Here is a 72089-nt window from a genome sequence, read left to right on the forward strand (position 1 = left end):
CAGAATAGTGGTGTGGCGATAGCCTGGTATCAGGTATAACAGGACAGCTGTTCATTGCAGTTTCATTTGGCACGAGGGTGGTAAGAAGTGAATGATAGGCCAGAACAAGCGTGTAGAAAGAAACAAGTTAGTTAATAAAAAGACAGGGAGAAATCCATGCACGTTCAGTTACATAGCAAGCTGAAAAAACAATTGAGATGCGAACTAGGGAAGGCACAGAAGCAATTTGTTGAATCATACAAAGAAAGCAAGGAACTGTAAGAGCAGGAAACGAGGTAAAACCTCAAGAGGGGCCGTCCCCACTGTAATTTCGAAGTCTTTGCTGCCACCACCTGGCGTAAGCGGTCATGGAATTTATGATACCGAAATAGTTGATGGCCATTAATTTCTACACCAAGAAGAAATACAGATGATAAACGGGACCGGCCGAGGTGGCCGAGCGGATCTAGGCGCTACAGTCTGGAACCCCGCGACCGCTACGGTCGCAGGTTCAAATCCTGCATCGGGCATGGAAGTGTGTGATGTCCTTAGGTTAGTTAGGTTTAAGTAGTTCTAAGTTCTAGGGGACTGATTACGTTTTCAAGCAATTTGGGTGCATACATCCTGAGAAATGAGTACCCAGAACAATCACCTCTGGCCGTAATAACGGCCTTGATACGCCTGGGCATTGAGTCAAACAGAGCTTGGATGGCGTGTACAGGTACAGCTGCCCATGCAGCTTCAACACGATACCACAGTTCATCAAGAGTAGTGACTAGCGTAATGTGACGAGCCACCATAGGCCAGACGTTTTCAATTGGTGAGAGATCTGGAGAATGTGCTGGCCAGGGCAGCAATTGAACATGTTCTGTATCCACAAAGGCCCGTACGGGACCTGCAACATGCGGTCGTGCATTATCCTGCTAAAATGTAGGGTAAGCAGGAATCGAATGAAGGGTAGAGCCACGGGTCGTAACACATCTGAAATGTAACGTCCACTGTTCAAAGTGTCGTCACTGCGAACAAGAGGTGACCGAAAGGTGTAACCAATGGCACCCCATAGCATCACGTCAGGTGATACGTCAGTATGGCGATGACGAATACATGCTTCCAACGTGCGTTCACCACGATTTCGCCAAACACGGATGCGACCATCATGATACTGTAAATAGAACCTCGATTCCTCCGAAAGAATGACGTTTTGCCATTCGTGCACCCAGGTTCGTCGTTCAGTACACTATCGCAGGCGCCCCTGTCTGTGATGCAGCGTCAAGGGTAACCGCAGCCATGGTCTCCGAGCTGATAGTCCATGCTGCTGCAAATGTCGTCGAACTGTTGGTACAGATGGTTGTTGTCTTGCAAACGTCCCCATCTGTTGACTCAGGGATCGAGACGTGGCTGCACGATCCGTTACAGCCATGCGGATAAAATGCCTGTCATCTCGACTGCTAGTGATACAAGGCTGTTGGGATCCAGCACGGCGTTCCGTATTACCCTCCTGAACCCACCGATTCCATATTCTGCTAACAGTCATTGGATCTCGACCAACGCGAGCAGCAATGTCGCGATACGATAAACCGCAATCGCGATAGGCTACAATCCGACCTTTATCAAAGTCGGAAACGTGATGGTACGCATTTCTCCTCCTTACATGAGGCATCACAACAACGTTCCACCAGGCAACGCCGGTCAACTGCTGTTTGTGTATGAGAAATCGGTTGGAAACTTTCCTCATGTCAGCACGTCGTAGGTGTTGCCACCGGCGCCAACCTTGTGTGAATGCTCTGAAAAGCCAATCATTTGCATATCACAGCGTCTTCTTCCTGTTGGTTAAATTTCGCGCCTGTAGCACGTCATCTTCGTGGTGTAGCAGTTTTAATGGCCAGTAGGGTAGTATCCCTCAATCGGCGGCCTCCACCTTCGCACACAGATTTGTTGTCCAGTTATGTTCTTGTAGGATGTAAAAGTCTACAGCGTACCAAACTGCAGGGGATGTCGAGCCGAACAATACCTGTGGTCTATCAAATTTGGAAACAACATCAAATTCACATAGAAAAGCAACCTAAACTACAGCGAATGCAAGTTGTGTCAGACTCATGGTATCCTCTCGACCTCTTACACTGCCGGGTTAGGCGTACAGTTACTATGTTGTGAGTGTTAACTGTGTAAAACTGAAAATTAAATCGCCTTGTTGCTCTGACCTTCTTACCAGTAAGGGTTAAGTTTAGAGCGTATCAGAGAATTATTTAGTTCTTGTACAACGTGTTCAAAAGAACTCTACTTTCATTACACCTACAGTCAAGGTTGACGGAAGTCGGTGGCATAGAGAGCTAGAGGACATCAAAAATCTAGAGCGGCAAGCATGTACTGTAGCTCAGGTGACTTCCGTAGACCAATTTGAGGCTGTTTCCCGACTTGATAGATAAAACGTGTTCTATTTCAACTATTAGTCCTCTCGACTTCCCCTGCACCACTGAGGTCCGTTGTTGACAGCTATTGCTCACACACTAATCATCAGTAACGATCGTTGCGGATTGACAGGCGTTTGTAGAGTTTAGTCGAAAACACAACCACTGTGGACTGTCGAAAACTGTTGAAGAGAAGGAAACCAAAATGGTTAATGAGACGGAGAACACATTAATAAGCACATATTCGTGACGTTCTAGCAAAAGAGACTAAAAGGTGTTCCACTGTGTGTAAATGTCAGTACTTATCCAATTAATTTCTAATCCGAATGATATTTTGAAAACTTTCCCTTGTCTTTCACAGCAAGACTGCTGAAACATCATGTGGCAATGATACAAAGAGCTATTTCAGAAAATTCTGAAACTGACATAAAACAAATGAAAAAATGTGCTTTGAATGAAGATACGAGGCGTGTTTTTTAAGTAAGTACCGTTTTGAAATTAAAAAAAGACGTGCTAAGATATCTCAATAATTTTATTTTTACATGAAGGCCTGTACCTTAATCTACTTTTCTACATAATTTCCGTCAATATTGAGGCACTTTTCATAGCGTTGTACCAGTTTTTGAATACCCTCCCCATAGAAGTCTGCCGCCTGACTTGTTAACCACTGCATCACCACTGTTTTGACTTCGTCATCGTCTTGAAGACGCTGACCACCCAGGTGTTTGTTTCTTCAAGTGCAGGAACAGCTGGTAGTCACTGGGCGCAAGATCAGGGCTGTACGGAGGATGATCTAGAGTTTCCCGTCGAAAAGATGGAATGGGATCTTTGGTCTGATTCGCCACATGCGGACGGGCATTGTCTTACAGCAAAACAATGCCCTTGCTCAACTTCCACGGACTGTTGCTTTGATTCTGGTGTGACGTAGGTCACCCACGTTTCATCGCCCGTAGCAATTTGGCGTAATAAATCAGCACCGTCGTTGTGGTACCGCTCAAGGAAAGTTAATGCACTGTCTAAACGTTTGGTTTTGTGCACATCCGTTAACGTTTTCGGTACCCAACGTGTGCACAATTTTCGGTAATTCAAATGCTCGGTCACAATGCCACACAAAACACGTTAGGAAACTCATCCCGCAAGGAGGAAATCGTAAAGCGTCTGTTTTCTCTCGCCTTATTGTCCACTTCCTGCACCAAACTTTAATTAACGACCGAAGGACGCCCACTCCATTGTTCGTCATGCACATTTGTGCGGCCATCTTTAAATGCTCTCACCCACTTTCTTACAATTCCTTCACGCATAATGTTTTCTCCGTACACTGCACAGATCTCACGAAGAATATCGATCGCTTTTAGGCCTTTAGCACTAAGAAATCTTATAACAGCTCGTACTTCACAGTCGGCGGGATTCACGATTATAGGAGGCATCTCAAACACTCATTACACAGCGTAAACAAGGAAGAATCAGACTGCAATGGCGTCAGTGCGTAGATTCAGGTACAGGCTTTCATGTAAAATAGAATTATTGAGATATCTTAGCACGTCTTTTTTTAATTTCAAAACGGTACTTACTTAAAAGAACGCCTCATATTAAAAATAACGTAACTGGTAGTGGTAAGAAACTAGGGATGTCTACAGGTCAAGAATTAAATGACAATCTAGTTTGGTCAACGACAGTGTTTATCTCATGGTAATACATACATCTAAATTTTATCCTCACTGAATAATTACATGTTATCAGATTTTATTTCATCTTAATTAATTCTATCCAGTTTATAAGAAATTTATGAACATAATATTTTCAAACTACGTATAAATTTGATACAAATATCGTTTCTTTTTTGAAGTTCCAATAAAAATCGGGGTATAACATAACACTAGAGCTGCATCCTGTCACTGTTGTGATTTTATTGAAATAACATGTGCTGCCGTGGCTACGTCTAGTGGAACTTTTCTGACATTACTAAGTGATAAAATGTTACAAAATTGTTTTTAGTATCTCAACAATAATTTGGCAGTCGGATTTTCTTACGATATGGCGCCAAGTGCAATTATGTAGCACGCTCAATCTTGTAGATAAAACGTTATCACGAGGTGGACGTACGCAGTCTCACGTAACGTCCATATGCAGTTAAATTTCTTCAGGCTTCTGTCGCTAGCATACGCTGTTCAGTGCTGTTTCTATGTTTTCAGCTGAATGGGTAGGGTCTACAAGGGCAGCCACTCAAATGCCTCTCACAGTTAAGTGTAATATTTTTAATACTTACCCCGCCGCTCCAGATCAACATTAGAACTATGTACAACCCACTAGACAACATATCTCAAAGATAATACTCTGCTTCTCAGAAGAAGTTAATCCCAATTAATTTCAGAACAAGAGGCACTATATATTCAGTAAAATGATTGAACGTCTCCTGTTATCAAGATTGAAAGTTAGATTACAAGAGTTATTTAGTCAGAAAATGCAGTTAAAAATGGGGCAGAGTTCAGTTTTCACACACTTCTCTCGTCACAGTTTTGTGATTGTGTGAAATATCACTTACTTTGCGGTGTCTTCTCAGTGCTGTGTTCGGCGAGTCGACTTCTGCAGATAACCTACCTGCTCATTGTTTGCCGTCAGCTATTTCGGAAATAAGTGGAACCAATGCATTCAACATCTCAATTGCGTTACAAAAAGACAAAAAATTAGTTGGAGTCTTACTTACATAGTAGGAAGACAGTATTAATCAACCTGATTTTCGCGTAATACAGTGGAACTATGAACCATGACGACTCAGATGTGAGTAGTTAAAAGACCCTCCCATCATCAAGATAGGGGGTAATGTCCTTTCTCTATGCTGCTGTGGAAACGGCAGCCACCACTATCCACGACAATAACATATGTCTGATCATCGTTACCCTAGATGATACATGTCTTAAATGATCGCATTTTGTCCTGCTGCCTCGTGCTTGTTCCACTCTCACAGGCACTTTTTGCCGTTTGACACAGACGGCTTCTTCATCACTAGTTCCACCAATTTCCCCCACTGGGAAGCATCCAGACAGGTTGCCATTCCTAACACAAATTAATCATTTGTATGGGTCATATTCTTGCTAAAAACTAGTATTTTTATTTCTTTATCTAATTTCATGATAGTCTTAACTGTCGTTGTTCAAAAATAGTTAAAATGTTTAATATTAATACTAAAGTATGTAATACTAACTCTGCCTCCTAATGGCTTCGAGTACATCACTCTCTCTGTCTGTTAAATTATAAAAAAAGTGATGAAAAAATTAATATTCCATCATAGCAGAACTCTTACAATGTTTTCACTGCTATTTTCAATACCTTAAATGAGTTTCAAACAGTAACAGCGTTCTTAATATACTAACGGCAAAAAATCGAAGCACCAAGGAGTTGTATGACGGAAAGAAAAGTTGATAGGCGTGTTACTACAACTGAAAGATGATGTCTACTCACATTTCATGCACGTCGCCCCCTATGAGGATGCAAATCAGATTTGCTTTAAATACACGCTGTAACGGTCGTGAGAATTAGTTATCTTTGAGATAACGTGAATTTTCATTACTCTATGTTAATTATTTATTTGTGATCCGATTTTTTCCGTCAGTATTAGTTGCAGGAAATTTCCCATAGCATTTATGGTATCTGTCACATGATACAAATCACAGTATTATTTTTATGTTTGAGCTTCTCAACTGTTTCACTGTCTCACAAATATGCTTTGCGTCTACTCTGACGTAATAAAATAGATCTCGAAATTATCTTCCATACTCGCTTGCAGGAATGTATTGTCATATTTTTACATCAAAGATAATTTCAGATACAAACTCTGATGCAATGCCACAGTTATAGTTCTTCAGTGACTCTACAGCTGAATAATTACTCAGTTTTTACCCTCACTTTAAATCCTGAGAGAAACTGGACAAGTCTGCGAACAGATATGCACAAAAGATAGATTGCAATGGCGGCAACCAGAAATAGGAAGGCGACGACATCGAGTAGTAGCAGCTGCCACCAGTGCAGGTCGAGGGCAGCACTGCGCAAGTGCGGGGCCCCCTTGTGACGTATCACGTACTCCACCCACCGCACGGCGCGCTCCAAAGAGTCCACCTGGTGCTCACGGAATATCGACGACAAAGTTCTCATGCTCTCCCTGTACCTGAAAAAAAAAGATACAGATCAGAAAATGGCACTTCAGAATAAAGTGTATGAGTATATTCGTCTCCTTCTGCAAATCTTCCATATTGTTAAAATTCTACATGGATTTAGAAATTATATTCAGCCTCAGAATAATTAACCGAAAGTTCCACGAAACAGAAATAAATGGCGTTGTGACTGGCATTGCTTCAGTGATATATTGAATACCAATCATTGCGTTTGTTCCCCTTTTACGATTGTACACTACTGGCCATTAAAATTGCTACACCACGAAGATCACGTGCTACTTACGCAAAATTTAACCGACAGGAAGAACATGCTGTGATATGAAAATGATTAGCTTCTCAGAGGATTCATACAAGATTGGCGCCGGTGGCGACACCTACAACGCGCTGACATGAGGAAAGTTTCCAACCGATTTGTCATACACAAACAGTAGTTGACCGGCGTTGCCTGGTGAAACGTTGTTGTGATGCCTCGTGTAAGGAGGAGAAATGCGTACCATCAAGTTTCCGACTTTCATAAATGTCGGATTGTAGCCTATCGCGATTGCGGTTTATCGTATCGCGACATTGCTGCTCGAGTCGGTCGACATTCAATGACTGTTAGCAGAATATGGAATCGGTGGGTTCAGGAGGGTAATACGGAACGCCGTGCTGGATCCCAACGGCCTCGTATCACTAGCAGTCGAGATGACAGGCATCTTACCCGCATGGCTGTAACGGATCGTGCAGCCACGTCTCGATCCCTGAGTCAACAGATGGGGACGTTTGCAAGACAACAACCATCTGCACGAACAGTTCGACGACGTTTGCAGCAGCGTGGACTATCAGCTCGGAGACTATGGCTGCGGTTACCCTTGACGCTGCATAACAGACAGGAGCGCCTGCGATGGCGTACTCAACGAAGAACTTGGGCCCACTAATGGCAAAACGTCATTTTTCGGATGAATCCAGTTTCTGTTTACAGCATCATGATGGTCGCATCCGTGTTTGGCGACATCGCGGGTAACGCACATTGGAAGCGTGTATTCGTCATCGCCATACTGGCGTGTCGCCCGGTGTGATGGTATGGGGTGCCATTGGTTACACGTCTCGGTCACCTCTTGTTCGCATTGACGGCACTTTGAACAGTGGACGCTATATTTCAGATGTATTACGACCCGTGGCTCTACCCTTCATTCGATCCCTGCGAAACCCAACATTTCAGCAGGATAATACACGACTGCATGTTGCAGGTTTTGTACGGGCCTTTCTGGATACAGAAAATGTTCGACTGTTGTCCTGGACAGCACATTCTCCAGATCTCTCACCAATTGAAAACTTTTGGTCGATGGTGGCCGAGCAACTGGCTCTTCACAATACGCCGGTCACTACTCTTGATGAACTGCATGAGCATCTGTACCTATACACGTCATCCAAGCTCTGTTTGACTCAATGCCCAGGCGTATCAAGGCCGCTATTACGGCCAGAGGTGGTTGTTCTGGGTACTGATTTCTCAGGATATATGCACCCAAATTGCGTGAAAATGTAATCACATGTCAGTTCTAGTATAATATATCTGTCCAATGAATACCCGTTTATCATATGCATTTTTTCTTGGTGTAGCAATTTTAATGGCCAGTAGTGTATTTTTTTTTTTTACTGAACTTAGTATGACTTCATTTCTGGCCATGTTCTCCTTAGGAGAAAAATTTAAAGTTACGCAGGATATACTGACTTAGTACAGAAGGATAGTTGTAAGTGGTCATATGCTTATCAAATATAACTGACCATAACTTCTTGTCACATCTATCTTTTTCCCAAATGTATAAGGCTGCAACTCACGTTGATTGTGAGCTACTTTTGGTCTCCTTCATCACTTGACAGAAGTAGTGACTGATGGAAGCACTGGACCAACTTTTCTGTAGTGTCTCCGTCAAAATTATTGTTAGTTCTTGTCCAGAAACTTAATCAGGTTTCACAGGAGAGTGCATTGACATAGACAACTCAACTTTTGCTGTAACAATGGGGTTCAGTGCACGTGTTATAGCGTGAAGACGACATAGCTAAATGGCTATGTATGCACCCAAACAATGCAAATTTCTCTTTATTTCTAGAGTCTAACGGCCATGGATAGTGTGCAATTTACTGCTGTACTGAATGCATGTGATTAACAAGAAATTGCCAACATTTATGCCTGTATCTACCAAGAAACTCATATTAAGGCTCGAAATTGTGTTCCATTCAGTGGAATAGTTATATCAACCACAGAATATTGGTTAAAACTCTCAGAAAATAAGGTTGAAATACCAGCTTTTGAAGCAGCGAGAGGAGTCTAGAAGAAATTTTATGACAGAGAGAGTAAAAAGGACATATGTGTAAAACGTAATGTACTGTGTGTCTATGAATCCATACGTCATGATTATGCTGTTTGGAACACATAGTAATACAGAATAACATAGAATGCCACATGCAGATTCTTCCGACTACATGGGCCCTCGCGAACTGGCAATGCCAGTTACTGTTGCTTCCTATAACCGGAAACAACGTGTAGTTCGTGTACGTAGCTATCTTAACTGGCCATGACTGGCAAACGAATCTGCTCTTTCGCCACATTTCACTTTAAGACCCTCTGGTTACAATTGCAATACATTAACTTTTACTGTGTCTTAGCTGCAAAAGAATCAGTAAAACCTGAGGTACATATTTGTGAATGTTCAGCCTTTTCATCAAGCGGAGTTGCTGCCAACCGCTGGGCATCACTATGAAAAATCAGCAAGTCAATACGTGGTGCGCAGCAGCTCGTGGCCACCAGAATACACGAATGTAGTTGGTTCGTTATATTACACTGTATAATTCAATATTGTTATTTTGCATGTTAAGTATTGAGTGATAATTTCACTATTTCTTACAATAGAGAATATTTCGTAATTATTTATTTTAGTCCATGAGCGAACGCAGTATGTTTTGAAAATGCGTCCATATTTTTGTACAAATTTAGCATCTAAAATCATTAAAAAATCTTCTAGCAGTGCTACATAAGGAAAAATTTGCAAGTCTGAAAGGCATAAGGAGACGCTGCTGCCTACTCTGTCTACTGCCATGTCATCTGAAGTCGCTATCTTCATGACCCGATATTGGTTGTTGATAACGTAGATGATATCCGACAGTTCATCAGTGTGGTAGCAGATTACAACCGTGATCTAGATCTGAATATTAAAATAAATAAGATGCAGTTTATTATTGTCAAATGACAGCCCAACTCTTTTACAAATACAGATATAAAGTTTAGTAGCTTCTTAATACAGAGAACGGACAAGTTTAAGCACCTTGCTGCTACGTAAAGACTAGAGATCAGATATGGAGATAAAATTTCGCTTAGAGATCTCCAGCAATGCTTTCATAAAATTTAAGAAAATTCTCACAAAGTACAGACCAGGACCTTCACGTCAGAGTAAACAGTTTTGAAGGTTGTACACTGAATATAATGTCAGCAAGGGAGATCGAGGTCTTTGAAATGCGGATTTACGGCAGAATGATAAAAATACCGTGGGCAGCAAGAGTAATTGACACAGATGTATTACTACACAAACAGCATGAAGTGTTAAAAGTACAGATAACAAGAATAATTGAATTCCTGGGATATATCTCACAGAAGACCAAATTCAGTCATGTGCAAATCTTAAGGTCGAAAGTAATGTTCCACATATGCCACTGCAAAATAACATAGATGAAGCTTTAACCTGTTACAGTATTGAACTGCTACAACATTTTCCATAACGTAAATGAAAGAAATACGCAGTGAGTGTAAAATAAATGACACTTTTATTCAAAGACAATAATTACACGGAAGTGGCCACGATTTATGATGATCCCCTTGTTGTTGTTGTGGTCTTCAGTCCTGAGACTGGTTTGATGCAGCTCTCCATGCTACTCTATCCTGTGGAAGCTTCTTCATCTCCCACTACCTGCTGCAACCTACATCCTTCTGAATCTGCTTGGTGTATTCATCTCTTGGTTTCCCTCTACGATTTTTACCCTCCACGCTGCCCTCTAATACTAAATTGGTGATCCCTTGATGCCTCAGAACATGTTCATCTTATATCCTCCATTCAAGACACTGTCCGTTCCGTTCAGCTGCTCCTCCAGGTCCTTTGCTGTCTCTGACTGAATTAGAATGTCGTCGGCGAAACTCAAAGTTTTCATTTCTTCTCCATAGATTTTTCCGTTTAATGCCCTCGACTCTTATAACTGCCATCTGTTTTCTATACAAATTGTAAATAGCCTTTAGCTCGCTGTATTTTACCCCTGCCACCTTCAGAATTTGAAAGAGAGTAATCCAGTCAACATTGTGAAAAGCTTTCTCTAAATCTATAAATGCAAAGATGGTTCAAATGGCTCTGAGCACTATGGGACTTAACTTCTGAGGGCATTAGTCCCATAGAACTTAGAACTACTTAAACTTAACTAATCTATGGACATCACATACATCCATGCCCGAGGCAGGATTCGAGCCTGCGACCGTAGCGGTCGCGCGGTTCCAGACTGTAGCTCCTAGAACCGCTTGGTCACTCCGGCCTGCTTCTACGATACATCGTAGGGTCAGTATTGCCTCACCTGTTCCTACATTTCTACGGAATCCAAACTGATATTCCCCGAGGTCGGCTTCTACCAGTTTTTCCATTCGTCTGTAAAGAATTCGTGTTAGGTTGCAGCCGTGGTTTATTAAACTGATAGTTCGGTAATTTTCACGTCTGTCAACACCTGCTTTCTTTGGGATTGGAATTATTATATTCTTCTTGAAGTCTGAGGGTATTTCGCCATTTTGCTCACCAGATGGTGGAGTTTTGTTACGCCTGGCTCACCCAAGGCTGTCAGTAGTTCTAATGGCATATTGTCTATTCCCTGGGCCTTGGTTCGAGTTAGATCTTTCAATGCTCTGTTAAACTCTTCACGCAGTGTCATACTCCTATTTCATCTTCATCTACATTCTCTTCCATTTCTATAATATTGTCCTCAAGAACATTGCCCTTGTATAGACCCTCTGTACACTCCTTCGACCTTTCTGTTTTCCCTTCTTTACTTAGAACTTAACTTTGCCAAATACAGAACATTGTTTTTAACAGGGCGTGCAATCATTACGGGCAGCAGTGCATGCATTGCAGCGTGCTCTCATGCTTGTCACAAGGTTGGAAAGTAGCTCTACCAGCATAGTTGACAACTGCTGGATGGTCGTTGGTGCCTGTAGACCTGCTGATATATGTCTCCCTACCGTATCCCACATGTGCGTGATGTGATTTAAGTCAGGGGAACCTGCAACTCATGCGCCGAGTATCCTCTCACTCCAAGAGGTCCACCACTTGTGCTCTTCGAAGTTATCGCGCCTTTTCATCCATAAAAATGAAGTCAGGGTCGAATGCTCCCCTGAAAAGACGGACATGTGGAAGGAGCACAGTGTCACGATAACGCTGATCAGTGAGTGTATCGTGTTCAAAGATTTGGAGATCGGTACGCCCGTGCAAGATTTTGCCTACCACCGCCATAACACCTGGACTACTAAATCTATCATGTTAGACAATGTTCCTGTGTGCATCACCTCTCACCATAAGAGGATACAACCACAATCACAAGTCAGACTGAATGTGCTCTTGTCTGAGGAGATAAAGTGACACCACTCTTCGTTGGTCCAGTCCTTGACCAGTGAGTGTACCGTGCTCAAAGGTTTGGAGGTCGGTACGCCCATGCAGGGATTTGCTTCCCACAGCCATAACCCCTGGACTACCAAATCTATCATGTTAGACAATGTTCCTGTGTGCATCACCTCTCACCGTAAGAGGATACAACCACAATCACAAGTCAGACTGAATGTGTTCTTGTCTGAGGAGATAAAGTGACCCCATTCTTCTTTGGTCCAGTCCCTATGCTCTTGGCACTATCGCAAACGGTTCCTTTAATATGCGGGTATTAACGGAATGACAAGTGCTGGTCAGCGAGCAAAGGGATCACCCCCATCCAGCCACTATTTGACGTTTGTCTCTTCTTGCCTTCAGGACAATGTAGCCGTCAACTGCTGCTACACCTCACCGTGGTCAGTCACCTCCCTCCCTCGCCCAGCAGTACCAATGGTTTGTAATGCTCCCCATGCACGTGAAATAATGCTATGAGCAGTACCAAATTCATGGGCTGAACTCATTACACTTTATGTTTCAGGGTTCCCGAAGATTGTTCACCTTGTGTAATCAACCAAATTTTGTTACCCATTCATGTCGACAGAGCACCCTAATTGCTAGCTGATAGACACACACTGTCATTCCCAGTTCCCTCCGTTGCGTGTTGGGTGGCTGGCCCTACCTGAAGTTATAGTCAGGCCGGCTTCACACCATGTGGCGTTGAACTTTCCGTGCACGACTAGGAGACCACTGGAAACACACTGCCAAAGTTTCATTCACTCCCGATGAGCTATTATTAGGTATTAGTAAGTTATGTTACTTTATCTATCATGTCATTAAGTTTTTCCTAGCACTGTATATACCTTTACTGTTGATAACCGAGGGGGAGATTGAGGGTGAAAGTGAAAAGCGTGAAGAAGAACATCTTCGTTCAATATAAAGCAGTGGACAAGAACACCAAGGGCAGGTCACCTACTATATAGTGCAGCTCATAGAAAAAATATAAAGATGCATCGTGTGATCGCAAACATCCATTGACGGATAGACAGAAGAATATACATATATACAGTGTTGCCTACTTACACGTTTCAACGCAAGTATCTCTGGAACGATATAGAGTGAAAAACGAGTTTCACGATGAATGTCAGGCAGAGCTCATGAAAGTAAACACTGTGAGACGTTCTAAAATGTAACCAAATATTATTTTCAACACAAACTTAGGTTTTTTTAATGAACTATTTATCACGCAAACAGCAGCAGCGTAGTCTGCATCGCAGTACATTAGCTACTCCCCCTCCTGCCAAGAAATTGCAAAGCGAAATTGAACCTTCAATGAACGACACGCGCCGCTATTGTAAATCCAAAAATGCAAGTGTGAACTCCACGTAGCTCGCAATCGCGATGTGATTGACGTACTACGATGTGACAAACATTGTATTTATTGTTGTTTACACTGTAATTGAGTGGACTGCAAACAATACAGACGTCCAGTCACACACAATGAAAATCAAGGAAAGGAGTTACTCGGTCGTGCTTTATTGATCTTTACTACAGTACTGGAATAGACGTTGCAGTAAATAAATTCCGAATGTCACCGGCCAGGCTTAACATAGTTAATGGGTAACCAAGGATCTAACAGAGGAGTAAAGGCTAGTTGTACGTAGTTGTACATCAATCAGATAAAGGTACTTGACACAAACAGAAATGTCAATGATTACGTTAAAACTGAAATTTTGCACATACTGAAAAGGTTACATAAACTTTCACTAGTACCTACAAATCGAACATACGTCTTCTCAGAAACACACGAAATGTAAGACGATTTGCAGTTACATTGCTCAAAGCAGGAACGCTACAGCCTATTTTAGAAGAGATCACCATTTACATGACTACACCTCTATGCACGCTCCAACACTGATCGGCTCACTGCTGTCAATGTTCCTGGTGTTATTGCAGGACATGCAGCGGAAATACAGGCTTTAATTTTGTCCACTGTTGCTGACACCTGCTGATACACCACATTTTTTCACACGTCCCCAAACGAACAAAAATCCATGTGGTAACGTCGTCGAACGCGCTGGAAATCTCTGAACAGGACTGCCCCATCCTATCCATCGGTTTGGGGACTGTTGGTTTAGTGCATTTCTTTCCGCCATGGCACCATGCGTAAGGCATCCATCATGCTGACGCAAGTGAAGTAGATCTTCCATCAGTCCAGGTAAGCTGCATCTCGAGAATTACCCGTACAGTCAACCGTTAAGAATACCATCAGTCAAATATGAGACAACGATGAGTTGTCCTACAATACCACACTGTGCAGTGACATTCCAGTGACGTTAATGTTCTACCTGACGAAGTCAGTGTGGGTTTTCTGGTGACTAGTTGTGCATAATGTGTAAGTTGACGTTCCAATGGTTTGTAAACATGGCGTCATAGGTAAAAAGTGTCCTACGCATAAAGTTCCAGCTTCGACGCAGAACTCACCTCACTAACAGTATTCCAGGCGAATTTGGAATTCTTTGCTGTGAAGCCCTTGATGTAGTGATATGCGGATTGGCGGTCTTTATGCCTACGAAGAATGTGCAGGACTCTTGTTCGGCCGGCCGCTGTGGCCGAGCGGTTCTAGGCGCTTCAGTCCGGAACCGCGCTGCTGCTACGGTTGCGGGTTCGAATCCTGCCTCGGGTATAGATGTGTGTGATGTCCTTAGGTTAGTTAGTCTAAGTAGTTCTAAGTCTAGGGGACTGATGACCTCAGATGTTAAGTCCCATAGTGCTCAGAACCAACCATTTAAAAGAAATTTACGCTGATCTGCCAGAAAATCATGACCACCGACCCACTATCGATATAAAGCCATCTACGCCACAGCAGAGTCAACTGGCGAGGAGTGACTGCTAGTCAGAGGCACGAAAAGTGCGTGTAGTATCAGCCAGCGCACTGTCCTTGTGTACACACATCCGGAACCTGTACATAAAATTAGAATAGATAACAACATAAACACCAAATTTCCGCCCTTTTCACGGCTCGTGAAAACCACACATTGCCTGTTGTACCACCATACAGCGAGACCCTGAGAGGCGGTGGTCCAGACTGCTGTCCACACCGGTACCTCTGATACCCAGTAGCACGACCTCTTGCATTGATGCATGCCTATATTCGTCTTGGCACACCATCCACAATGCACCGTTAATCCAGATTGTCCCACTCCTCAACGGCGATGCGGCATAGATCCCTCGGAGTGGTTGGTGGATCACGTCGTCCATAATCAACCCTTTTCAGTCTATCCCTGGCATGTTCGACAGGGCTCATGTCTGGAAAACATGATGGCCACTCTAGTCGAGCGATGTCGTTATCCTGAAGGAAGTCATTCACAAGATGTGCACGATGGGGGCGCGAACTGTCGTCCATGAAGAGGAATGCCTCGCCAATATACTGCAGATATGGTTGCACTATCGGTCGGAGGAAGGCATTCACGTATTGTACAGCCGTTACGGCGCCTTCCATGACTACCAGCGGCGTACGTCGGCCCCACAAAATGCCACCCCAAAACAGCAGGGAACCTCCACCTTGCTACATTCGCTGGACAGTGTGTCTAAGGCGTTCAGCCTGGCCGGGTTGCCTTGAAACATATCTCCGACGTTTGTCTGGCTGAAGGCAATATCTGTGTTTCATGGTCAATGTGAAGGTCCAAGGGAAACAGAAAAACTGCAGTGGTGCACCGGAATCTAATACTGGTCTCCCAGGAGAAGCTCAAAGCACAGACTATTAGAAGAGTCACTCCTCTTGTACTTAAGTGGGCATTGTGCTTTTCGTATTCGAACCCGATGCAATATCTGTGTTTCATGGTCCATGTGAAGGTCCAAGGGATACAGTAAACCTGCAGTGGTGCATCGGAATCCAATACTGGTCTCCCAGGAGAAGCTCAAAGCACAGACTATTAGAAGAGTCACTTCTTTTGTACTTAAGTGGACATTGCGCCTTTCGTATTCAATCCCGATGCAATATCTCATCGGTGAAGAGAACGTGAAGCCAATCCTGAGCAGTCCATTCGGTATGTCGTTAAGCCCATTGTGTCGTGATTGCACTCGCCATGGACGTCGGGAGTGAAGTTGAGTATCATGCAGCCTGTAGCGCACAATTTGAGTAGTAACACGACGTCCTTTGGCTGCACGGAAAGCATTATTCAACATGGTGGCGTTGCTGTCCGGGTTCCTCCGAGCCATAATCCGTAGGTAGCGGTCATCCACTGCAGTAGTAGCCCTCGGGCTGCCTGAGCGAGGCTTGTCATCGACAGTTCCTGTCTCCCTATAGCTGCTCCATGTCCGAACGACATGGCTTCGGTTCACTCCGAGACGCCAGGACACTTCCCTTGTTGCGAGCCCATCCTGGCACAACGTAACAATGCGTACGCAATCGAACCGCAGTATTGACCGTCTAGGCATCGTTGAATAAAAACAGGAGCCGTGCACCTCCTTCCTGGTGGAATGACTGGAACTGATCAGCAGTCGGACCTGCTACGTCTAATAGGCGCTGCTCATCCACGGTTGTTTACATTTTTGGGTGGGCTTAGAGACATATCTGAACAGTTAAAGGGACTGTGTCTGTGATACAATATCCACAGTTAATGTCTATCTTCAGAGGTTCTGGAAACCGAGGTGATGCAAAACTTTTTTGGTGGGTCTAGAATGAGGAAGGTACACAGTCTATCTAAGTTTGAGAGAGGATTGATTGTGGAGGGCTGGAGACATTTAGAAAACTCAACAACTTCGGTGTACGAGGAGTTCTATGGTGGGTGTCTTCTACACGTGGTGAAACCAAGGTTAAATCTCTTTCAGATGTCGTGGGGTCGGGTGGCCAACACTAATTACAGATGTCAGATGTCGTAGGGTGGGCAGACTGGTAAAACAGGACAGGCGCCGAACTGTGGCGAAACTAACATCTGACTTTAATGCTTGGCACATTACAAGTGTGTCTGAATACACAGCGCACTCAGCGCTCCTAACGACTGGCCTCCTTTTCTAACGGCCCATGCACGTGGGATTGTTAATACCACAGCATCGACAATTACAACTGAAATGAGCAAGTGGCCATAGGCACAGGACCTTGGCGCAATGCGTTGCATGGTCTGATGAATCCGGACACCTTCTTCACCATCGCGACGGGAGGGCGCGATTCCATCGTCTTCCAGTGTAACAGTCCTTGGCACGTGTAATGCGGGACGGAGACAAGATCGTGGGACTCCATTATGCTCTGGGGAACATTTACGTTGGCATACATGGGTCGAGTCGAGCTCTCGCAAGGCACCGTGACGGTTAAAGGGTATCGTACACTAGTTGCAAATCACATACACTTCTTCGTGACGATCATATTTTCCTGCGGAACTAGCACTTTTCAGAAAGGTAATTGGCCATATCACAAGGCCAGGACTGTGATGGGGTGGTTTGAGGAACAAAGTGACGAGTTCCAACTGATGTGTTGGCCTCCCAATTCGGCAGCGCTGAACCCGATCGAACACATTTGGAATGAGACTGAGCACGCTGTAATTTCCTGGGAAAATCCCGTCGGAAGAATTCAGAACTGGGCTCTGCGAGTACTGTCCAACTTCCTACTGACCTTTTTTTTTTCATCAATCTTTGATACAGCCCGCCACGTATTCCTCCATCGTGCCAGACTCTTCACCTCAGAGTAGCTCTTGTAACCTACGTCCTCAGTTATTTGCTGCATGTATTCTTTGTCTTCCTCTACTGCTTTCTCTAGTACCATGGAAGTTACTCGCAGATGTCTTAAAGACATCGTATCACATTGTCCTTTCTTCGTTTCAGTGTTTTCAATATGTTCCATTCCTCGCTGATTCTGAGGAGAGGGCTCCTCATTTCCCACCTTCTCAGTCAATCAAATTCTGAACATTCTTCTTTAGTATAACATCGCAAATTCTTCGATTCTCCCCTTTACCGGTTTTTCCAGAGTCTGTGTGCTCCAAACGTACATTCCCTAAAGTTCTTCCTCGAGTTAGGAGCTATGTTTCGTATTAGTAGACTTCTCTTGGCCAGGAACGTCCTTTTTGCCACTGCGTCTGTTTTTGATGTCCTTACTCCGTCTGCATCGGTTACTTTGATGCACAGGGAGCATAATTCCTTAACTTCGTCTATTCCTTGATCCCCAACTCTGATAAGTTTTTCTTTGGTCTCAGTTCTGATACTTCTCATTACTTTCGTCTTTCTTCGATTTACTTTCAATTCATATTCTGTACTCATTATGCTGTTAATTCTGTTTAAAACGTTCTGTAATTTTTCTTCACTTTCACTGAGGATATCACTGTCCTCAGCGAATCTTATCATTGACAGTCTTTCACCTTGTATTTTAATCCCACTCTTTCAATTATTTTTTATTTCCGTCGTTGCTTCTTTCTTGTATAGAGTGAAGAGTAGGAGCGAAGGATACATCCCCGTCTTACACCCTTTTTAATTCGGCTACTTCGTTAGTCGTATAGAAGTCTTCCTTCTTGGTTCTCAAATATGCTGTATACCACCCGTCTTTCGCAGTAGTTAACACTTATTTTACTCAGAATTTCGAACATCTTACATCATTTTATACTGCCGAACGCACTCTCTAGGTCGACAGTCCTATGAGCGTATCTCAATTTTTCTTCAGTCTAGCTTCCATTATCAACTGCAACTTCAGAATTGCCTCTGGTGTATTTATCTTTCCTAAAGCCATACTGATCGCCATCTATCAGATCCTCAGTTTTCTTTTCCCTTCTTCCATATGTTATTTGTGTTAGCAATTTGAATTCTTGAGCTGTTAAGCTGATCATGCCTTAATTCTCGCACTTGTCGGATATTGCTGTCTTCGAAATTGTGTGGGCGATATGTTTCCGAAAGTCTGATGATATATCGCTAGTATCTTACGTTGTACACACCACCGTGTATAGACGTTTTGTTGCCACTCCTCCTAGTAGTTTTAGAAATTGTGATGCGATGTTATCTATCCCGCCTAATCTGACCTTCAGTCGTTCAAAGCTCTTTTAAAGTCTGACTCTAATACTATCCCTTACTTGTCGACTCCTGTTTCTTCTTCTATCACATTTTGAGACATTTCATCCCGTCATGGAGGTCTGCAACATACTCTTTCCTCCTATTTGCTCTCTCCTTCACATTTATTAATGGAATTTCCATTCCACTCTTAATGTTTCTACTCTTGCTTCTGATTTCAGCGAAGACTGTTTTGACCTTTCTGTATGCTGACTCAGTTCTTCCGACAATCATATCTTTTTCGATGTCTTTTCATTTCTTACGTAGCCATTTCGCTTTAGGTTTCCTGTTCTTCCTATTAATTTAAGTTGTAAGTGAGTTGTATTTCTGTATTCCTGTGTTTTCCTGAAGGCTTTTCTACTTCATTCCTCAGTCAGCTGAAGCATTTCTACTTTTACGCATTGTTTCTTCGCAATTATCTTCCTTGTGCCTGTGGTTTTCTTTATCTTCACCGACTGACCTTTTCACAGATGTACATTCCTCTTCAAAGAAATTCCTATTGAGAAATTCATTATCGTAGTATCTATAGCCTCAAAGAACTTCAATCGTATCTCATCACTCCTTATTATTTCCGTATCCTACTTTTTTGCGCGTTTATTCTTCCTGAGTAGTCTGTTAAACTTCAGCCTCCTCTTCGTCATTACTAAATTGTGATCTCATTTTATAACTCCTCACGGGTACAACGTACAATTAATTATCTAATTTCGGAATCTTTGCCTGTCCATGACGCAATCTAACTAGAATTTTCCTGTATCTTTCGGCCCTTTCTTGTGATTCTTGAACACAGTATTCGCTATTACTAGACGAAATTTACTGCAGAACTTGACGCCCTTCCCCTCACTCATTTCTAATAACAAGCCCATATTCTCCCGTAACCCCTTCTCCTAGTCCTTCGCCCACAACCTCATTCCAGTCCACCATGAGTATTACATTTTTATCTCTCTGTACGTAATGAATTAACCTTTCAATGTCCTCACATATTTTCTCTCTGCACGTTCTGCTTGCAACATTAATGTGTATATCAGAGCTATTGCTGTCGGCGTAGGTTTGGTGTCGATTCTGATGAGAACAATCCTATTTCATTCCTACTACCAAGCCCGTATTCTCCCGTAACCCATTCTCCTAGTCCTTCTCGTACAACCTAATTCTATTCCTCTAAAACTATTACATTTTAATCGCCGACCGGAGTGGCCGAGCGGTTCTAGGCGCTTCAAGTTCAAATCCTGCCGCGGGCATGGATGTGTGTAATGTCCTTAGGTTGGTTAGGTTTAAGTAGTTCTAAGTTTTAGGAGACTGATGACTTCTGAAGTTAAGTCCCATAGTGCTCAGAGCCATTTGAATTTGAACATTTTAATCTTTCTGTACGTACTGAATTACCCTTTCAATATCTTCATAATTTCCTCCCTCTCTCTCTCTCTCCACGTTCTGCTTGCGACGTTGGCATATATACCAGAGCTACTGCTGTCGGTTTGGTTTGGTGCCGATTCCGATGAAAACAATCCTGTCAATGAATTATTCACGGTAACTCACTCTCTGCCCTACGCTCCTATTCATAAAGAATCCTATTCCCCTTACATCATTTTCTGCTGCTGTTAATATTACCGTGTTCTTGTCTGACCAAAAATTCTTTCCTTCCTTCCATTTTACTTCACCGACCTCCCGTATACCTGGTCTGAGCCTTAGCGTTTCCCATATTAGATTTTCTAACTCCACGTTCAAAATTCTAACGTTCCACGCCCCGACTCGTAGAACGTCACCCTTTAATTGGTTATTCAATCTTTTTCCAATGGTCACCTCCCCCATTGAAAGTTCCTTCCAGGAGATCAGAAAGGGGGACTAAGTCCGAAATCTTTTGCCAATGGAGTGATCATCATGACACTTTTTCATTTACAACACACATGTCCTATGGATGCACGTTACGTGTCTTTAACGCAGTGGTTTCCAATGCCTCCTGCACCCTCATGCCGTTGATCATTGCTGATTCTTCCATCTTCTGGGGCAGCTTCCATACGTCCCATACGACTTCTCCTGGAATCTGCAGCAGTTGCCTGGGGCAACGCTGCCGACACCCGCATCGAACATATGCACCGAATTCAGAATAGGGCTCTGGTACTGTCTCTCCACCTTCCTAGGCATTGTCTACCTTGAGAACTGCATCTACTGGCTGATGTATCACGTCCGGAAAGCGATATCGAGAATTTGCAAGGATGCTCTACCAACATGCAGCTAGCTCTGCAAATAAAAATGTCAAAAACCTAGGTAGCAAACGCGCAAACTGGCTCACTCGACAACTGCTAAGCAATTTTCTGGACTGACATGGTGCGATATTTAAAAAAAAAGTCGGTATAAAAGAAAAGTAATAAACCTTCTGGAACGTATTGAGTACGCACTGCATATTTAATATGCAGTAAAAAACAAAAACGTAATATATGTTATTTGGATCATTAGTTCCGTTTTAATCACTTCCTTTGTTTCAAAATAAAGGATATGATGGCGAATCTCTATTACTATATGTTCCACAGACTTTTGATACTTGCCTGTAGCTCAAAGAAATTCTTTTATTAGATACAACACATGCTGAGTGGAACAATTACTTATATCTGATCGCATGCGCGTCGTCTAATTCAAATATGAACTAGTATCGAGAGGTTTTATAAACATTCGTATCGACTGCTCCTGCAAAGAAAATTTATCTATCCCTGCCCACACACAGTTCAACTTGACGAGTTTAAAATTACATCTGAGTGTGTTTCTGCTTGTATTCCGCATAAGCAAGTCATCTTGGTACCCATCAAGGGTCAAACAACTAAACTAGTATACAGGGTGTTACAAAAAGGTACGGCCAAACTTTCAGGAAACATTCCTCACGCACAAAGAAAAAAATATGTTATGTGGACATGTGTCCGGAAACGCTTACTTTCCATTTTGGAGCTCATTTTATTACTTCTCTTCAAATCACATTAATCATGGAATGGAAACACATAGCAACAGAACGTACCAGCGTGACTTCAAACACTTTGTTATAGGAAATGTTCAAAATGTCCTCCGTTAGCGATGATACATGCATCCACCCTCCGTCGCATGGAATCCCTGATGCGCTGATGCAGCCCTGGAGAATGGCGTATTGTATCACAGCCGTCCACAATATGAGCACGAAGAGTCTCTACATTTGGTACCGGGGTTGCGTAGACAAGAGCTTTCAAATGCCCTCATAAATGAAAGTCAAGAGGGTTGAGGTCAGGAGAGCGTGGAGGCCATGGAATTGGTCCGCCTCTACCAATCCAGCGGTCACCGAATCTGTTGTTGAGAAGCGTAAGAACACTTCGACTGAAATGTGCAGGAGCTCCATCGTGCATGAACCACATGTTGTGTCGTACTTGTAAAGGCACATGTTCTAGCAGCACAGGTAGAGTATCCCGTATGAAATCATGATAACGTCCTCCATTGAGCGTAGGTGGAAGAACATGGGGCCCAATCAAGACATCACCAACAATGCCTGCCCAAACGTTCACAGTAAATCTGTGTTGATGACGTGATTGCACAATTGCGTGCGGATTCTCGTCAGCCCACAAATGTTGATTGTGAAAATTTACAATTTGATCACGTTGGAATGAAGCCTCATCCGTAAAGAGAACATTTGCACTGAATGAGGATTGACACATTGTGAAGTGTACCCGTGGAGTCCAATCAGCTGCTGATAGTGGCTGCACACGCTGTACATGGTACGGAAACAACTGGTTCTCCCGTAGCACTCTCCATACAGTAACGTGGTTAACGTTACCTTGTACAGCAACAACTTCTCTGACGCTGACATTAGGGTTATCGTCAACTGCACGAAGAATTGCCTCGTCCATTGCAGGTGTCGTCGTAGTTCTAGGTCTTCCCCAGTCGCGAGGCATAGGCTGGAACTACTCTCTAAGACGCCGATCAATTGCTTCGAACGTCTTCCTGTCGGGACACCTTCGTTCTGGAAATCTGTCTCGATACAAACGTACCGCGCCACGGCTATTGTCCCGCGCTAATCCATACATCAAATGGGCATCTGCCAACTCCGCATTTGTAAACATTGCACTGACTGCAAAACCACGTTTGTGATGAACACTAACCTGTTGATGCTACGTACTGATGTGCTTGATGCTAGTACTGTAGAACAATGAGTCGCATGTCAACACAACCACCGAAGTCAACATTACCTTCCTTCAATTGGGCCGACTGACGGTGAATCGAGGAAGTACAGTACATACTCAAGAAACTAAAATGAGCTCTAACATGGAAATTAAGCGTTTCCGGACACATGTCCACATAACATCTTTTCTTTATTTGTTTGTGACGAATGTTTCCTGAAAGTTTGGCCGTACCTTTTTGTAACACCTTGTACGTAGTCGTCGGAGGTATTGAACAAATTTAAGTCTTGATGACACCTTTCTCAGCTAAGATGTCGGTTAAAATGATATGGTCGTAACTTACGAAAAAAAGCGTAAATTAGCTTACTTGGAGTCGTGAAGGACGGTCCGTATGTTCCTCAGCAAGGCGTCCTTGGTGATGTCACTGTACTCTAGCCGGACGCCAGCCCCAGTCTGTTGTATCTTAGCGGCGTTGTGCGCCTGGTCGCAGAAGAACGGGATGACGAGCAGCGGCACGGCGTGGTACGTGGCTTCATTGAGACTCTGCAGGCCACCTTGCGTGATGAAGAGTCGCACGTTTGGATGAGCTGTAACACACACAAACAAGTAAAATGTTACAAAAGTCTTCAAAACAGTTATATTGACGTTTCTTTGTCGGATAACGTGATTTCCACCCTCTTAGGATGACTTGTTAAGTCCACGTAAGCTCGCTGTAAAAATATTAGTCCCCCGCTTAATAGAGCCGAATTTCGTGATGATCACAATCAAGTTCTGATGACATAAGTCGTAGCAGTGAAGCGATATGCACATGCATGCTTCAGTTGGTTGTATGTAATGAGCGTAATAAGATGTATCGGCGTGGAAATTTGAGACAATGGCAGAAGGAAGCTGTCGTGTTTTGACGTGTCCATTACCACACCGTGACTGATGTTGTCCAGTACTCCCATCTTCATCAGATCACAGACATCAGAAGAATTTAAAACTGAGGGCGAGTCTATAAGTACAGCAATAAAAAAAGATAAGTCTGGGAGAGCTGGACCCCTGGATGAGACGGACCAGTGGTGTGTTTCCCAAATGCGCCGCTGGAGGGCAGCTGCCGCTACTTGTAAGGAAGCTCTTTCGTCAAGAAACGTAGTGTAGAAGTGCTGCTGTCATTTTCGTGTTAGTTATGCAGAAAAATCAGATTCTCTGTTGTGATAAACCGAAAAGTTTTATCGTGCAGTTACATAAGTGCAATATTAAGGCTTAGTTTGTATAATATTGATGCAGTTTTTTTACTGTGAAGCTGACAAATGTGTGGGTATGAAACAAATATAAAATGACCACAGAGTTGGCTGCCTACAGACAAAAGTCGTGGTGGTTCTTCTTTCCCAGACCGTTGGGAGCGATGGACCAATGTTATTTGGGAGATATGGACCACTTGTTTTCATGCGAGAGAAGTTGTACACAATTAAATTTAGCTCAAGGTATGCACAGTATACCCACTGAAAATAGCCGCAGTCCCAGACTATTATTATTTGTCGGAAGATATGTCTGTGGTAACAAATGCAAGACAGAATGTTGTACACAGGTCAGCCAACTACTTCAAAACTCGTCAAAAGAGCTACTGATCCCAAACACATCGCCGGCCGGAGTGGCCGTGCGGTTCTAGGCGCTACAGTCTGGAACCGAGCGACCGCTCCGGTCGCAGGTTCGAATCCTGCCTCGGGCATGGGTGTGTGTGATGTCCTTAGGTTAGTTAGGTTTAATTAGTTCTAAGTTCTAGGCGACTGATGACCTCAGAAGTTAAGTGGCATAGTGCTCAGAGCCATTTGAACCATTTGAACCAAACACATCAAAAGGGCAGAGTTATCTACACAAGTCAAATTCCTTCACTGACACAGCTTCAGAAGCCACTTCTACTAAACCTAAAACTTCAAAGATTACCACCTACAATCTGACTTCTCCTAAGCCAGCACAGACAAAAATTTTGGAAGAAATATCACCTGTTCCTTCCACTGAAAAAACCATTATTTTTAAGAGGAAGGCAGCAACTGTATCCAGAGGGCTAAATTCTGTTTGAAATATTGAAACTGTAAAGGAAATGAGGGATAATAATAGAAAGCAAACAGAAAAAAGGCAAGAAATGATTACCAAATGGAGATAGCAGTGAGACGAAAAACAGACTGAAGATGCTCGATAAGATATTGCAAGTATCTCACCTGTGCAGACATTGTAGAAGATTATGAAAATAACTTTGATGAATCAGATTAGGATGAATGTGTTGGATGTAGTAAACTCTACTAAGAAACTGATAAAAATTGTGATTGGATTCAGTGTGTTTCCTGTTCAGATCAACATTTGGTAATAAGTGTAGCTGCTGTGGTGAGAGAAAGACAGACTTATGCTTGAACAGAACCAACAACTCATTACAAAAACCAATGTTAATTAAACATATTCAAAACAAGAACGTGAAATTTTTATTCACTCCCATCTTCATGTATGGCTTTTTTTTACGTACTCTTCTCTCCAAGACCATTGATCGACCTTACCCATACACTTATGGGTGAGATGGACCACGCATATATATTTTCATTTTATCATATGTCTCTTTTTAAGGGGCAGTGCCTCAGTGATACACTATACATAAGTTTGTATGGCACTCTACACGAACATACCGCTGGAGGTCAAAAAAGTTGAAAAATACACAAATTTTATGCTGAAGAAGAACTGTGGTCCACCTCTCCGTTGTCAACTTTAATGAGGGAAGTGTTTGTAAGGCAGAGTGTTGTTAGCCACAGCTGAAACTCTCAAACAGACAGGGAAAAGTGAAAGCTGTAGTATAAACCATGTTTGGATGACGGCGATAGTGGCTGTTTACGTTTCCACGTGTGCATATGTAATACACACAATTCAATTGCAGCAAACAACTGATAGGTAATGTGTGTATCATAACTAAAAGCGCAAAATGACCGTGTTGCAAGTATACAACAATAGAAACAAGAAAAGTCCAGTAAATTTCTTCCGGATGCACTACTTGAAGAAAGTCATCTTTTTGAAACAAAAAAAAAATATTCCGAAGTGATTTCCTTGCACGAATGTACGCTCTTTTCTTAAGGAAATGTTTCATGTCATCTTTCAAAAATGTGATAAAACGCGAATGAACTGTTAATTCAGGTCAACGATATCAGGGAAATCAACCTATGGCTGAAACGAATCGAAGGAATAATTTCAAATTTTTCATAACGAAATGTAATCGGGGAGCGAAGCACTCTTTCTTCTCGTCTCCATCGAAGTAAGCTGGCGTATTTTATCTAAGTCTCTCTGTGGTAGAATTTGTTTCGATTTATAATTAAATGTGTTAAAATGGGGGTATATTTGTTTCAATTAAAAGGAAATGTGCTCCCCGCAATTATTAAGCGGTACATGATTTATGATTTTTGTAATAGTTTTATTTAGAAAAGGCAGCTGGATCCGTGAGGTCAGCAGATGATGATAAAGTGAGGCCATTTGTCAAATGCAGTTCGCATTCGGCCATTGATTTCATTCCGTTATAAACAAAACGCGTCCATCAGATTATTTGCAGATACTTTGCACAAGCTCAAATAGCGAGGGAGGATCGGTAAGCAACGCATAATAATTTTTTTCTACCCTGGTATTGAAGCTGAAATGCTGAAACGTCGTTTTTTCTGTTTTCCGTCATTCCTTAGTTGCTTCAAAATTCATGCAGAATTGTCCGTCTGCGCAACTAGCTGAAGGTAGTTTGTTTATTGCCATACGCGTTTCACTTCTTTTATTTTTGAAGCATCTTGAGTGACTGAAATTTCAAGACGATGTTGTGTGAAATTTGTGCTACAGAGGTGCTTTGCGTATTTATTTATTTAGCTCTAGTGTGACAAGCCTGAGCTATGAAACACAAATGGCACCCATGATATTGCCGTCAACTTGTAAAGAGCAGCGAAGCGTAGCTCGATATTTGTGTGCCAAAGAAAATAAACCGAGTGAAATTCACATGGACATGCGTGTCATTTATGGGAACCGCTGTGTAGATCTAAGCAATGTCTCGAGGTGGTGTGCATTCTTCCAAGAGAGACTGGAGGTACCTTAGTGATTCGCCACGCTCCGGGTGGCTATTAACGGCTGCAGCCACGCAGCAACTTGGAACGACCGGCGTGTGCAGCTGCGAACCTTATCTCAGCAGTTCATCATTGCCTATGGTGCAGTGAACACTATTGTTCACGGCACTTCAAGTTAGTGCTCGCCCCCCATGTTGCTGCTCCTGTTCGTGAGAAAATCGCCAAATTTGGGTGGGAGGTGCTCCAGCGTCCACCATACTGTACGGACCTTGCACTGTTGGACTTTCATCTGTTTAGTCCCATGAAGAAAATCCTGGCCGACCAACGCTTTGCGACGAATGCGGAAGTGAAATCAACAGTCCGCAGATGGCTGTATTCCAACCGAACGGACTTCTACGAACAGGCATTCTGAAACTCGTAGCACGATGGGACCAATGTGTTGACAAAGTTGGTGACTACGTAAGAAAGTAGATAAGATAAGTAAGTTCATTTGTGATTTTTTGTTACCTATTAAACTTTTTTATAGTAAAATTATTGTTCCTTACTTTCCGATATTCCCTCGTACATATGATCTGGCCATCATCTCTGAACTCTGAATCTCCTGTTCTCGCTTCTATAAGATACGGGAACCACAGAACTGATGGTGGTGTTAAATTAGTGCGGCTCGTGAATGGCAAAAACTTCAGGAGCCAATTTCGTTCTGAACTCACTGCATCCTTTTTATATGCGTATCAGGTGCAATAGGAAGAATACGCACCACCATCAACAAGAACCGTTGTTCCATTGCTCTATGAGAAATAAACTATACTCATACACTAATTTGATTTTCACAAATTCTGTCATTTTATTCAAATACCTCAGCCAACAACGCGTCAGTCCCCAATCGAGCTATTGACGAGATTAGCGAGAATGTGTGCTAATTATCTGCCTCTGACTTGAGTATGAAGTTTTGTCTTAGTTAATGCAAATGCATTTTACTTATCGGTTAAGACCACATCTAACTGAGCTCAGGTTTTACTCTTTGGCGGCCTAATCTCGAAACATCGATAAGAGCACCATTGATCAATGCCTCTAATGTTACGCACGTTTGAAATGTTCTCAAGGTCAATCAATACAAAAACATGTGGAATTACTGACAACATGTAATGTCTTTTGGGGTTATTGGCCACACGCTGCCAAATTTCAAACGCGTTGTTGGTATATTGGGAAACTTTTATTCGAGACACATAATGCAGTGTATGGAAACAGAACTTTTTATGCATTTATATGCATTTTCATCCATATTATAAGGTTTTTATGATGCATATAATCCGGTTTCCAATTATCCCGCTTCGGGTGCACGGTTTATCATGTGAAACGAGTGACAAATACGATTTCTTGTCTCCTATTGGCATGTCCTTTTCTGGCCTCTCATTAGCTAGTTTTTGAGAAGTGAATCTCGAGAAAGGTCTGGCGCACAGGGTTGGCATCAGTCTGAGAAAAAATGTGTCTGGGAAAAGATTTGCGTAGATCAAGAGTGTATTTTATTCTACTTTAGTTGTGTGGAATTATTTTTCAAGTGATTGTAATTGCAACTGGTTCACTGCCGCGCGATAATAGTTGTGATGAGTGTAAAGTATAATGATATCATTGTTCGAATAATTTAGAGTATTTGTGACTTTTATGTGTATATACAACAATAATGGTCAAATGAGCAACACAGCCAGTGACTAACAACGCAATGTGAGAATGTATGGATTTACAGAGCGATCTGCCAAATTGTTTAACCGATTAGTGACTTTGATGAGTAGCAGAAGTCAACACTGCTATTATCGCAATGAGAACACTCTACGTTAGAACTGCGAATCTGCTGGTACATAGGTCAATAAAGGTAATGTGACAGTGGTAATTTCTCATGACGGTATTGATAAACATGCTGATGAGAAGTGATACACAACAGCGAACGATTGGCAATAAAACTTGGTGTGTTCAACATTCAGTAGTAATGATGAATGGAGCTGTTGGAAAGAGGCTATAATTTAAAAGAAGAAACTTTATCATCTGTGCAGAAAAGACTTGCATCAGTGAGATTATTATTTAGAGTGTCACCGATTACCATTAGGCTAAGATAGATACAATATGCAGATATAGTTACGTGCCTAGTACGTCCTGCTGTGGCAGCCACTTGCTGACCATGACGTTCTCAGGCCGGCTGGGAAGGGAGTCGTTCTCCCACTTCCAGAGGACCCTCTGGGGCAGCTCCCGGAACGCTTCAATGAATGCCTGTCGCTTCCAGTCTGACATCGCATTACTGCGGACATTGGTTCCTAGGCTGAAGTAGATGACGCCGTGTTCTGCCCCATCCAGAAACTGCTTGATGTCCTGACGGCAACACATTAGAGATCAGAAGTAAAATCCCGTGTGACTAGGGCCTCCCATCAAGTAGACAGTTCGCCTGGTGCAGGTCTTTCGATTTCAGGCCAGTTCGGCGAGTTGCGTGTCGATGGGGATGAAATGATGGTGATAAGGACAACACAACACCCAGTCCCTGAGCGGAGAAAATGTCCGAGCCAGCCGGGAATCGAATCCGGGCCGTTAGGCAAGACATTCCGTCGCGCTGACCACTCAGCTACCAGGGGCGGAAACTCCATAATAACAAACACAGATTAGGCAACTACTCAACAGGCCTACATATGATTCACAGAAAATAGTTCAAGTCTTAATCTTACAAGCGCAAATATTATGCAATTCTGAAACAATAAAAGTTGACAAAAATAAACATTATATATAAATCACCACATGAAAAACTTAGAGTAAAATTAAATGTCTCACACCAAAATGGTCAATCAAGAACCTCTTGAAGACAACAGTATTAATTTATTTTACGTACATTCATTCCTTGTAGACTTGAGTAATGCAACCTGTTGTATAGCTACCAAAACTTCAAGGCCACAAGCAATGTAAAGGTAGAAGATTCATCTCATCCTCTTTCCCCTTCATTAAAGATAAACTTTCTAAAGAAACAACAGTCATTCTAACAGAATTCTTAAAAACCTCCAACGCACATCAGCAAAACAGTTCTGTGCACTCTCATAGAACAAGAAATTGCAAGAGTATTCTTGTCTCTCATGCCAGAACATCTGTCTTAATCAGAATAGTGTCCTTCACAGTGGAACACAATTATACATTCATATTCCTAACATCAAGTTGGTAAAGATAGAAAGCCAGTTTAAAAACGGCCTAAGTCAATTCCAACGGACCAGAGTTTCTAGTCTGTAAATGAATTCCTCACCCAAGCAATTGGAATTTTGTAATCTACAATTATCAGCCATATTATATCAGTCATGTTTGTGATACATTTTAGGAATGAAAGACTGTATTGACATAGGCATTTGTATTTACAGTCAAACTTGTCCACAGCAGTCACCTGAGCTAAACTGCATTAACTTTGTTATAGACTTGTAAAGTTTCTCTGTTGTGAGACCTGTATACTCGCTTTAAGCTCGCCAGCGCGTCCTATGATCATGCCCATACTTATCGTCTCTTTACGCTCCCAGACTCGATTCGCCATTGTCTGCCACTGAATAAACTTGAGTGTGTTGTCGGGTACAACGGGTACAAGCAAACTACACCAGCGTAGAAAGAAAGACGAGTACATGAGTTCCGAAGTATAACCAAAGATTCGTGGTATTGCTACTCCATACGCAACCATTGCCATAACATTACACATCAATATACAGAATGAAGAAAAGTTCGCGCACTCGGACTTCGTAGCGTTATTCCTCACATACTAGCCATACAAAAACGACTGTCACAAAATTTCGCCCTGCCCATAATTCCGGCAGTAAATGGACGTTAAAGATTGGCAGTCCGGCAACCCTGTAATAACATGTATTGTAACTACCTCTCTCAGAATACAGGCGTACTGTTGTGCAGTTGATGCAGTGGGTACTGTTTTTGGGTCAGCATGCAGGATGCCGAGTTTTCGATTCTAGGTCGAGGTGTATTTGTTTTTATTTGCCAATTTCATTCCACCATATAGCACTGTTACACATACTGTTTTTTAAGCCATACGTATCCGACAGTTAAGTAGTGCAGTCTATTGTAACGGGGAACTTAACATAAACATGGTCAGACAGATCAGAAATAGAGAACTGAAACAAATGACCTGTCATATGACAGAGTAACAGAAAAAAAAGCAATATCAGTTTCTAGATGCTAAAGACGGTTGCACAGTTAAATAGCTCAGATCTACTAGTCGTTAGTACTACATGGAGTACGCCTGCTCAGATTAACGCATTGGCAACCAGTGACAATAATGATTTCCGTATTAATGATCGCGTGACTTTTACAAAAGAATAGAGATTCCAATTGCAAGTCCAAACACTCCACCATACAACTCTGGACTCTTCGCAACATGGCTGGCTCCACAGATGCAAGAGCAGCATGAACACGCCCTATCAGTTCTTCTGCATGTGTCGGCGTAGTAGAGTACACTAGCTCCTTCAAGTGTCCTCACAGGAAAAAATCTAGGTGATTTAAGTCAGAAGAACGCGGAGGTCGTACAACTGGACCTCTCTATCCGGGCCGTTTCCCTTTAAATATTCTGTGTAAATACCTTCAACATTAATTCCAGAATGTTGAGGTGCACCATCATGTTGGAAGCATAACCTCTGTCGAAAATGAAATGGAATCTTCCAGGGCATCAGGCAAACGGTTTGAGAGGAATGCATGATACCTTCGTGCAATCAACCGCCCAGGCAAATGGACCAAGTTTCAAACCCGGAAGTGCGCCGATGCGCGATTTTTATGTGAGTGAACTGGCGAAGTTGACGCATATAAATCGTCCTTACGAAGATCACGACGCTCAAAAGATGCTAAACGGAATTTTTATTATGGGATCTTATCCAGAGACGGACGTATTCAATTGACAAATTTTCTGATTTTATCGAGAAACTAACAGACCCTGAAAATCAAGACACATAATGGGAATAGCAGACAGGGAAATGGCTACCAGAATGGGGATTATAATAGTCACGAAAATAATTATTACCGTAATGGTAGCAATAATATTGAAAGGGGAAATCAAAACCGGAAAGGAAGATTTCGAGACGAAGGGATGAAAGGAGCAGGAGCCTCACGAAATGCAAAAATAAATAGAGATCGCCACATCTCAGGTCAAGATGTGGCGAAAGAAACTGGTGCCGAAAAGGACAAATTATTTTAAAAACTGTGTGAGTGTCGAAAATTGGAAAAGAAGCCACAAATCTCAAAGATGGAGCTTATAACAAGGAAGAATAGCTTTGGGAATAATTTTAAGCAGCGCAACGTAAAGAGGGTGCAATACATGGAGTAAAATGTGCTGAGAGATTCCATAATGGTAATATAGGGCTGGAGGATTTCTTTTGCGAAAGAGAAGTGAATGATGGCATGAATGTATGTATAAAGAAAAATTCTTTGATCAGAAGAGAGGCAGAAGTATATCTCAATTTGGTGGAGGTGGAATGTATGACGAACTCTGATGAGGCACTAGTCAAAAGCAACAGTTGTACTAATGTAGGCGAAAGTACTGTAGATGATTCTGTATCGGTGGAAGTAGGTGAAGCTCTCTGTGAAGGCGGGGAAACTGTAGTTTCATCAGCCGCAGGTGAGTTTTGTGGTGTATAGACGGAAGTATGCGAAGGTATTTGTGAAGGTCGCGTAGCGATAGTCACATCAGCTGGTGATAGAGAATCATTATGTATCAACGGAAGTGGGTGATTTATTGTTAAAGGAAGGTAAAGATTCTGATTTAGATGGTGATGTTGCGAAGGTTGATGTTAGTGATTTAGATATCTGGAAGAAGGAATTGTGCATTTATTGCCATTGACGGAAGAGAACCGATGGCTTTTGATGAAACCATGAATTATGATTAGGTGTGGAAGGATGACCGTGAAAATGTTTTAGACTGTATGTTAAAGCATAAAAGGCGGATGCGTCTGAGAGGAGAGTAAATATTACGGAGACAGAGGTAGATCCGAGTTTGGCGGAATACGTGTGTACAGTGAATTCTAATGTGGAGCGATACAGTAGTGGCAGTTGATATTGTGCATCGGCGGAGGTTGACGGAATTATCAGTGATGATTTGTATAATTTATCGATGGGTCTATTGGATGTTTTAAGGAATGAATTTTATGAGTTAACGGCGGATGTTAATTGAGCTAATTTTAATAAAGTCTATAGGGATTCGGCGGAAATATGTGAAGTTTTACGTAAAGGAGATGAAATATTTAGTGTGATTAATTGTGATACTGATATCGTAACTTCACAGGAAGGTAACACTATATTTGATGAAACAACTGGTTCTGAGAATGATTGAAATCCTACAGATGATTTAGAGCTAGATTGGGAGAATATAGAAGTGGATAATAAAGAAAAATTTTTTAGGAGGTGATGTTAGTACTGAAAGGTATAGCAGTAAAGAAAGTGTCTACTCAGTTAATGATTGGAGATGGTATGGAGAATCACTGAAGTCATTAATGCCTTATTTCTGGGCATGGGAGAAGTATAAAGTAGAGGTCTTGAAGGGGTAAACAATGGAATTAATGAATTATTTGATGGTGATAATGAAATTAAGAGTTGGTTTGGCGTTGTAATGTATAGAATAAATATGGAGGAAAAATAATGAGAGCAATGTTTAGAGGGTTGAAATTAAAAACGCGCATCCTTTAACTACAATTGTTGATGTCAAAGAAAGAGGAAAGTGTGCACGAATTTGAGTAGGTGAAGAAGTGGAAAAACGTGAGATTCAAAAGATACACAGGCGACGTAAATGTCATAAGAGGGAACAGTGGCAGACTTGCATCTTGTGAATGAAGAATGTGGTATGAAAAAAAGGTGTACAAATATAGGTTTTTTCATGTGTGGTTCTTAAGAATTTTGGTGTCTATCTTTGTTTTGCGTAAAGGGTAAATTTGGTGAATTTAAGATGTTGTGAAATATACTGTGGCACAACTTAGTGCGTGAAGAGTCTCCATATTGGCCACACAAATCTTGGTGCGACAGTACGTAATTAACCTCGTTATTTACCTAAGAGAGGAATATGAATTGCACTGCACATAAAATTTGAGGGAAATGTCAAGGGGTCTGCAAACATACTATTTGTAGTATCTTGGATGGGTTTTTCATGTGGTGTTTAGTATTTTTTAATTATTTTTGGCAGAAATGTAGGTGCTTGGAGGTCATTAGACCTCATTAAAATTTTGCTTGTGGAAGTAGAACATGTAGCTACATGTAAAGTACAAGCTAATTTTTGGGGGTGTATTAAGTGGGCTAATTCGAAAATGAAGGTTATTTTGGGAGACTCTTAAATCAAGTTTATGTATGTAAATTCAGGCTAAATTCGTATTACGTTTAAGAGAATAATTCTAGTGATAAACATTTTATGATACAAATAGGATACTGATGAATTTATAGTGCAGTTAAGCTGCTGAGAAAAAGGGAGTTGAATGGGCGATTTTTGCACAGGATGGTATAAGTTCTTTTAAGTCTCTAATTATACGCGGTAACATTGTAGAGAAATGATAAAATATCAGTTTATTTATGGCACCAAACAAATTTCGTGGCACAAAAGACATGTTTTCTAGTGGGGACATGGATAGTGTGATTCAAATGTCGAACTGAATCGATTGTGTTTTGTGAAAACAACAATTTTGACTTTCTATCCTCTCTGTGGCTATATCGATTCCACTGGGAAGGGCGTTCAGTGCCTGACATATGAGGATTTGGAAAGTCGTATGATTATTGGCAACTACACAACAGTCGAATTTCAACCGCTATTGTCCTTCAGTACTGGCGGTGGCAACGCATTGTCACATGTTTCTGTGCAGTAAGTGGCCAAGGAGGTCACGAATTTGTGCAATGGCGGCGGGACTGCGTAAGATATAAACTTCGACGCCAGAACACCTTTAGTGAGCTGTGTTTGTGATAGTGAAGTGCTATGATGTGCTCAAAGCAAGAAGTGCCACCAAATGAGCGCAAGATCATTGAAAACTTTTGAAAACATCGAGCTTCATATTTACTTCATATTTACTATCCTTTACATGCGCTCCAAATGCTGTCCGATTGCTGTGACTGCAATGTTCCCTGTATCGAATTTCAAAATTCCGCCCTGTCTACCCTACATAGTAACTGTCACATTCAGCACATTTGATCTTGTATACGCCGGAATTGTTGTATTTCATTTGTTTTGTCGTTGCTGGTTTATGTCTTAATCTATGTGTTATTTGCCCTTCATTCTGGAATGCCACAGCGATGTTTTTTGGAAAGCATTTATCAATCCTTTCCGACACATTCCCTTTGTATATCAGGGTGACAAACTTCTTTTTTTTTTATTTTTCTAGAATCATTACCGATACCCGCGGATTTGTTTTTGATCTTGTTAAACATACGTGCAAAATCTTAGTTGCTGCTACTTGCTTAATAATGCCTAGTTCTTTCTGCAACTCATCTTCCTTTAGTGGCAACCTCAAGGTTCTGTTGCACATTGCAAGAAAGTACGCTGTGCCGGGTGGTGTGACGTCGCTTCTATAATGTTGTCGGAACAAGTGTCTTTTCTATAGACGCCGAAAACGTGCCCACCTTCCTCCTTTATGACGGTCAAATCTAAATAGTTAATCGCTCCATTGTTCTCCAGTTCTAGCGTGAATTGAATTTTTGGATGCTGCTTGTTTAAAACTTTAGTCATTTCCTCTATTTCTTCTTTTTTCCCTTTGAATAATAAAGTAGTACAGTCAACATACCGTCTGTAATAAATAAACTTCTCCTTAATTTCTGGAAAAGAGCTGAAAACTTTGTTCTCAAATTCATCCACAAAAATTTCAGCTAAAGTGTTTCCCATAGCTAAACCTTCATCTTCAATAAAACCTTGTCGTTACAGACGAAACTATTAAAACTCAATGTGAACTCTAGCATGTCCACGAGTTCGACGATTTCACCGATGCTCATTGACCAATTTTTTATCAGGTTTTTTCTTATAATTTGCAAAGTTTCTGCAATTGGTGTATTAGTGTTGAGGTTGACTACGTCTAACGAGGATAGGCCAGCGTCCTCTGGAATTGCAATATCCTTCACTCCTTTCGCGAAACACTAGCTTTTTCACTTGGAGCGAGTAAAAATTGTATTGCTTATACCCTAGCCTTTAAAGCTATCTGAAACTTCTTTGTTAGATCTTTTTTGATTTCTTTAATTCCATTTTCTTGAAAAAACTTCATTGTCTTATCTCATAATCTTTTTCGTAAATCACAACTGAGGTATTGTCCTAATCTGACTTAATCGCGATTGCGTTGTTAGAATCCAGTTTTAAGTTAATTTCTTTCACTAACCTCAGATCACTATAATTACCGTTACGTAATGTATTCTGGCATTCAATTGCCTCTTTGGCTTCGATGGCGATACATGTCTCCTGGAATTTAGTTATCTTAGCGTCCCTGCATGCTACCTTCACTTCTGCGATCATTCTCTTGATGTCTCTATCTTGCAAGTTCGTTCGCGGCTTATGCTTAAGCCCTTTATCCAAAAGCTTCTGCTCTTCATTATAAAAAACAATATCTGTTAGGTTAATGGTTCTGTCATAAAATTTATGTACACACTATACTTTATCTGTTTCCCTCCCTGCATTTGCTATTGCTCTACACAGATTAGTAATTTTCTTATTATGTGTCTTCATGATTTCGTCCCTGTGTACCTGAATCCTTGCTTGAATCTCATTTTCAACTTGTGTAAACTGCAGTGGCGACAATAGGTAAAAAGTAAGATCCGAGTACATATGCACAATTTTTGCAGATAGAGGGCACTTTTTACTTTTGCCGATCAGGTTCCTCCAAACTGTGATTTAAGGTTTTAACAGATTAAAAATTACTTTAGTTATGACAGCGAACCAATAGTACTGTACTGACAGGTTGCTCTGTAACTGCAATATATGGTATGTTCGAATTTAATACGTTCCAAAATTTCTTTTTGTAAACTACGATAGTTCTATCAGTAAATATATCTCTTTTATTAATTGTATTTTTAACTTTATCTAAAAGATCTGAAAATGGGCAACTATCCTGAAACCGGTCGCCGAAAATAAAAAATAGCGATCAAAGACTGAAATGACATATTTTTATGCCTATTTGTTTACTTCAACTATCACTTCTTCCCTGCTTAGCATAATATTTTGGCGTTTTGTCGCGTTTTCTAGCGTTATGGGCTTGGTCAGGTACATAGCCTTATTCAAAGCTAAAATGAATTGCCACCCACCTGCTTGGTATCTTACTTTTAGCAGAATGTATGTTTTTTGTTGTAGAAAGTAAGCATTACAGAAAGGATTGAAATTCACTGATGAGCCAGTATGGTATTTCAATCTATTTTAATGAAGTATAAAACAAAGACAGATGAAATTTACTAACGATGCAGAATTTTTTAAGTATAATATTGGACGTAAACAATGTTTTTAGTGAAATATAAAACAGAGAGATGAATTTTACTCAGTGTAAATATTGTTACACTTATTACATAATTTTTACGGTGTGTGCGTACAGTGTATGTGAGATGATATTTACTGAAAGACTGTGCACTATTTGATATGAACATTTTTAATAACTAATACAGAAGTGAAACATTGCACAATGTGCGTATACGAGTGTGTGTGTGTGTGTGTGTGTGTGTGTGTGTGTGTGTTGTGCCCCAGTGGAAATATTGCAAAAATCTCGAATGTGATATTTAAAAAACAAATAAAATTGACTTTATCTCGATATTAAATATGAATACTGACCGTTCAGGCTGTAGGTAATTTTTCTCATGTATTATTATTATTATTATTATTATTATTATTATTATATAAAATTCTGTTAGAGATTTTCGAGTGCAAAGAATAAAATGGATGCACTCTGACAATAATGGACTACGTAGGTGAAAAAGGACTGTTCAGTTGTCTTCTTTTATCTGTTCACTCTCTCTCTTGTCTTCGGTGCGAGAAGTCGGACATATTGGCGAGTGCTGTTGAATGTAAGATCAATTGTAATGTTGAATTCATAATATATTATTTTCATGTTAATATTCATTTTTATCTGTAAGAGTTGAGCCCTATCTCATGTCCGCTTCCTTTAAATACCTGTATTTCAAGTGGTTTTTAGCGCAACAATTGCTGCTGCCGCTGCAGCCATAGACATCATTACGTGGCAATCTTAATTTATAAAATACGCGGAAGTGAAGAATTCTCCCGCGTAAATTATAATAAGCATTTTTTCTACAGCCGACAAACGCGGTAGCAGAAGGCATAGTTTTAAGATTTTCATTTTCAGTTCAACGGCCTAGATCCAGAGCCACGATTCGGACTACAATGCATTATAAGAAGGTGGTAAGAAATAATTCTCAGGCGAGTGTGTGGGCAAATGCAAATAATAATCAAAGATCTCATGCTTGAGAGAAAAGTTTAGCAGAGGCAAAAATATAAAAAGAAGTTTATTTCGTTTTTCAACTTAAATGTAACGTGTTTCAATATCAATGTGTTTTAAAGCTATTAATGTGACTGATAACTTCGCTCAGGATTAACTCTCATTAAACAACCAATTTTCCAAAATGCAGTTTGATTTAAATTCAAAAATCAAAACCAAAACCAAATTATCATTTTTTTGAGAAAAGTCCCCCACGTTGCGACAGCTAAATAAAAAGAAATATTTTATTATATTTCCTCTCATTTAACGACGTTGTCTGTGTAACGCGAGTGTGTGTGTGTGTGTGTGTGTGTGTGTGTGTGTGTGTGTGTGCTTACATATTTTCGATAAATAAATACTTTTGAACATGGCGCAAAATTCTGTTCATTCAGATAGCTTTGAGCTTGACGCTATTCTACTAACTCAGGTGAATCTTATATATTTGTCACAAATAATACAGATGTGGAAATACTGAACGCCACACCCTTTATATGTTTTTGGTAAATAATTCAGACTGTTCCGATACTGTTCAACATGGTATAAAATTCAGGCCTTTCAGATACTTTTTAATATGGTACAATAATGGTTATTAGAGTTAATGAGTTATTTCTGCGATCTCGCATTTTAATATTTCTAACACAAGGTGGCTAGTTCCACTACCTTGCAAAAAAATGTGTGTGAAATCTTATGGGACTTAACTGCTAAGGTCATCAGTCCCCAAGCTTACACACTACTTAACCTAAATTATCCTAAAGACAAACACACACACACCCATGCCCTAGGGAGGACTCGAACCTCCGCCGGGATCAGCCGCACAGTCCATGACTGCAGCGCCCCAAACCGCTCGGCTAATCCCGCGCGGCCCACTACCTTGCATTTTTTTAATTTCTCGCCACCGCCATCCCGCGTTTTTGAATTTCCCACCAGTGCCGTCTTAGATTTTTTAGTTTCCTACCACTGCCACTGTTATCTTGGACTTTTCTTTGGCTGTTGTGCTGACAAGTGGGAATAACTTGAACAATGGACCACGACCACCACACCCATTCGGCTCATAACGTGTAGTGTATACCGTCGAAGTCAGCACTGTTATACAGATGTTTTCAGTTTAATACAGTTACAGTGATAAATAATGGTAAGAAAGTAAATGAAATGTAACTACCCTACAGTGAGCAAGAAGTAACACCAGTTGTATATTACTAAAATACTCGGACAGAAACCCTGAACAACCTCCGAAATCTCGTCATGGCCGCTCGAATTCATCCTGTGTATGTAGTTTTGAAATTTATATCGGTTTCGAACTCACTTTCTTTTAGAATGAGATTTTCACTCTACAGCGGAGTGTGCACTGATATGAAACTTCCTGGCAGATTAAAACTGTGCGCGGGACCGAGACTCGAACTCGGCCCCTTTGCCCTTCGCGGGCAAGTGCTCTACCAACTGAGCTACTTGGGTAGCTCACCGAGGTCGAGTGACGGTCCGGCACATAGTTTTAATCTGCCAGGAAGTTTCACTTTCTTTTGTTTCAAGATTTTTGTTAATGTGCTAAATACAGTCAAAACTGTTTCTGAAATTATCGTTCAATGAAAACTGAAACACGAACAGTAAATGCAGTTAATGGCAAGTTATTTGAGCCGTAATAGGTGTAAGAGGATGTTACATGAAGAAACTGATAGAAAGTATAAGCAAGTACAAAATAACTAATAACTTACTGCAGAGACTCTTATCTTCTCGCTTTACTTTTATTAATGATTCTCATATCTACCGTTCTAATAATTCTTAGCGATGTTTGCATAAGTGGACCAAACTGTGGGGAAAGAAAACGAATAGTAGTACCTTTGGCAGAGGCTTCTGTTCTGTGGCAACGTGGATTCCGGTGATCTCGATGATGTTAGGCAGGTGCGGGCGAGGATATTCCATGACGAAGTGGTTGGTGGTTATGAGGAGACTGACGTTCCTGTCTGCTTCATACACAGACGGAGGATCTGGACCAAAGTGTTTCCTCATAAGTCCTTCTTGAACTGGCATCGCCTGACAGAACCACATGTGCATCAGCCTTAAATAGAAGTACGTGTTGTACAGCCGCTGCCAGAAATTCATACGGTCTGAGTACCCGAGCCACATATCCGGCATGTAGGCTGGGTTCATGGGGCTTCCGAAGTTGTAGTAGACTGACGAGGGAGCCGTCATCGTCAGAAGCTTCACGACAGGAGGCGAGCCCATTTTGTGTATGAGTCCATAATAACACATGTATATGAAGCCCTCCAGAATCGCAAGGTCGTACGTTTCGCCAGATCTGTAAGCAGGAAGGTTATTTATTTTATTCATTTAAAAGTGTATGGTAGAACAACAGGAAAAGGTGGCAGATGGAAAACAGAAAAATAAAACCTAGCAAAAATAGGAAAATATTAACGGATCAGTATAAAATTATGGCAAATGAATTTCAAAGTTTCATCGTAGATCTATAACCAAGGAGTTCGACTGTGCAAGAGTTGTAGGAAAGACCTTCATGTTCCAGTCTCCTTCACGTCTTATTCGGCGCTCTCCGATAATGTGGTATACTGATCGTTTCATTGTAGCACAGTCACGTTCATGACTGCGTAAAGGGATGCTCTTCATCCTTAATGAATGGTTTTGACGTGGTTAAGGCGGCTCCATGTTTTCCTCGGCAGCTGCATACCTATATGTGGTAAGGTTCCATCCATGTGAATCCACAGATCTTGTCCAGCAAACGGTATCCGTAAGGTCTCCAGCACTCTTGTTCATGCCAAGAAACAGACTACTGGAGAAGGCTGAGTTCCAGCACAGGTTTTCTACATTTGAGCCTGCTGTGTGGAAGGTGGGAAATTGTTGTTGTTGTTGTTGTTGTTGTTGTAGTCTTCAGTCATGAGACTGGTTTGATGCAGCTCTCCATGCTACTCTATGCTGTGCAAGCTTCTTCATCTCCCAGTACCTACTTCAGCCTACATCCTTCTGAATCTGCTTAGTGTATTCATCACTTGGTCTCCCTCTACGATTTTTACCCTCCAGTACTAAATTGGTGATCCCTTGATGCCTCAGAATATGTCCTAACAACCGATCCCTTCTTCTAGTCAAGTTGTGCCCCAAACTTCTCTTCTCTCCAATTCTGTTCAGTACGTCCTCATTAATTATGTGATCTACCCATCTGATCTTCAGCATTCTTCTGTAGCACCACATTCCGGAAGCTCCTATTCTCTTCTTGTCCAAACTATTTATTGTCCACGTTTCACTTCCATACATGGCTACGCTCGATACAAATACTTTCAGAAACGACTTCCTGACATTTAAATCTATACTCGATGTTAACAAATTTCTCTTCTTCAGAAACGCTTTCCTTGCCATTACCAGTCTACATTTTATGTCCTCTCTACTTCGACCATCATCAGTTACCCCAGCTCCCCAAATAGCAAAACTCATTTACTACTTTAAGTGTCTCATTTCCTAATCTAATTCCCACAGCATCACCCGACTTACTTCGACTACATTCCATTATCCTCGTTTTGCTTTTGTTGATGTTCATCTTATATCCTCCTTTCAAGACACTGTCCATTCTGTTCAGCTGCTCTTCCAGGTCCTTGGCTGTCTCTGACAGAATTACAGTGTCATCGGTGAACCTCAAGGTTTTTATTTCTTCTCCATGGATTTTAATGCCTACTCCGAATTTTTCTTTTGTTTCCTTTACTGCTTACTCAATGTACAGATTGAATAACATCGGGGATAGGCTACAACCCTGTCTTATTCCCTTCCCAACCACTGCTTCCCTTTCATGTCCCTCGACTCTTTTAACTGCCATCTAGTTTCTGTACAAATTGTAAATAGGCTTTCGCTCTCTGTATTTTACCCCTGCCACCTTCAGAAGTTGAAAGAGAGTATTCAAGTCAACATTGTCAAAAGCTTTCTCTAAGTCTAAAAATGCTAGAAAATGATGTTTGCCTTTCCTTAATATATTTTCTAAGATAAATCGTAGGGTCAGTATTGCCTCACGTGTTCCAACATTTCTACGGAATCAAAACTGATCTTCCCCGAGGTCAGCTTCTATCAGTTTTTCCATTCGTCTGTAAAGAATTCGCGTTAGTATTTTGCAGCTGTGACTTATTAAACTGATAGTTCGGTAATTTTCACATCTGTCAACACCTGTTTTTTTTTTGGGATTGGAATTATTATATTCTTCTTGAAGTCTGAGGGTATTTCGCCTGTCTCATACATCTTGCTCACCAGATGGTAGAGCTTAGTAAGGGCTGGCTCTCCGAAGACTGTCATTAGTTCTAATGGAATGTTGTCTACTCCCGGGGCCTTGTCTCGACTGGTGGGAATTTAACAACGACAAAAAAATAACTATTGTAAAGAAAATATATTTGTCAAGGTAACACAGTTAAGTGGTCAACACTGCAAGTGCGTAGGTTAAAGTAAGCGCGAGATAGCCGTTTCAGAAGTGAAAAGGTGGTACATTAATAACCGGTGTAGCCGCCAGAATGTCAAATACCAACATACAGTCGTCCATTCATTGCGTTGTATAGGTGACGGACGCCAGTTTGTGGGATGTAGTTGGTTGCCTGTTGCCCTTGGACGGTCAATACCCGGATGGTAAATGCTCTTTGTGGATGACGCTGGAGTTGTCGACCAATGATGTTCCATATACGTTCGACTGGAGACTGGTCTCGTGACTGAGCAGGCCAAGGCATCGACATTTTGTAGTGCATGCTGGGTTACAGGAACTGTATGTGGGCGAGCCCTGGAATCTCCTGGAATGTTGTTCATTAATATGTATCGTAAGATTAATAGATCGTAAGACTGACGCACAATTTTGCAGTCAGGACGCGGGATAAACACGAGAGTGCTCCTGCTATTATACGAAATGGCACTCTAGGCCATAACTTCAGTTGTAGGTCCAGTGTGTCTTGCACAGACACCAGGTGGTTGCAAAGCCTACACAAACTGCGGCTGAAATAGATATTCCCAGACAGAGGAAATTACAGAAACTGCAAGAAGTTAAGAGTTTTTTAATAGCTCTGAAGGGAGACAACACGAACGCCGACCACTAGTTGTCTTGGATAGGACGCAGACAATACGCTTTATAGTCGGTTCTGTAACCAAGTTCTCGGAAAAATTTATTAATAGTTCAGGTCATCAAGTAAATGTGTCATACAACCGATCATATTGTGTGCGTCTAGTGCCTACAGAAGAACTTTCTGACCCACCAAGAAAATAAAGAAATGAAAAACACTGATGACGCCTAGTATTAATAGATGGAACATATGTGGTTAAAAACGAAATAAACACTCATTTGACGGTATTGTTCTTATCTATAAGACAAACACTGAATAAAACTCAGTTGCAAGAGACTAGGTTTCGTAATTACTTCCTACAAAATGAATAACTAATCTGGAAGAGACTATTATACGAAAACATTAAATTCAAAGTAGGTTCTAATAATTATGATCATGATTACATCAAGATAACAGAGCTAACTAAATGTATAATAATACTTAACTGAAAGAGCAGTTATCAAAGCAAGTCAGTGCTATTATGTTAGTTTCTGTTCAAGATCCATACGTCACCATTTATCTGACAGTGGACTGCAAACACAGCTTTCAGCGTAACACTGAAGTATAGAAAATTAAATAAAGCAGTAATTAAAGATAAAATAATTCGTCTACCTGATGAACCTCTGTACCGAAGTCTCATTTAACTGCATCTCAGCGCACTTAGCGGAAATGTCCAGCCTCATTGCCATCGACCGTGTCGGTGTTTCTTCGTATACCTTCACAAAATCATAGTGGCCTCTTATGTATCTATAAGCTATTGACAAGTCAATCTCGGTATAGTTCTCATGAGATATCTGAAACACAAATGAAACAATCTCAGTTTCTTTCACCTAAATGATACTCAAATGTATCTTTATGACATTCGTCTGTAAGGATAAATAAAAGTCTGTGTCTTAATAATAAAAACTATGTTCTTCCAACAAGATGAATCAGACAAGCAATTCTTCTGGCACTTGGTGTAATTGATTCCAAGATATAATGAATGGTTTTGGTGGACTAATATCTCTGACGACTGGGCTCTAGATGTTAGTAAGTACACAAAACAGTTATCGTGTGACCAGCGTTCTGAAAAACCGCATGAATTGATAGAGACCTTGATAGCAACGACTCACACAGAATTTCTGTGGAGTTTATCACATGTCACGATGATTTTAGGCAATAGCTCAACATTTCACAGGTACTTACTTATATATAAATTGATAGTACTGTATTGTACATGTGTTGTTGTACTCAAGAAAGCATAAAATAATCAGATACACAAAGAAAACCTGAGAGATAAGATGCTCAATTTCCGATTAAAAGTTCAGTGGTCGACATAGGTGTATTTATACTGTATAATGATTAAATTTTTTACCAATCCATAACGTATGGGAGATTCTAGTTTCGTGCATGCATAGTTCAATGGACTGGATTGTGGATATTGGGGAAGCCTTCCAGCAAATAATTAGTAACTTCTAGTATTTTAGTGCCACTCAATGTTAATCAAAAATTAATTATGTGATTCCTCTTCTCCCCACCCCCCCTCCATCAATCAAAATGGTTCAAATGGCTCTAAGCACTATGGGGCTTAACATCTGAGGTCATTAATCCCCTAGACTTAGAACTACTTAAACCTAACTAACCTAAGGACATCACACAAATCCATGCCCGAGGCAGGATTCGAACCTGCGACCGTAGCAGCAGCTCGATTCCGGACTGAAGCGCCTAGAACCGCTCGGCCACAGCGGCCGGCTCCCTATCAATCAAGATGGCTACCTGTGTACAATGCAATTGTTTACAATTTTTGAACTTATGTATAGAAAAACGTACTGTAAGGTTTACATATCCTAACACGTAACATTCCTATGTGATATCTTCCCAGGTTTCGTTATTGTTTATTCTTTCGTACTGAGTGTGGCTGTCTGTCCATGATAGGTACGCGACAGCATGTGAAAGTAATAAAGAGGTGCTCAAAGAACATGAAAAGAGTATTCCCGACCGCCGACAATGGACCATAGGAAGCAGTGTCAGAGCTGCCCGAGTTTGTAGTAATTCCTTGGAACTGCGAACTCGGTTAAGCCTAGTGATTTGGTTAATATCTAAACATGCCGGTTATATAGAATTGAAGTGTGAAAAAATTTAGTAGTACCTTTTGGGTCACATTCTGATGTTATTTCTGTGAATCTTGGGTTTGATGGAGGGATGGAAATAACAAAATTACGTTTGTGAGCCGAAATGGGAGTGTTCCTATTGTGCAGTCCTAAAGCACTGACTGCAACCGAGCAGCACAGCGCCGCGAACGACGTCAAGAAGGCACTGCCCCGAGCACAAATGGAAAGAGCAGGCTGCACCACACCTCCTGCAAGACAGATTTCAGCGCCCCCTGTCGACTCTGATTTAACCAGTTGCCCATCGCTGGGCGGATCCCAGTTCCGTCGCAGACTTCGAGAGCACAGTACAGGGTAATAGGAAGACGATACTTAGCCTGTGTTCTGAGAGTAGTAATGGAGACTAAAGAACGAGGGTCAGTCCAAAAGAAATGCACACAACTTTTTTAAATCCATCTTTTATTCTACATGTTTGAAAGTTTTACAGTGTGTAGATATATCCTTTAGGAACAATATTTTCATTTCTCCACATAATTTCCATCCCCCTCAACTGCCTTACGCCATGTTAGAACCAGCGCTCGTATACCCGCACAGTAAAATTCTGGACCAACTTGTTGGAGCCACTGTTTGGCAGCGTGCACCAGGGAGTCATCATCTTCAAACCTTGTTCCAAGAAGGGAGTCTTTCAGTTTCCCAAAGAGATGATAGTCACATGGAGCCAGGCCAGAACTGTAAGGCGGGTGTTTCAGTGTTGTCCATCCGAGTTTTGTGATCGTTTCCATGGTTTTTTGACTAACATGTGGCCGTGCATTGCCGTGCAACAGCAAAACATCCTGCTTTTGCCGATGTAGTCGAACACGGCTCAGTCGAGCTTGAAGTTTCTTTAGTGTCGTCACATATGCACCAGAATTTATGGTGGTTCCACTTGGCATGATGTCCACAAGCCAGAGTCCTTCGGAGTCCAGAAACACCGTAGCCATAACTTTTCAAGCAGAAGGTGTGGTTTTGAATATTTTTTTCTTGGGTGAATTTGCATGATGCCACTCCATTGATTGCCTCTTTGTCTCCGGTGAAAAATTATGGAGCCATTTTTCATCACCTATCACAATTCTTCCAAGAAATTCAACTCCACCATTCTCGTACTGTTCCAAAAGTTCGCTGGATACCGTTTTTCTTGTTTCTTTGTGAGCCACTGTCAATATCCTGGGAACCCACCTGGCACAAACCCTTTTTAACGCCAACACTTTCAGTATACTGCAAACACTTCCTTCCCCTATCCCAACGTAGCGTGACAATTCGTTCACTGTGATGCGTCTGTCAGCAGTCACCAATTTGTTAACTCTCTGCATATTGTCTGGACTGTGTGCAGTACGAGGCCTGCCGCTGCGAGGACAATCCTCAATATTGCCGTGCCCGCTTTCATCACGTAACCCACTTGCCCACCGACTAAATGTACTGCGATCGACAGAAGCATCGCCATACACCTTTATCAACCTCTTGTGCATGTTTCCCACTGTCTCGTTTTCACAGCACAGGAATTCTGTGACAGCACGTTGCTTCTGACGAACGTCAAGTGTAGCAGTCATCTTGAAGACATGCTGTGACGGCGCCACTCACTGGAACAGGTTGAACTAAGTTTGAAAACAAGCGGGAAGGATGTATTTACACACTGTAAAACTTTCACACATGCAGAATTAAAACTGTATTTTCACAAAAATAGTGTGCATTTCTTTTGGAGTGACCCTCGTACTTGTATACTGGACGCACAGGAAGTAGTTAAGTTTCTTTTCTTTTTAGAAACAAAGTGATCAAATAATCTTAGTGTTTTGTACAGATTTTGGATCCTGCCGCTGGCCATCGCAACTTCTCTCCTTACTTGTTTGTGTCCGAGCTGAGTTCCACACCACCCGACACAACATCTAGCGATGAGGATTCGAGAACCAACGCTGCCTTCGCTCTACGCCGCTCCGTCACAGCGCGTCACTAAGATTTCTCTCTTTTCCTTCAGAGATGCATTGCTATTAATTGTGTTCTTTCTTTCGCCTTGTTTCTACTTATAATTTGTTGCGGCGCTCACATTAAAGTGCCCTCTAACCCGCCTCCTCCGCCGCTTGCTGTTATTGGTCTAACGCAGTTCATTCATTTTAAGAACCAATAAATGTCGCAGTTGATGACGGCAGTGAAGCGCGCTCATTAATGCAGAAGCCCCTGCTGCATCGTCTCCGCACAACAGACAGCCAAATCCACAGCACTGCCTCCACACATTTCCTCATTCTGAGCTTTCCACGTACAAACAAGAGTTTGATTTGAACAGTTCTCGGGTGTCCGACAGGGTAGCGTCGTAATTTCTCCACAGTATTTCGGCAGACGTACACGCTGCCATCTTCAGGTGGTTCCTGACGAATGCTGTGCTGTTCCTCTCGGCGCCCTACATATACTAGCCGTTACCCCCCTCCACCGTTCCTCTCCTGGTGTCTTCGGTGCGGCCAGCGCGGCGGCTATTGGAGGTGGTGGGAGAAGCGGCGCCTGAGTCTGAACTGGGGTCTGCAGTCTCCCTGCTGCCACAGTCGGGGCCGGTCCTCGATCTCTGGGACCGCATCTTTCGCTCCAGATGAAGGTGACCTAGGCCAACGAAAACCAGGCGTTTATCAAATTCCCTGTCTGTGCGGAAAATCATACATTGGGGAGACAGTCCGCACTGTACAAGAGAGGTGCCGCGAACACAAGCGCCCAACCGAATTACGCCAGGCCACTAAATCAGCCGTGGCTGACCATTGTATAAAGACTGGCCATACTATGGACTATGAAAAAACAAAAATACTGTCAATCCTCCTACTGCTGGGACTGCTTTACTAAAGAGGCCATCCAAATCCGACTACAGGACGATCTAATTAATAAAGTCAGACCGAGCGGGGTGGCGCAGTGGTTACCACACTGGACTCGGATTCGGGAGGACGGCGGTTCAATCCCGCGTCCGGCCATTGTGATAAAGGTTTTCCGTGATTTCACTAACTCGATCCAGGCAAACGCCAGGATGGTTCCTTTGAAAGGGCACAGCCGACTTCCTTCCCCGTCCTTGCCTAATTCGATGAGACCTATGACGTCGCAGTTTGGTCTCTTCCCCCAAACAACCCAACCCAATAAAGTCAGCGGCCTTCAACTTTGTCAGGCTTGGAACCCTGCTCTCATCTTGGAGAGAAAGATGCGGTCCCAGAGATCGAGGACCGCCCCCGACGGTGGCAGCAGGGAGACTGCAGACCCCAGTTCAGACCCAGGCGCCTCCTCCCCCGCCACCTCCAGTAGCCGCCGCGCCGGCCGCACCGAAGACACCAGGAGAGGAACGGTGGAGGGGGTAACGGCTAGTATATATAGGGTGCCGAGAGGAACAGCACAGCATTCGTCAGGAACCACCTGAAGATGGGAGCGTGTACGTCTGCCGAAATATTGTGGAGAAATTACGACGCTACCCTGTCGGACACCCGAGAACTAATCAAATTGGAAACACGCCGGGAAAACCTCAGATCGCATACAAACAAGAGTAATGGAATGAGTACTAAGCAAAGTTCAAGGCTTGCTACACATCAAATGCAAGGTACTGTGGAACTTTCTTGTCTCTTACCGTGGCCAGTACAGGAGACAATCGCCTCGCTCAGAATTTATCCGCACTAGTATGCCGAAGTTGCTAGTTTCTGGAGGTTTAGTTTCCGCCCTCTCTAAGTATTCTGAGGATCAGGTACAGGTGGTTGCAGCTTGTTACAAGTATTTTCGACTAAGGAGAAAGAACAGACATGCCGTCAGTGGGTCACCGAACTTAAGGGTTTGACACGATAGTGTCGTTTTCAATGTAGCTGTGGACAGTACTACACTGCCGGCCGAAGTGGCCGTGCGGTTCTGCGCTCTGCAGTCTGGAACCGCGAGACCGCTACGGTCGCAGGTTCGAATCCTGCCTCGGGCATGGATGTGTGTGACGTCGTTAGGTTAGTTAGGTTTAGGCAGTTCTAAGTTCTATGGGACTGGTGACCACAGCAGTTAAGACCCATAGTGCTCAGAGCCATTTGAACCATTTGGTATATTATACCGGCCACCTCAAAACACGCAAATGCTGACGCCCTTCCTTGCCTTCTTGTTGGCTTGATTCTGAATTCGATGCTACTGCTGCATCTTGTTATCAGATCATTGCGCAGGACACTGATCTGTTACAGACTTTTCCACTGAACTATACGAAAACTGTGCAGGCCACAGAAGCAGACCCTGACGAACCATTTGTTGCACTGCATCCGTACTGCTTGATCTCCTCCAGTGAAAAACATTCAGAATTCTTATCTGCGCGGATATCTTGCTCGTCGGCATAGCCGCTCCGCCAGCATGGTGTGATTTCATTCCAAAATGTTTCTGGACAATCGCATGTGCCTATTAGTAAAATGATGCAAAAAGATGTGTTGCGATTGCTCCACCAAGGACATAGGGAAATAATGCGCACAAAACAGGCAGCGCGTCAGCACTGTACTTGGCCGGGACACTCACATTGAAAACATGACGTCGCAGTGTCGCACTTGTGCTGGAATCCATCGGCCCCACCGCAAACGCTTTCAGCTTGGCCAATGTCACAACCTCCGTGGCAGCGAGTGACTTTGCTGGTCCCTTTTGCAACACACTTTGGTTATTCGCTAACAAATATCCGTTTGCAGTGCAAAAAAAAAAGTTCAAATGTGTGTGAAATCTTATGGGACTTAACTGCTAAGGTCATCAGTCCCTAAGCTTACACACTAATTAACTTAAATTATCCTAAGGACAAACACACACACACCCATGCCCGAGGGAGGACTCCAACCTCCGCCGGGATCAGCCGCACAGTCGATGACTGCAGCGCCCTAGCCCGCTCGGCCAATCCTGCGCGGCGTTTGTAGTGCCCATTCGAACTTCGCCACATAAGTTTTGGTTGGAAGTACTGGTTCCAGTCAACGTACCACATTTTACGGGTCAGGACTTTGAACAGTTTTCTACACTCAGTGGTACCATTCACCTTATCATTGCTCCGTTTCATTCTCAGTGGAACGGAGAAGCTGAACGAATTGTGCGTGCGCTCAAGCAACAGGTGAACAAACTATGTGCCTCACACACGTGGGAGCAAGCGCTGATGGTCTTCCTCGAAACGTACTTTTCCCAGCCCACTGACGGTCCGTCGCCGGTGGGGCTTCTACATGTCCGGCACCACTGCACACTGCTCCAGCTGCTGCACTTAACGCAGCGCATAGCGCCTCCCACGCTCCACAAGTATCGCTTTGCGCCTAGTGATTCTATTCTTTTCAGAGTTTTTGTCGCACAAGGCGCTGGGGGACAGGAACGTTTCTTCGAAATTTGGGCGCTAACATGTATTTAATTCAAGGTCCTGCTGGGTTGCTGCGCCGCCATCAAAACCAGATTCGTGCTTGTCGACTGCGAGATTCTTCTACAGATTTGCTGACCCCCTGATTCGCATCCTACCGGGATCGTGAGGCTGGTGCAGCCACCTCCGGGTACTTCTTCGGCACCGCCGGTGGAACCGGTGGAGCTGGACGCATTGCCTTCGCTGCCGCTGCAGCTAAACTTCGCGGTGCTCGTCCCGCCGCCCTCAGTGGTACGGGCGCCGTCATCATCGTCATTGTAGCCGTCGTCGTCATTATGCTCGAGTATAATGACTTTTATGGAGACAATAAATCTACTCTGTAGGAATCAGCATGGGTTTCGAAAAAGACGATCGTTTGAAACGCAGCTCGCGCTATTCGTCCACGAGTCTCAAACGGCCATAGACACGGGTTTCCCGGTAGATGCCGTGTTTCTAGACTTCCGCAAGGCGTTCGATACAGTTCCCCACAGTCGTTTAATGAACAAAGTGAGAGCGTATGGACTATCAGACCAATTGTCTGATTGGATTCAAGTGTTCCTAGATAACAGAACACAACATGTCATTCTCAATGGAGAGAAGTATTCCGAAGTAAGAGTGATTTCAGGTGTGCCGCAGTGGAGTGCTGTAGGACCGTTGTTATTCACGATATACATAAATGACCTTGTGGACAACATCGTAGTTCACTGAGGCTTTTTGCGGATGATGCTGTAGTATATCGAGAGGTTGAAACAATGGAAAATTGTATTGAAATGCAGGAGGATCTGCAACGAATTGACGCATGGTGCAGGGAATGGCAACTGAATCTCAATGTAGACAAGTGTAATGTGCTGCGAATACATAGAAGGAAATATCCTTTATCATTTAGCTACAATATTGCAGGTCGGCAACTGGAAGCGGTTACTTCCATAAATTGTCTGGGAGTAGGCATTAGGAGTGATTTAAAATGGAATGATCATATAAAGTTGATCGTCGGTAAAGCAGATGCCAGACTGTGATTCATTGGAAGAATCCTAAGGAAATGCAATCCGAAAGCCGGCCGCGGTGGTCTAGCGGTTCTGGCGCTGCAGTCCGGACCCGCGGGACTGCTACGGTCGCAGGTTCGAATCCTGCCTCGGGCATGGGTGTGTGTGATGTCCTTAGGTTAGTTAGGTTTAAGTAGTTCTAAGTTCTAGGGGACTTATGACCTACGATGTTGAGTCCCATAGTGCTCAGAGCCATTTTTTTTTGCAATCCGAAAACAAAGGAAGTAGGTTACAGTACGCGTGTTCGCCCACTGCTTGAATACTGCTCACCAGTGTGGGATCCGTACCAGATAGGGTAGAGAAGATCCAACGGAGTGCAGCGCGCTTCGTTACAGGATCATTTAGTAATCGCGAAAGCGTTACGGAGATGATAGATAAACTCCAGTGGAAGACTCTGCAGCAGAGACGGTCAGTAGCTCGGTACACGCTTTTGTTGAAGTCTCGAGAACATACCTTCAGCCAGGAGTCAAGCAGTATATCTCGCGAAGAGACCATGAGGATAAGATCAGAGAGATTAGAGGCCACACAGAGGCGTACCGACAATCTTTCTTTCCGCAAACAGTACGAGACTGGAATAGAAGGGAGAACCGATAGAAGTGCTCAAAGTACCCTCCGCCACACACCGTTAGGTGGCTTGCGGAGTATGGATGTAGATGTAGATGTAGATCACCCTCTCTGTTTTTCGTCGGACTGGCACAGGAAGAGGTTCAAATGGTTCAAATGGCTCTGAGCACTATGGGACTCAACTGCTGTGGTGATAAGTCCCCTAGAACTTAGAACTACTTAAACCTAACTAACCTAAGGACATCACACACAGCCATGCCCGAGGCAGGATTCGAACCTGCGACCGTAGCGGTCGTGCGGTTCCAGACTGTAGCACAGGAAGAGGGTGGGTGCCTGTTCTGGGGTTTTCCGACCGACGTTCCCCTCCGAGCGCAGGGCACATGTCGAGGAGCGACCGAGAGCTCGGTGTCAGTCCCAGTTGCGGCCCCCGGCTCCTCATGCCACCCAGTTTCCTGCCCCCCACCCCCACCCCCCCCCTCACACCTGCAAGACAGAGTTCAGCTACCCTTGTCAACGCTGTCCATCGGTGGTCGGCCCCCATTTGGGTCGCAGATTTCGAGAGTACTAATAGGAAGACGACTCTTAGCTCGTGTTCAGATAGGAGTAATAGAGAGTAAAGTACACTACTGGCCATTAAAATTGCTACATCACGAAGATGACGTGCCACAGACGCGAAATTTAACCGACAGGAAGAAGATGCTGTGATATGCAAATGATTAGCTTTTCAGAGCATTCACACAAGGCTGGCGCCGGTGGTGACACCTTCAACGTGCTGACATGAGGAAAATTACCAACCGATTTCTCATGCACAAACAGCAGTTGACCGGCGTTGCCTGGTGAAACGTTGTTGTGATGCCTCGTGTAAGGAGGAAAAATGCGTACCATCACGTTTCCGACTTTGACAAAGGTCGGATTCTAGCCTATCGCGATTGCGGTTTATCGTATCACGACATTGCTGGTCGCGTTGGTCGAGATCCAATGACTGTTACCAGAATATGGAATCGGTGGGTTCAGAAGGATAATACGGAACGCCGTGCTGGATCCCATGGTCGAGATCCAATGACTGTTACCAGAATATGGAAACGGTGGGTTCAGAAGGGTAATACGGAACGCTTACTGGATCCCAACGGCCTCGTATCACTAGCAGTCGAGATGACAGGCATCTTATCCGCATGGCTGTGACGGATCGTGCAGCCACGTCTCGATCCCTGAGTCAACAGATGGGGCCGTTTGCAAGACAACAACCATCTGCACGAACAGTTCGACGACGTTTGCGGCAGCATGGACCATCAGCTCGGAGACCATGGCTGAGGTTACCCTTGACGCTGCATCATAGACAGGAGCGCCTGCGATGGTGTACTCAACGACGAACCTGGGTGCACGAATGGCAAAACATCATTTTTTCGGATGAATCCAGGTTCTGTTTACAGCATCATGATGGTCGCATCCGTTCTTGGCGAGATCTCGGTGAACGCACATTGGAAGCGTGTATTCGTCAAGCCATACTGGCGTATTACCCGTAGTGATGGTATGGGGTGCCATTGATTAACGTCTCGGTCGCCTCTTATTCGCGTTGACGACACTTTGAACAGTGGACGTTACATTTCAGATGTGTTATGACCCGTGGCTCTACCCTTCATTAGATCCCTGCGAAACCCTACATTTCAGCAGGATAATGCACGACCGCATGTTGCAGGTCCTGTACGGGCCTTTCCGGATACAGAAAATGTTCGACTGCTGCCCTGGCCAGAACATTCTCCAGATCTCTCACCAATTGAAAGCCTCATGTCAATAGTGGCCGAGCAACTGACTCGTCACAATACGCCAGTCACTACTCTTGATGAACTGTGGTATCGTGTTGAAGCTGCATGGGCAGCTGTACCTGTACACGCCATCCAAGTTCCTTTTGACTCAATGCCCAGGCGTATCAAGGCCGTTATTACGGCCAGAGGTGGCTGTTCTGGGCAGTGATTTCTCAGGATCTATGCACCCAAATTGCGTGAAAATGTAATCACATGTCAGTTCTAGTATAATATATTTGTCCAATGAATACCGGTTTCTCATCTGCATTTGTTCTTGGTGTAGTAATGTTAATGGCCAGTAGTGAAATAAGTTGTGTCATTTGCCATTTTGTTTGGCGACGATTATTGTGAACAAGCCGATTCTAGAGTTTTCACCAAAAGAGGTGTTCATCACACAAGTCGAGTTTTTCTCCTTAGAAACGAGAAATTCATGTATGTGCAGTCTTCCCAAGAAATACATCCCTCCCATACATATGACAAATGGAATTTGTCAAATCCTTCTCGTAGCTTCAACTGCACAACGGTCTCAATCAAATTCAAAAGTAAAACATGCCAGCAGTGTTTACCTTTTTTTTAGCTTGACATTACTTACTGAGTAGTCTTGAAAATGGCCAAAATGAGTTGTTAACAATTTGCGAGGTTCTGCTCTCAGCGATCTAACTCCAAAAATATTCAGTAACGAAGTACGAAGGCTTCACAATGCAACCAAATGAAGAACAGCACGTACTTATACCTTAAAATTAGACTTGATACTTCAACTGTCTGACCCTTACACACCTTTTCCACAATGTGAAAGTAACATGCATACTATACAGCGAAAAAAATAGATTATACTACAGATAATTTATTGGGATGATCTTAACAACACAGCAACAGAGAAAGCAGTGGGGCATGGTTGTCTGGTCGCATAGCGCGTGCCTGTAATTCGACAGGTCGCGGGATAGAATCACAGTCGGACCACAGAGTTTTCACTCTGCGTTTTAACCTAAGTTTCACCTCTCAACGACGTGAAGAGTCAGCAGAAAAAAACAGAAGGTTCTGATTCCACGATGAACTGGAGGTCATCTTTCCAAAGTTAGGTAGCTGGAGTAGGTTACAGACATGCAAGTTACCAAAATGGCGTCTACTTGAAACACATGTACCAGGCCATTTAACCGTATGAAACTATAACAAAGTAAATGCTATATTTTCTGTTATTCGATCACGCACATTGCTTTTATTTTCCTAGTGTAGAATTACTGGAGTTACGTTACAGTTAGTTTTCTTATGCTGACGTGGTGAACTAGTATATATATATATATATATATATATATATATATATATATATATATATATATATATATATATATATATATATGCCAGCAGTAACTGATTAACACTTTAGTGAGATGGCATATATGTAGCCCAGACTAACCTGAAAGTTTAATATAATGCAAGGCTCATTCACACAGACGGGTCGAAAGAAGTGAAAATGTGTAAACAGAATGCCGTATCAGTACCAAAAAACATGCTTGTGAGCTGCAACAGTGTCGAGATTGGTCTTGGGAAAGTGAATTTGTCATAGTATGGCACGTAGGATGTATAATTCGAGTTGTTAGAGCAGTGAAACATGTGTGGGACTAAGTTGCAGAGTAGGACACCACGCTGAAGTAAGTCAGTTCTGAAGTACCCAGTAAAACTATAGCATCTGATGATCGTTTTCATCTTCACGTAGCTGTAACGTTATCACAGCTTTGTACATGGGTTCCGCTTGAGGTTACAGAATCTGATCCACGATTCGTGCAGAAGTGCTGGAATACTCACCATTCCTCAGTTTTTAATGTCTAGAAATCATACTTCCTTCGGTCAACCACGTTCCTAGGTGCTAAGTAACGAAAATGTAGTGTTTCCAATCGAGCCCCGCTACGAACTGTGCATTAATGATTGCTGTGTTCTTGTTAAACGCTATCATTGTGAAATCAGTTTGGTATCGATTAGTACGTATGTGAACTGCAACCGCTACGTCAGAGGTATTTTTCTGCAAAACGTACCGCAACAAAAGTTTACAACACAATAATTTAAGACCCATTAGGAAACAACTTGTCTTCAGCCCTTCCTCATCAGGTGATGAGCAGTAGTTTATGTGCTTGAGTGTGCATCATTACATCAAAAAATCACTGAAGTTTTATTTACAATTAATGACATGATGACTCTGCAAACCACAATGAACTGCTTGGCAGAACAATGCGGGGGAAACATGAGCACTTAAATCTTTCCGTGCGACTCTGATTGCCCTTATTTCATTATGATGATCATTTCTCTCTTTATAACTGGACGCTGACATAACATTTTCAAAGCTCTAAGGCGAAAGTGAATTTCGTGAGAATATTCTGTCACAATGAAAAAGTCTTTGTTTTAATTGTAGCCACTCCAATTCGTGTATCAAATCCGTGGCCCTCTCTCCCGTATTTCGCGATAATACAAAACGAGCTGCCCTCATTTTCACCTTTTAGATGTTGTCCTTCAGTCCTTTCTGATGCAGGTCCCACACTGGATGGATATACTGAAGAAGAGAGCAGGCAAGCCTAGTATGAGCAGAGTCTCCTACCGAATATTGACAGGGATGTCTATGGATTCATTGCAGGGGGTGCACACAGATAGTCGTGCGGTGCACTTATTAACACGTCTTCTGGAAACTGTCCTGAGCAGCCAATTTAACAGCCGACATGCAATCGAAACATCTTAGACCTCCTGGCTAAAAAACACACAGGACCTTATGGATGTAGGAGTAAAAATGTTCAAATGTGTGTGAAATCTTATGGGACTTAACTGCTAAGGTCATCAGTCCCTAAGCTTACACACTACTTAACGATGTAGGAGTAGAAATGAGGGCCAGTGATCATCGTGTTATGATAGCAACTGTGGCTACGAAAGTTAATAAAACAGTCAAAAAGGCTAGGAGAGTATTTCTCATAGATAGAGGAGATAAGCATTGTTAGTAAGTGACTTAGAAAGTTGATTGACATCACTTATTTCCAGTAAGATGGGCGTAGAGGAATTATGGGTGAAGTTTAAGCGGATCGTAACTCGTGGTCTGGAGGATTATCTGCCCAGTTAGTGAATGAAGGACAGAAAAGACCTATCATTCGGAAAATGCTGAAGTCCAAAATGGTTCAAATGGCTCTGAGCACTATGGGACTTAATATCTAAGGTCATCAGTCCCCTAGAACTTAAAACTACTTAAACCTAACTAACCTAAGGACATCACACACATCCATGCCCGAGGCAGGATTCGAACCTGCGACCGTAGCGGTCTCGCGGTTCCAGACTGAAGCGCCTAGAACCGCTCGGCCACTCCGGCCGGCAAAATGCTGAGGCAGCAGAGGCTGTTGCACTCTCGATACAAAAGAGCACGCGAAAATGACCATAAGGAGAGGTTAATAGAGATTCATGCGTCAGCCGGTTCTAGGCGCTTCAGTCTGGAACCGCGCGAGCGCTACGGTCGCAGGTTCGAATCCTGCCTCGGGCATGGGTGTATGTGATGTCCTAGGGTTCGATAGGTTTAAGTAGTTCTAAGTTCTAGGGGACTGATGTCCTCAGATGTTAAGTCCCATAGTGCTCAGAGCCATTTGAACCATTTTTTGATTCAAGCGCCTGTGAAAAGAGCAATTCCCCGAAGCGTACAACTTTTACCACCTGCATACCCTGGCAAAAGGGCTGGCAGAGAAGCTACGAAAAGAAATAGCACCCCAGACCATCAGTCCTGGTTTTCGGGCTGTATGGGGTGTATCCTGCCGCTGTTCAGGGTGGCTCCAGAAACGTCTAAGCTGGTCACCGGGGCTCAGCTCCAAGCGGGACTCATCTCTGATGACAAGTCTACTCCAGCCAATGAGATTCCAGGCCGAAGACGCCCCACACGGCGGTGGGAAGCCAACTTAACTGTCGCCCACCATAGGGCCCAACAACCAGGAGTCATGGTCTGGGGCGCTATTTCTTTTTAAAGAAGGACCCCTTTGGTTGTCATCCGCGGCACCCTTACAACGCAGCGGTACGTCGACGTTATTGTGGCCTTACATTTCAGCAAGATAATGCCCGCCCACACTCGGTGAGAGCCTCTGCTGCTTGTCTTCCTGCCTGCCAAACCCTGCCTTGGCCAGCAAGGTCGCCGCATCTCTTCCAAATTGTGAATCTATGGAGCGTTATGGACAGGACCCTTTGTCTCGGAATTTTGACGATATAAACCCCCAAGTGGTCAGAATTTGGCACGGTACCCCTCAGCAAGACGTCTTACAATTTTATCAGTCAATGCTAAGCGAATAGCTGCTTGGATAAGGGCCAGAAATGAACCAACGCATTATTGACTTGCTCAGTTTATGAAGCTTTTTCTTTTGAATAAATCATCCAATTTTTCTGAAGCTATAATCATTTGTTTGTCTCTGCATTACATCTAATGACGATTTCCGTCCCGTCCGGATAATTCTTTCGTGGTGCGTCTTTTTTTTCTTAGATTGTACAGTCAGTTGCTTATAATATGCTTTTGGCTGACCTTCATGGAGTCTGTCGTCATGAGGGTGACTCGGTGGCCCCTCTGCAGGAGAGCCTTTGTCAGGATGTGGAATGGCAGCTGGTGGCTGTAGGACGGTGACGGTGCGATCACCAAGATCATAGCTGCTGATGACGTGCTCACCACCGCCAGCAGCGAAAACGCGACCACTTGCAGCATGGTTCCTCCTGCAATGAACACGGTCGTCTGGTAGCAGCAAGTGAATTACCCATTTCGACGTGAGCATCGTGCTTGGAGCACGTTAGGTGTTACAATTCATTTAAAAGAACAGGCAAAAGCGAGGACCTTCTGAATCTGAACAAACACAACCTTACTGAGAAAATGGGTTAATAGAAAAAAATAGGCTAACAACAGGTGGCACATGCTCTTATAAACACTTTACCTACGCTCCATCTGTGAATGGAACGGAGAGCTATCAAACTGTTTGGTACGATAAGTACTGCCTACGACATACGAGGTGCGACAGTACAGTAATGAGACATGTGAACAAAAAAGTTGCTTACCGTTTTAGTCAAGTTTAGTGTCGTCTTCTTCAAAGTAGTTCCCTTCTGATTGCACACACTTTTTCCAGCGCTTCTGCCATTGATGGTAACATTTCTGGAACTCATCTTCTTTAATATCCTCCACGAGCCGCGTCACAGCTTTTTGGACACCTTGTGTTGTTCGAAAATGGTGTCCCTTGACCCCGCCGTTTTGACTCTTGGGAATAGAAGAAAGTCGCACGGAGCGATATCTTCTGAATAGGGTGGCTGTGGTAGTACTGAAATTTGTCTTGAGGTTAAAAATTGCTGTACTGACAGAGCAGTATAGGTTGGCGCATTATCATGATGCAGAATCCAATTATCAGCAATGTTGGCACGGACACGAAGAATTCTTTTACGAAGTCTTTCTAAAATTTCTTTGTAGTAATATTGGTTAACTGTTTGTCCAGGAGGCACCCGCTCTTTATGAACAATTCCCCTGGAATCACAGAAGCAGACAACCATGCATTTCACTTTTGACTTTGACATGTGAACTATTCTTGGTCTGGGTGATCCCTTTGAGCAGCATTGCAAACTTTGGCGTTTTGTCTCTGGATCGTACTGCAAAAACCAACTTACATCACCAGTGATAACATGGCTCAACAATTCTGGATTGATTTCCGTTTGCTGTTACAGATCGGCTGCCACATTTTTCAGTGTTTCTCGCTGTTTCGGTGTGAGGTTTTTGGGGACCATTTTTGTACAAATCTTTCTCATACGAAGATCTTCAGTTATTATTAGACGAACCATTTCTCGATTGATGTTCAGTTCTTCTGCAATCATTTTTACAGATATTCTTCGATCAGATCATACGAGTTCACGCACCCTGACCAAGTTGACATCTGTCCGTGAGGTTGATGGTCGTCCGCTGCAGTTTTCATCTTCAACATTCGTTCCGCCTTCACTAAACATTTTATGCCAACGAAAAATTTGAGCCCTTGACATAACCTCCTCTCCAAAAGCCTTCTGAAGCTTACTGTAAGTTGTCGTCGCGTTTTCACCCAATTTAACGCAAAAAGAAATGGCATACCGTTGCGCAATATAATGCGGTTCCATTTCCGTGACGAGAGACACAAACACATGTTAACTTATTACAGCACAACTCACGACTGAGCAGTTGCATCGATGTGCCGCTTGGACTAGAAGCAGCTTATAGACCAAGGTCAAAGATATAGTGCTTACGCAAGCCTGCAGGGTTGCCACATCTTGCAAAGAAAATCTGTCGCATTACTTTATTGTCGCACCTCGTACGTCATAGTGTCACAGAGCACAGATATAGATGTACACGTATACTGAGGCCTTACAATCCAGGAGGGAAAGCTCAGTTTTGCAATAATTAATGTTAAATCTTTTTTCAGATGCTTCGGATCTACATCTACATTAACACTCAGCAAAACACTGTGAAGTAGAGATCAGAAACGCAGCGAGTACGAGTCTAAAGCTGAGGCTGCATTTTCATATATCTAGACGCCACTGTTACCACTCGTACTGGGCTTCCATTGTTCTGACTACAGTTCTGAGAGTTTGGAGAGTCAGAACTGTGGCGCTGCTGTCGGTTCATACTAGTAGACTCGTTCTCTCTTACTGAAACACGCAGGAATATGAGGCTAGTCGTGACTTATTGTCAGTACGGAAAATGAGTGCATAACGCTGCAGCTGTAAAGTAGCACTGACAAGGGGAAATGACCGATTGTTGGGATCAGATGACCTTTAACGAAGCTATGTTTTGTAAGGCTGTAAAGGGGCAAGACGAAAATTAATTGATGGCAAACACACAAATACAAATGTGTTCCATTAGAGGAGGAGTGATATCTAACTTCCGACTGAAAATATACTTATTTTCGTCAGATGCAAACGAGATTGTTGTAGCCTTGTTTATTCTATTTCCACCATGAGAACACTTGCTGTAGTGGAAATCAGTACAAAAGCATGATTCCATGACAGAAATACTACAATGTCTGAAACATGTATGTATCGAATTTTCTATGAAAGTAGTAGGTACATACAAGACATAAACAATAATGACTGAACTACAGGGGTCCTTTTATAACACAAAGTAACAAAATAAGGCAATCGTATTTCTTGGAGGAAATTGGTATAAAAATACTCACTATTCCACTGTTTTATTGGATTGTTAGTACTTTCCTAATTTCCTCAAAAATTATCTTCGGCACTGATTTTGCCAGGGTTTGTACTTCTTGGAATGAAATTGTCACCCTCTCTTCTCGTAAAGCTCATTTCAGTTTACGTATATCATCAAATGGCCTTCAATTGCGAGAAACAAGCACTGCAAGTTTTCCACAAAGATTTTCCGCACGGTTCAAATCCTTGCTATTTTCAGGCCAGGGCAAGACATTTATATTTTATCTTCAAACCACTTTCTGGTTCTATCAGAACCAAACACAGATTCATTTCTTGTTGAAACGTTAGGCTTGCGTCCTCTAGGCCCTCATACACTATAATCAGTTCTGTTTCTAGCATCTCAGTGTGCACACACTCTAGTGTTCAGTTAAGCATTGTTGTGATTTATCTTTAGCGCAGAAGGTTGCCCAAATCATAGCAGTTCCACCACCAAAATTTCTCTTCATTCTCACCGCCTGACGTGTTCTCAGATCATACCAACAGCACTGTAATTTATCCTGCTCATGTAAATTAATCTTATTCTAATTACTGTTTGTCTTTAGCAAAATCCAGACTATTCTGTTTATGTATGGGTATTAATGCGTGTTTCTACTGCCATGTGACAAAATCTGTAGTACAGTCTAGCAGTTACCGGTAACTGTAAATGCAAGTTGAAGAATAATGGTTTGCGGACCTTGATTAGCGCAAAAGTAACCTTTCTATGACAGCAGAGGTGGAGGTATACTTGGAAAAGGCCGGGTGATACGGGAAGATTTCAGTTAGATTACATCATGGTCGGACAGAAATTCCGAAATCAGGTACTGGATTGTAAGGCGTATCCAGGAGCAGATATAGACTCATATCACAATATAGTAGTGATGAAGAGGTAGCTGAAGTTTGAGATATCAGTCATGAAGAATCAGTACGCAAAGAAAGTCCTAAGGAAAGATGAGAAACGCTTGAAGTTCTCTAAGGCCATTGAAACAGCAATAAGGAATAGATCAGTAGGCAGTACAATTGAAGAGGAATGGACATTTCTAAAAAGGCCATCAAAGAAGTAGGAAAGAGAAACACAGGTACAAAGAAGGTACTGCGAAGAAACCATGGGTAACAGTTGATCCATGAAAGGAGGAAGTACAAAACCGTTCAGGGAAACTGAAGAATACAGAAATACAAGTCGCTGAGGAATGAAATAAACAGGAAGTGGAATGAAGCTAAAACGAAATGGCTGCATGAAAAATGTGAAGAAATCGAAAAAGAGAGATCGAAAGGACAGACTCAGCATACAGGAAAGCCAAAACAACTTTCGGTGACATTAAAAGCAAAGGTGGTAACACTAAGAATGCACCGGGAATTGCACTGTTACATGCAAAGCAGAGAGCAGATAGGTGGAGAGAATATTATATTGAAAGCCTCTATGAAGGGGAAGATTTGTCTGATGTGATAAAAGAAGAAACAGGAGACGATTTAGAAGAGATAGGGGATGCAGTATTAGAATCAGAATTTAAAAGACGTTGGAGAACGAAAGAATAAATAAGGCAGAAGGGATAGAAAACATTTCAGCAGAATTTCTAAAATCATTGGGGGAAGTGGCAACATAACGAGTCTTCATGTTAGTGTGTAGAGTGTATGGGTCTGGGGACATACCATCTGACTTTCGGAAAAATGTTGTCCACACAATTCGGAAAACTGCAAGAGCTGACGAGTGCGAGAATTATTGCACAATCATCTTAACAGCTCTTGCATCCAAGTATCTGACAAGAATAATATACAGGGTGAAAATTATTTAAACTGACAAACTCTGGAGGTTGTAGGGGACATCAAAACAAATACTTTTCCCTAATGGCATTTCTTCTACATCTACATCTACATCTATACTCCGCGAGCCACCTTACGGTGTGTGGCGGAGGGTACTTATTGTACCACTATCTGATCCCCCCTTCCCTGTTCCATTCACGAATTGTGCGTGGGAAGAACGACTACTTGTAAGTCTCCGTATTTGCTCTAATTTCACGGATCTTTTCGTTGTGATCATTACGCGAGATATATGTGGGCGGTAGTAATATGTTGCCCATCTCTTCCCGGAATGTGCTCTCTCGTAATTTCGATAATAAACCTCTCCGTATTGCGTAACGCCTTTCTTGAAGTGTCCGCCACTGGAGCTTGTTCAGCATCTCCGTAACGCTCTCGCGCTGACTAAATGTCCCCATGACGAATCGCGCTGCTTTTCGCTGGATCATGTCTATCTCTTCTATTAATCCAACCTGGTAAGGGTCCCATACTGATGAGCAATACTCAAGAATCGGACAAACAAGCGTTTTGTAAGCTACTTCTTTCGTCGATGAGTCACATTTTCTTAGAATTCTTCCTATGAATCTCAACCTGGCGCCTGCTTTTCCCACTATTTGTTTTATGTGATCATTCCACTTCAGATCGCTCCGGATAGTAACTCCTAAGTATTTTACGGTCGTTACCGCTTCCAATGATTTACCACCTATGGCATAATCGTACTGGAATGGATTTCTGCCCCTATGTATGCGCATTATATTACATTTATCTACGTTTAGGGAAAGCTGCCAGCTGTCGCACCATGCATTAATCCTCTGCAGGTCCTCCTGGAGTACGTACGAGTCTTCTGATGTTGCTACTTTCTTGTAGACAACCGTGGCATCTGCAAATAGCCTCACGGAGCTACCGATGTTGTCAACTAAGTCATTTATGTATATTGTAAACAATAAAGGTCCTATCACGCTTCCCTGCGGTACTCCCGAAATTACCTCTACATCTGCAGATTTTGAACCGTTAAGAATGACATGTTGTGTTCTTTCTTCTAGGAAATCCTGAATCCAATCACAAACCTGGTCCGATATTCCGTAAGCTCGTATTTTTTTCACTAAACGTAAGTGCGGAACCGTATCAAATGCCTTCCTGAAGTCCAGGAATACGGCATCAATCTGCTCGCCAGTGTCTACGGCACTGTGAATTTCTTGGGCAAATAGGGCGAGCTGAGTTTCACATGATCTCTGTTTGCGGAATCCATGTTGGTTATGATGAAGGAGATTTGTGTTATCTAAGAACGTCATAATACGAGAACACAAAACATGTTCCATTATTCTACAACAGATTGACGTAAGCGAAATAGGCCTATAATTATTCGCATCTGATTTATGACCCTTCTTGAAAATGGGAACGACCTGCGCTTTCTTCCAGTCGCTAGGTACTTTACGTTCTTCCAGCGATCTACGATAAATTGCTGATAGAAAGGGGGCAAGTTCTTTAGCATAATCACTGTAGAATCTTAAGGGTATCTCGTCTGGTCCGGATGCTTTTCCGCTACTAAGTGATAGCAGTTGTTTTTCAATTCCGATATCGTTTATTTCAATATTTTCCATTTTGGCGTCCGTGCGACGGCTGAAGTCAGGGACCGTGTTACGATTTTCCGCAGTGAAACAGTTTCGGAACACTGAATTCAGTATTTCTGCCTTTCTTCGGTCGTCCTCTGTTTCGGTGCCATCGTGGTCAACGAGTGACTGAATAGGGGATTTAGATCCGCTTACCGATTTTACATATGACCAAAACTTTTTAGGGTTCTTGTTTAGATTGTTTGCCAATGTTTTATGTTCGAATTCGTTGAATGCTTCTCTCATTGCTCTCTTTACGCTCTTTTTCGCTTCGTTCAGCTTTTCCTTATCAGCTATGATTCGACTACTCTTAAACCTATGATGAAGCTTTCTTTGTTTCCGTAGTACCTTTCGTACATGATTGTTATACCACGGTGGATCTTTCCCCTCGCTTTGGACCTTAGTCGGTACAAACTTATCTAAGGCGTACTGGACGATGTTTCTGAATTTTTTCCATTTTTGTTCCACATCCTCTTCCTCAGAAATGAACGTTTGATGGTGGTCACTCAGATATTCTGCGATTTGTGCCCTATCACTCTTGTTAAGCAAATATATTTTCCTTCCTTTCTTGGCATTTCTTATTACACTTGTAGTCATTGATGCAACCACTGACTTATGATCACTGATACCCTCTTCTACATTCACGGAGTCGAAAAGTTCCGGTCTATTTGTTGCTACGAGGTCTAAAACGTTAGCTTCACGAGTTGGTTCTCTAACTATCCGCTCGAAGTAATTCTCGGACAAGGCAGTCAGGATAATGTCACAAGAGTCTCTGTCCCTGGCTCCAGTTCTGATTGTGTGACTATCCCATTCTATACCTGGTAGATTGAAGTCTCCCCCTATTACAATAGTATGATCACGAAACTTCTTCACGACGTTCTGCAGGTTCTCTCTGAGGCGCTCAACTACTACGGTTGCTGATGCAGGTGGTCTATAGAAGCATCCGACTATCATATCTGACCCACCTTTGATACTTAACTTAACCCAGATTATTTCACATTCGCATTCGCTAATAACTTCACTGGATATTATTGAATTCTTTACTGCTATAAATACTCCTCCACCATTGGCTTTTATCCTATCCTTGCGGTATATATTCCATTCTGTGTCTAGGATTTCGTTACTGTTCACTTCCGGTTTTAACCAACTTTCCGTTCCTAATACTATATGCGCACTATTTCCTTCAATAAGAGATACTAATTCAGGAACCTTGCCCTGGATAATCCTGCAGTTTACCAATATTACGTTAACTTTTCCTGTTTTTGGTCTCTGAGGACGGACGTTCTTTATCAACGATGATAGTGTCCTCTCTGGTAAGCCGTCAGGTATTTTATCGTTTCGCCCAAGGGGGGTCCCTCTAACCTAAAAAACCCCCGTGTGCACGCCACACGTACTCTGCTACCCTAGTAGCTGCTTCCGGTGTGTAGTGCACGCCTGACCTGTCTAGGGGGGCCCTACAGTTCTCCACCCAATAACGGAGGTCGATGAATTTGCAACCATTATAGTCGCAGAGTCGTCTGAGCCTCTGGTTTAGACCCTCCACACGGCTCCAAACCAGAGGACCGCGATCGACTCTGGGCACTATGCTGCAGATATTAAGCTCAGCTTGCACTCCGCGTGCGATGCTGGTTGTCTTCACCAAATCAGCCAGCCGCCGGAAGGAACCAAGGATGGCCTCATAACCCAAGCGGCAGGCGTCATTCGTTCCGACATGTGCTACTATCTGCAGCCGGTCACACCCAGTGCGTTCAATAGCTGCCGGAAGGGCCTCCTCCACATTACGGACGAGACCCCCCGGCAAGCACACCGAGTGCACACTGGCATTCTTCCCCGACCTACCCGCTATTTTCCTGAGGGGCTCCATAACCCGCCTAACGTTGGAGCTCCCTATAACTAATAGGCCCGCCCTCTGTGACTGTCGGGACCTTGCCGGAGAATCGGCCACTGGCCCAACAGGCGAGGCATCCTGTGGTGGCTCGGAAACGATGTCATCACCACTAGGAAGCACCCCGTACCTGTTGGAAAGGGGTAAGGCAGCTGCCACGCGGCCAGATCCCACCTTCGCCTTTCGGCTAGGCACGCGCGAGCCCACCACTGTCCGCCATTCACCCTGGAGTGATGGCTGACCGGTAAGATGCTCACTGCCGGAAGACGCAGCGACATCAGGGGTTCCATGTGATTCCAAGGCCACCGAAGTAGGCATAGGTCTCACCACAGTTGCCCCAACGCCACTACGAGCCGACGCCTGCGCCTCGAGCTCGATGAGCCTAACAGACAAAGCCTCCACCTGCCCCCGAAGAGTGGCCAATTCTCCTTGCGTCCGCTCACAACAACCACAGTCCCTACACATGACTATCTTTACCCTACTCTATACGGTGACAAATTCCCAAGATAATCTTCTGATGAGCTACTCTGATAATCAAGAAACACTCACTGAAATACGAGACGCGAAAACTACGCTAGGTTTTCCCAGAAAAACTATTTAAAAGCTAAGCGCAGCAAATAAGTACAAAAACGCTTTATACAAACAGTACTCGCTGCTGCTGGTGCTCTCGCTCTGGCTGTCACAAGACAACTGCTGATTCAAGTGACTAGTGGCTAACGGCCGCGAAACAAACAAAAGACGGTTTTAGGGCGCTTTCTGTTCTAAACGATCAAGAAAACACTAAGAAATCTAACACGAAAACTACGTAAAGTTTTATCAAGAACTGTTAGTTACTATGCAGAGCAGATAAACACAAATAGAATCCCTTCCTTAGTGGAAGGTCGTAAACAAAATGCAAAATAAACGCTTTATACAAACAGTACTCGCTGCTGCTGGTGCTCTCGCTCTGGCTGTCACAAGGCAACTGCTGATTCAAGTGACTAGTGGCTAACGGCCGCGAAACAAACAAAAGACGGTTTTAGGGCGCTTTCTGTTCTAAACGATCAAGAAAACACTAAGAATCTAACACGAAAACTACGTAAAGTTTTATCAAGAACTGTTAGTTACTATGCAGAGCAGATAAACACAAATAGAATCCCTTCCTTAGTTGAAGGTCGTAAACAAAATGCAAAATAAACGCTTTATACAAACAGTACTCGCTGCTGCTGGTGCTCTCGCTCTGGCTGTCACAAGACAACTTCCTATGAGGATTATTTAAACTGGTCGCCGTATTACGATCTTCAGTTGTAGGCAACTGCTGTCCAACAGCGTGGTAGTGCATTGTCTCTGTTTACTAATGGAGCGATACACCTGGAGTGAGTACGCTGATATGGTTGGTACGTACTACGTAGCGCACCACAGCGGACCAGCTGCACAGCGGGTTTATCAACAACAATATCCTAATCGCCGTATGCGCATCATACGACCTTTGCTGCGTGTACCAACGTCTGCGTGAGACCGGGTCATTTAACAGACTACCTGGACAGGGACACCGTCGCTCGGTAAGAACGTTGCAATTTGAGGAAGCTGTCCTGCAGAATGTGGAGCGGGATCCTTCAATCAGCACTCGTGCAATTTCACGTAACATAGGGACGAATCAGACGAATGTAAGAACAGTCCTTCGAGAGCAATTGTTACGTCCATTTCGCTTACAGCGTGTCCACAACCCAGAACCAGCTGATTATCCACCCAGAGCACAGTTTTCGCAGTGGTACCTGGAAAAGTGTGAAATGCATCCTACATTTCCATCCTCTGTGTTGTTTACCGACGAAGCAATGTTCGGGGGTGATGGAGTCTTCAACATGCACAATTCGCATGTTTGGAGTGAGGATAACCCACATGCCACAGTTACTAGCGCTCATTAAGTGCGGTTCTCCGTTAATGTGTGGGTCGATGTTGTTGGGGACTGTTTAATTGAGCCGTATCTGCTACCTAGGCCATTAAATGGCAGTCACTATTACAATTTTCTTGCCAGAGCATTGCCAGAATTGCTGGAAGACATTCCGCTCCCTACAGGACAACGCATTTGGTTTCAACATGACGGGGCGCTGGCACATTTCAGTCGTCGTGTGCGTCGATTCCCGGACCGACGGTTCTCTGAAACGTGGACTGGCAGAGGTGGTCCTGTACCATGGCCTGCACGATCCCCAGATTTGTCTCCTCTGTACTTTTTTGTGTGGGGAGAGATGCGCAACCATTTTTTTACGCAACTCCTGCTGCATCAGAAGAGGATCTGGTTGCCCGGATAGTAGCAGCAGCAGGAACAATTCAGGATACTCCTGGGGTTTTTGCCCGTGTCAGATAGAACTTGATCTGACGGTGTAACCTTTGTTTACGTGTCAATGGAGGCAGTTTTGAAAATCTACTGTAACTTAAATTGGGTTGTGTTAATGTGTTATCTCTTGAGCATTAAAAATGGAAAAGTGTTTGTTGGTTTAATTAATTTGCCACCAGAGAAATCTTTCGCCTACCGGTCTAAATACTCCTCATAGGAAAAAATGACATTAGGAAAAAATATTTGCTTTGATGTTCCCTACAACCTTCCAGACTTTGTCGGTTTAAATACTTTTCACCCTGTACAGAAGAATGGAAAGAAATTAGGGGATGTGCTAGATGACGATCAGATTGGCTTTAGAAAACGTAAAGGCATGGGAGAGACAATTCTGATGCTGCGGTTGATAATGGAAGAAATACTAAAGAAAAATCAAGACACATTCGTAGGATTTGTTGACCCGAAAGAGCGTTCAACAATGTAAAATAGCGGAAGATGTTCAAAATTCTGAGGAGCAGAGGGGTAAGCTATAGAGAAATACGGGTAATACACAATATGTGCAATCGCCAAGAGCAGACGACCAAAAACGAAGCGTTCGCATTAAGAAGGATGTAAGAGAGGGATGTAGTCTTCTGTAAATACTGTTCAATCTGTACATCGAAGAAGCAATGACGGAAATGAAACAAAGGTTCAGGAGTGGAATTGAAATTCATGGGGAATTGATATCAGTGATACGATTGTTATCCTAAGTGAAAGCAAAGAAGAATTAGATGATCTGCTGAGTGGAATGAACAATCTAACGAGTACAGAAAATTGACAGAATAAATCAAAGAAAGACGAAAGTAATGAGAAGTAGTAGAAATGAGAAAAGCGAGAAACTTAACATCAGGATCGGCGAAGCAGATGAAGTTGAGGAATTCTGCTACCTAGGCAGTAAAATAATCAATGACGGACGGAGCAAGGAGGACATGAAAAGCAGGCTAGCAATGGCAAAAAGGGCGTTCGGGTAGGGTACACCTAATTACACACGAAATCGGTGAGCAAATCAGTACGGTCATGTTCTATCTATAGCATCCGTGCAGGTTACATTTTTATTTGAACGATAGTTGTGGGTACCGCGAACGCGCGACACAGCTTAATTTGGAAAAGCAATATAGCAACGGCCAACTTAGTGCCAAGATGGGATTAAATTCAGTATGGTAACATGAGTGTGGCTGGGTCCAACCGTTGTTAGAAAGTGTGTTGCTAACGAACGCAATAAACTAAGTAAGTGGTATGAGCTGTTATTTTTTGCAAAACAACGTTTTACTCTTAAAATTGAAAAACTTCTATATTCGTAAAGGAAAGAGGCACGTCTTCGTTCCGGAAAACATTATCAGGTTTCGCAAGGAGCGTGTTCTCTCTCTTAATTATGCCTTTTCCATGTCCGACCCCAGCAAAGAAAACTGTTTCAAGAAAGAATCAGCAAGATATAGTGGGGAAGAGGTTGCACACTTCGAGGATACTGTAGTAGCAATACAGAGTAATTTAATGTCATCACGTTTTGGAACGGACCTCTGCTATTAAAGTGTTAAATACTCCTTTCAATGACGATACTTTTCCAGCAACGTCAACTACTGGTCTAAAGAGTAGATTATTTGACAAAACGACACGTGAGTTTGCGGAAATGTATTCGTAGCCAATTCATGAGGATGTAGTATGTATCGTTAGTGCTGATGTTCTACAGTAATCAGTATAATTAGTAAATTAGCGAGTAGCACTGGTTGCAATCTGATGCTTCTATAGCATAATAAACACTTGACAAAAAAAAATCTGGTGCAGATGTTTACGTCTAGGTCGTACTGCAGAGCTCGCCGCGGTGGATGAGCGGTTCTAGGCGCTTCAGTCCAGAACCACGCGACTGCTACGGTCGCAGGTTCGAATCCTGCCTTGGGCATGGATGTGTGTGATGTCCCTAGGTTAGTTAGGTTTAAGTAGTTCTAAGTTCTAGAGGACTGATGACCTCAGAGGTTAAGTCCCATAGTGCTCAGAGCCACGTCGTACGGCAGAAAAACGCAGTGGACAAGTTACGGCCAAACATGTCGTACAGGTACTTGAGAAAAAATATGTGTAAATATACGACACTCGTATACCCCCACGAAGCATATACCTTGCCGTGGTGGGTCGGTATGTGTACCTGTACGATACAGATAACCGTACTGAAGGTACAGCCACATCGCAGGGGTAACTGTGGCAAGGCCAGACTAACATAAGGGACCTCAAGAGGGGCTGAAGCGTTTTCCTTGGAGAGACAATCTGGATTATTGATTGATGTGGCCTTGTAGCATTTGCCAACATGGCCTTATTTCCTAGTACTGCGAACGACTGAAAGCAACGAGAAACTGCAGCCGTTACAATTCTCCCTCAGGAGTATGATTGTATCCTCGAGGCTGAAACGTTTCGGAGGTAAAATAGTCCCCCATTCGAATCTGTGGGCGATGACTATGTGGGGAGATGTTGTCATCAGGAAAACGAAATTGCCGCTCTCCTGGTCGAAGAGAGG

The 72089-nt window shown here is 42.9% G+C and overlaps 1 protein-coding gene across 1 annotated transcript; it reads right to left on the reverse strand.

Moving 5' to 3' along the window:
• Positions 1-6081: 6081 nt before the first annotated feature.
• On the reverse strand, positions 6082-40799 carry LOC124596144 (UDP-glycosyltransferase UGT5-like). The gene is made up of 4 exons (XM_047135164.1): positions 40675-40799; positions 29545-29767; positions 23719-23938; positions 6082-6549 (listed from the first exon to the last, which is right to left on the reverse strand). Exons 1-4 carry the CDS (start codon positions 40756-40758, stop codon positions 6270-6272), a joined length of 807 nt encoding a protein of 268 aa, XP_046991120.1. The 5' UTR covers positions 40759-40799; the 3' UTR covers positions 6082-6269.
• Between the last annotated feature and the right edge of the window lie 31290 nt (positions 40800-72089).

The sequence above is a fragment of the Schistocerca americana genome, chromosome 2, assembly GCF_021461395.2.
Source record: "Schistocerca americana isolate TAMUIC-IGC-003095 chromosome 2, iqSchAmer2.1, whole genome shotgun sequence".
In the NCBI taxonomy this organism is placed as follows: domain Eukaryota; kingdom Metazoa; phylum Arthropoda; class Insecta; order Orthoptera; family Acrididae; genus Schistocerca; species Schistocerca americana.

What these genes read in the sequence shown, in the direction of transcription:
- LOC124596144 (XM_047135164.1), bottom strand. Translation starts at nt 40,758, where the DNA reads ATGGAATATCCTCGCCCGCACCTGCCTAACATCATCGAGATCACCGGA. An exon ending in AACAGAAGCCTCTGCCAAAG is followed by an intron (nt 29,768 to 40,674) that starts GTACTACTATTC and finishes TGTTGCCGTCAG; the next exon opens with GACATCAAGCAGTTTCTGGA. An exon ending in ACCGTCCTTCACGACTCCAA is followed by an intron (nt 6,550 to 23,718) that starts GTAAGCTAATTT and finishes TTTTTTTTTCAG; the next exon opens with GTACAGGGAGAGCATGAGAA.